The 71,873-nt window shown below is 42.1% G+C and overlaps 1 protein-coding gene and 1 gene segment (V, D, J or C); one reads left to right on the forward strand and one right to left on the reverse strand.

The window, feature by feature from the left end:
• The first annotated feature begins 2,252 nt into the window (after positions 1-2,252).
• Rpia (ribose 5-phosphate isomerase A) lies at positions 2,253-26,482 on the forward strand. Its single transcript, XM_021657528.2, has 9 exons — positions 2,253-2,559; positions 9,196-9,256; positions 11,642-11,697; positions 15,164-15,223; positions 16,796-16,860; positions 18,022-18,090; positions 18,696-18,837; positions 21,374-21,473; positions 25,559-26,482. The coding sequence occupies exons 1-9, from the start codon at positions 2,296-2,298 to the stop codon at positions 25,651-25,653; spliced, it is 912 nt and encodes a 303-aa protein (XP_021513203.1). The 5' UTR covers positions 2,253-2,295; the 3' UTR covers positions 25,654-26,482.
• A 34,497-nt stretch (positions 26,483-60,979) lies between these two features.
• Positions 60,980-65,360, reverse strand: LOC110541318 (Ig kappa chain C region, A allele-like). The segment is given in 3 exon segments: positions 60,980-61,509; positions 64,003-64,156; positions 65,304-65,360. Coding segments are annotated over 3 exon segments (534 nt in total).
• Positions 65,361-71,873: the final 6,513 nt, after the last annotated feature.

Consider the following 71,873-nt stretch of genomic DNA (forward strand, 5'->3'; position numbering starts at 1 on the left):
AAGGGACAGGTATTCTGAATGACTGAAGGCGGAGTGTAGATAGAGTTAAGGCATGGACTGGGTGCTGTTCTATCTTGCTTCAGATACCTGTTGAGGATCATTTGTGTGTTAGCAGCAGCCTGATAGCCTCTACAGACCATACAAGTAAAGAAATACATCATCAAGGAAAGTCCTTCTGAGCTGGGTGGTGTTATCCTAGTTACTGAGAACATAAGGCATGTGGGTTGAAAGTTCAAGGGATGTCTGGGCTATAGAATGAGATCAAGGTCCCACTGGTCAACTTAGTGAAACCTTGTTACCAATGGCAGTGCAGCATGTGCCAGAAACACAGCTCCACAGCAGTGACTGCAGCAGAATACTTTTCACCCAGTAATACACTGCTGAACTCAGAATTCAAATCATGGTTCAGTCTATTTTAAAGGGATTTAAAAAAATATCTAAACACCGGGTTAACATGGAGAGAGATACTATATGTATTGCATAGTTTTATGTCACCTTGACACATACTGGTCATCTGAGTGGAGGAAAACTCAGTTGAGAAAATGCCTCCATAAAATTGGCTTGTAGGCAAGCCTGTAGGACCTTTTCTTAATTAGGGATTGATTTGAGAGGGCCCAGCCCATTGTGGGTGGGGCCACATCTAGTTTGGTGGTTCTGGAAAGAAAGCAGGCTGAATAAGCCATGAAGAGAAAGCTAGGAAACTGATCACCTGCCTCCAGGTTCCTGCCATGGCGTCCCTCAATGGACTGTGACTTAGGACATGTAATTCAAATAAACCCTTTTCTCCCTAAGTTGCTTTTGGTTATGGTGTTTCATTACAGCAATAATAATTCTAACTAAGATACTACACAAGTGTGTATGTTGTTGGCTTCTCAAGAGAGGGTCTCATTTAAGTGTCTGAACAGTAGTTGTATACCTGATTTTGGTGGCTTCTGAAGTTACATTTGTACTGGTGGCTGATTAACTTTCCCCTCCTTTTTTTGGTAAAGGAGACTACCAAGTCTTTCCTGAGTGTCTTGGGCAGGACAGTCTGATAAAGATAAAATTCAGGTTATAAAAATTCCAAAAAGGCATTAAGACTTTTACTGTTCCTAGGAGTTCTAGGAAGAATCTGGTTCTTGTGGGTGTGGTGGCACACACCTTTAATCTCTGCAGCGGGAAAGTAAAGGCTAGCTGATCTCTGTGAGTTCAAGGCCAACCTGGTCTACAGAGTTCCAGGCCAGCCAAGGCTAGAGAGACCCTGGCTCAATACCCTCCCCCCAAAACAAAACAAAACAAAACAAAACAAAACAAAACAAAACAAAACAAAAGAAAGAACTTCCAGCCCTATTGGATGGCATACTCTTGTAATCCCAGCTCAGGAGGAATGCTTCACATTCCAGGCCAGCCTGGGCTGCAGAAAGAGATCAAGAACTTCCAAGACTTGGTCAGCATTCGTCTTCTGCTTGTAAAAGGTGGCGATAAGAATTCCTCAACCCTTACATAGCAGCAAACTAAAGGCAGAGAAGGAAGCTCAAAGGTTTTAGTTTCAAAGTTGTTTTTAGTCACCAAGAATTACAGGGTGTCTAGAGGCACGGCCCGTGCCCACACAACCAGGCTCCACGTAGACACCATGACATCCAAATACAAGGGTAGAACAATGTTCCAGGCAGGAGCTACTTTTTGAATTTGTGATCTTGTGTTTGTGAAGGTCTGGCACAGGCTTCAGAAGACCTGGGAGTCGTGTTTATGACCAAGGAGTGAATCTAGAACACTGTAAGAAGGCTGTAACATGAGATGTCTTAACCTGTGAAGTTCAATCCCCACTACTCAGGTGGTCAGATAACGGACTCCTGCAAGTTGTCCTCTGACCTACACAAGCGCGCTCATGCACATAATCACCACTCAAGGTTCTCATTTCCTGGGAAAACAAGTTCAGGTTTTAAGAGTCTCTCTCTTTCTCTTTTTGGAACTGTTTTTTAGAGTGCCGTGTACATCCAGAAAGTTTCTTGGGGTTCACCTAAAGATGTACACACTTGACCCCTTGGTAGGGAGTTGTCAGCTTCTTAGACAGCAGCTACCGCAATTTTCCGGACAGAAAGGCGGGAGTGAAGGCGGGCATTTAGCACACAGAGTCGAAGGCATTGTGGGACTTGTAGTTCAAATTGTGAAAAAGCTTGTGGCCACTGAGGCTATAGGACTACATTTCCCAGCAGCACGCACAAAGCAATACGCCCCGGCCAGGTTGCGCGAGCGAGCCGACTTCCGGAAGAGCTGGAGGTGGGGCGGCCGCAGAGGCTGGAGCGAGGCGGCGGGATGCAGCGCCCCGGGCCCTTCAGCACCCTCTACGGGCGGGTCCTGGCCCCACTGCCCGGGCGGGCCGGGGGCGCGGCCTCGGGCGGGGGCGGGAACAGCTGGGGCCTCTCTGGTTCCCACGTGCAGCTGCCGGGGCGTGCACAGTCGGAGACCCGCGGCGACAAGGGAGGCTTGAGCTCCGGCGGCCCGGCCCCCTCCAGGATGTCCAAGGCCGAGGAGGCTAAGAAGTTGGCGAGCCACACAGCGGTGGAGAACCACGTGAAGGTGGGCAGCTGGTGGTGGCGTGATGGCTTCGTGCTGCGCGCCCAGGGCACTGCCCGGGTGCGCCTGACTTCCGATAGGGCGAGGGCTGCGAGAGTGGGGAGAGGGTGAGCGTTGTAACCGAATTCACAACCCCAGAAAGGCCTTTTAGACGTCGAATCGGTGGGTGTCAACCCTCTCCCCAATAGATCCTTTTCCTCAAATATTTTCATTTTTGTCCAGCTAGATCTGGGTGTACAGTGGAGCCTGGCATTGCCCTGTTTGAAGTCTGTCAGGCTGTTAATGCGCGCCTTCCAGTCAGCCCATTGAAAATGGTGAGCCCTGAGGCGGCTGTTCCTTACTTCTCACTTACCGGGGAGCCAGTGGAGAGCTGTTTTGTAAAGTGTTTTGAAATTTTCTTCCAAGCAGGATTTTCAGCGTTTCCCGCTGGGGAACTTGATGCCTTGGTGTTGACCGGGCCGGGTAGACATCTGGAGGTGCTGCTCTTTAGGTGGGGTCCCGATATTTAGCAGTCACTCAGTAAGGTTGATCCTCCCCTGTTTGTTAAGTGGCAGGTGTGGTACTGCTGTCAGTGGTGGTTAGTGTAGGTGGGTTTGCTCTCCTGTAGCAGGTTAATTATCTTAATTGTATTACTTGTGTTGCCTTGTGGTGGAGTTTCCTGGTCTTGTTTTCTGCTAATTAGATAGTGTTATAGGAATCCATTTCTCCGTAAAAGGGAGTTCTTTTGTTAGTGCTGTGTTGCAGTTGCTTTACAAAGATGATGTCTTTAGAGCTTTTTCTGTCTTCCTGCCTATAGTGAGGGTGGCAGGAGTAGGTGGGACCTACTAGCTTGCCTGTTCTATAGAAGGAGTGGCCACACCACTCTTGTGTCAGGCAGGATTCCTATGCTCTCTGTTCTGCTATTTTTTCGTTCACCTAGTTAGCATAGGATTTTATACTCGAATTAAGAGGGTTGCAGGGAATGAGCACAAATGTAAAATGTGTAAATTGGCTCTTTTGAATTCAGTGCAACAGCTGTAAAACTGGGACAGTAAAGTGAAATTTCAAAATACCTTCATGAAATGACTTAATAGATTGATTTGAAATCTATACCTCAGGAAAGCCTGTTATCTAAGTTATTCTGTTAATGTTTAGTGGTACACATCTCCTTGACCTTTGTTTTATAGTTATGTATTTTATTAAATTCAAGTCTGCAAGCCTTTATCTTATGTTCTAGCCACAGTCAAAGAAATTACCAAGGAACCCTGGGGAGATCTCTGTTGGGTTATGGAGGATATCTGCTAAAATCATTGCCCTGTAGGGTTTGAGTTAAAGGACTTCACTACTTTCAGTGTTTCCTTGGCTTCATAAGGAGACCAGGAGAGGACAATTTCATCTTTCTATTTCAAGACTCAGGCTGTCTTTGAAATCCTTCCCTCCGAGGTCTTTCCATGCAGCTGGCCAGGAACTTGATCTGTGGACCATGCTGGCCTTGAAATCTGCCTGCCTCTGTCTCTTGAGCACTGGGTTTAAAGGTGTGCACCATAAGGCTTGATCCTCCCGATTCTGCCTCCCATTATAGGTATGGCACCATACTCAGCTTCCTGATTATGACTACCAGACACTTTATGTGACCTGTGTTCCAGTCTCTGTGGCTTTTCTTGCCTAACTCCTTATGAGCTCTGGGAGGAGAGTTAATGTTATCTATACATTCAGCATTGGGTACAGTGAGACCTGCTTAGGCAATGTTCAGGGAGTTGTGTAGGGTGTGATATGGAGGTTATGGGTATGGTGGTCCTTTACCTAGGCTCTCTGAGTTTGTGGTTTCCAGCCCCACCCCCTCCACTATTACTTCAGGGTAGATGGAGAACTCAGAATTCTCAGTTGAATCTTTGTCACTAGGTTCAGAGCTGCCTGATTCTAAAAGTGTAGTTACCTGGGATGGGTACAGTGCTTGTCTATGCTGTCCTAATAGTCTGTTGTTTCATCCTTTGTTCTCCATGGAGCCTGGGCTTTGTTTTGAGATTAGCTTGGCCTGAGGAAACTAGTGGGCAGACAGTAGTATTAATATTATTATTGTTATTATTATTATTAGTGATATTAGTATTTTTTTTGTTTTTTGAGACAAAGTCTCACTAGGTATTCCTGGCTGCCCTGGAGCTCACTATGTAGACTGGACTGGCTTCAAACTCACAGAGATCTGCCTGCCTCTCCCTCTCTAGTGATAGAAATTAAAGGCGTGTACCCCCACACAGTAATTTCTGAGTTTTTAATTATGTTAGAAGCTTGTTTTATGAACATACTATTCCAAACTCACCAAATACACCAAAGACAATCTCACAGATTTTTAAGATTACCCCATTGGAAATGATATGCTGTTTAGCATTGCCCAATTAAAAGGGCTATCAGCTGATGGGCCAGTTTGCAGGCAGCCTTTGGCCACTTCTAGTTGGCTTTGGCTAGGGCACTGACTCCTGGGTTTGTCATTTTATTTTAAGGTGGCAGGATCTGGCAGGCTCCTGCAGTTCATGGAGCCTGTCTGATGAACTAAGTTGTCTGTTTGTCACTTGAGTGCTGGGAGCGAGTGATATGAGCTAATGAGGAATCTAGCCATCAGATTCACAGCCTCAGGTTAAATGTGAAGGTCAGGTCAAGTTTACCTAGGCTTTAAAGAAATGGATATGTTTACCATTATTTGCATACTTTACATCTTGAGATATTTAGCCATTTTAAATGTTCTGTTAGGTTCCTTGTACTAGTCCCTTGAATTTTGTGTTTGTGAGGGCAGCTGATGACTTTATTAGGTACACTGCCGTCTTGAGGGCATCCTGGAAGGTGGAATCTTTAAGACTGGCTGTGGTGGGCTGAGCCTCTTGGTGTATTTGATAAGTTTAGAACAGTATGTCAACCTCAGCTTCTGTCCGATTAAAAACACAGAAATTGCTGGGTGTGACGGTATACACCTTTAATCTTAGCACTTGATAGCAGAGGCAGACAGATCCCTGAGTTTGAGGCCAGCCTGGTCTGCATAGTTCCAGGGCAGCCAGGGCTACCTAATGGGATTCTGTCTCAAAAAACAAGCAAACAAACAACGCACAGAAATTAAGTCTCCCCCTCAATTCCTAGTGCTCACTCCCCTCCTTCTCCTGCTCCTGTTCCAGTCTCTGTGGCTTTTCTTGCCTAACTCCTTATGAGCTCTGGGAGGAGAGTTAATGTTATCTACCTTTCACAGGCTGTTTCTACTCAGGAAAGGAATCCTGCTGTGTGTCCTGTATCCAGAACCCCATCTTCTACCCCTTTGTGGGTGCAAGTAAGGGTGATGGCCCGCTTCCTGTCAGCATTGAGGATTTTCTCTCTTCAGGAATTGAACAGGGAGCTTCAGGAACACCCTTACTCTGCTTTCCCAGAGGTTGCTGATGGTCATTATAAAATAGTGAAGGCAGGCAAGAAATCTGCCTACAGTGCCGCTGTAAGGCATCTAGCGTTTGAGGACAACTTAGCTACAGGGGGAGCAGGTAGGAACACAGGCCCATTCCTGACAGACTGGGTTCACCAAGGATGACTGCCTCAAGCTCCTGGGTTTGAGTGCCTGGGACTTTCTAAAGCTTAAGTGAGGATTTCCTTGCATAGTAGATAGAATTTCTGTCTGTCCCCGTGTTTAGAAACCCCACAGTTTTACAGTGTTAACATTTGAGGTGCTTTTAACTTTGACTTGTGAACTTCCTTATGCAATAATCTAAAGAGAGCCGCTTGCCTCCCCAAAGAAGCCCTCAGAAAAAAATGGATAAAGTCTAATGTAGTAGGAGAGATCCAACTAGAAACATTTTGAGTGTGTTACTTAAGTGTGTGATTGCCATAGGATTTGATTTGTTTTTCTAAATTCTTTGTACTTGTTGGTCACTCTTTCTGTCTTTTACGTTTAGATGTAGTCTAATTTTGAGAAGGACCATGGAGCCCTAGAGCTGTGGGCCTACACCAGAACATTACTGTGGCTTTTGTGCTGTGTGCATGCTGCGTTTCCTCCTAAGAGGAAGTTTCACAATGGCCTTTCTTTTGCCAAATGAATTGCTAATAGTTGTCCCACTCCAAGAAATTTGATATACAGTGAATGCTCTTTCAGCAATCCAACTGAATTTTTTTAAAAATTTATTTTTATTTTATTGCATTGGTGTTTTGCCTGCATGTCTGTCTGTCTTATCTGTGTGAGGGTGTCAGATCTTGAAGTTACAGATGGTTGTGAGCTGCCATGTAGGTGCTGAAATTGAACCCAGTTCCTCTGGAAGAGCAGTCAGTGCTCTTAACCACTGAGCCATCTCTCCAGCCCCCTTCTTGAATTCCTTACAGTGAAGTTTTGTGTGTGGCTGATAGGGTTAAAAGATGATTTTTCTTTGTAAGGTAATGTGATAAGGACATTAACTGTTCTTATGTCAATATTTTATTCAACTCATTAAATTGATGGGACATGAATGAAATGAAATGAATTTTTAAAGACCAGAATTTATTGTATAATACATGTAGGATAATAAGCAGTTGCATCTTATGGAGCACGGTGAATTGGATTTTATGGATAGGATTTGCTAACAGATTTCTGCAGGTTGAAGTCAGCCTATACAGAACTATCAAATTGTACACACTCTTGTAGGCCCGAATAATACAGGCAGCACTAGAATTCTATTGAAGGAATCAATTAATCTTTGGCTTATTTCAAAGTGTTTAAGTTTTTTTTCTTGGAGTGTTGCATGAGTCTGTCAAGTGGGCTGGTAGGCCTCTAGGTCAGAGGGTTGCTTGTGAAATTTGGCTTTATATATGCAGGTCTTCTTGGTGTCACTCCTTGGTGGAAAGCAAGTGTAGGTATTCTCAGCAGTGGTCTTCAACCTTCCTATTGTGGTGACTCTTTAATACAGTTCCTCATGTTGTGGGGACCCCATCCATAAAATTATTTTTATTGCTATTTTATAACTAACTCTGCTACTGTTATGAATTGTAATGTAAATATCTTATATGCAGGCTGTCTGATATATGACCCTTGCGAAAGGGGACCCCAAGGGGTCCAGACCCACAGGTCTGTTCAGTGTTGGCAGTGGCTCTGGTGTTGGTGGTTTTGTCATAGCCTGAAGGAGGGTGTTCCCAGGAAATTGCTTGGAAACCAAGCTCTGCATTGGTTTTGATAGTTAGTGTTCCAATTTTTTTTTTCTTCTTTGTGGTCTTCATAGGTATCTTCTCTATTTTTTTTAGAATGTCAGGCTTAGTGTTGTGACACGTTTCCTGTCCTTTGTGTTTGGGGAGGCAGAGCAGATACTTAAGAGACTACTTGCTAAGGGCCCACAAGGTGACTAGAGGCAGGATAAAAGCCTGGCATCTTCTGTTTCCATCTGAATCTGTATGCTTTGCTTTGAGTTAAATACTTGCTTAATTCTGTACACTGGCATGTTAATCATTTAAGGAGTGTTGGTCTAAAAACCAGTGCTGTCTGTCTCATCCTGCTTCAAGGTTGGAGGTAATAGAGCAACTTCCTGTCATCAGCTCTTCCAATGTGCTATTCCAGACCCTCAAAGGCTCCAGTCATTTTGTAAGCCTATTTCAGGACTGATGGAAGCTAGGGACATAATGCTGTGTGAAGTCACCCAAGTAGGAGCAGTCATTTCATGGTTGTGTCCTCCAGCAATAAGATGGTTTTGAAGCAACTCGTAGCATCTTAACTGTGACAGTGATCAGACAACAGTTTGACCAGCATTGCTTAGTCATGTCTCTCTCTTACCCCCTCCCTCCTCTAGTTAAAGTCAAAGCTCACATCAGTGCCCTGAAGGTGGCTGAAATGCTTGCTTTGTGTCTTCTCAGTGTAGCTATGTTGAATAAACGCTTTCTTGCCTTTTCACCATGAAGTGTGCATTCCTTGGGGCAAGGCTGGACCTAACATGCTAGTCCTCACAGTGTCAGACCTCCAGGCCCGATTCTGGCTGTAGAAATGCTCTGCATGTGAAGACTTCCTAAGCTTTCATTCTCTTCCCATGCATGCAAAGTAGGGCCCCTTGTTGTTAGCTGGATTGAAGATTTACTCACTTTTACCCCTCCCCCCCCCTTTGCTGATATGGCCGAGTTATGGATGGAAACCATGGTGTATGCCCCTGAATTTTCTTGAGTTTCCGATGTGAAGATGGTAGTCCCCTGCCTTCTAGGAGTTGAGCTGTGTGAAAAGGTAGCCAGAAAGCCCAGTTTTCTACCCTTACCCAGGTTCTTTTCCCCCTACCCACCCCACTTCTTTTTTTCTTCCTTTCTTTCTCATTTCCTCCCCTAGATTGACCAGAAATTGTTCACTGTTATTTGCAGGCCATTGTGAGGCTGGCTTTATTTAATGAGGAGTTGCTGTACGGTGTAAATACTTGAGCCAGTTATTCATATGGGGTGTGTGTAGGGAGGAATGGTGAAATGGGCATGGTGTTAGTGTTGGAAATGAAAGAGGAGGGCTGTTTTCTGGATAACAGGATAAAGTATAGCTTTGAGGGTCAGTGATTACATGTCTGTAAAGTAGGCATAAGTACCTGTTTTGCACATGTGCTAATGAACTGCTCTTCATAATTATTTCAGTGCTGTAGAAGTCTAGACCCAGGGAGTAAAACTCCTGTAGTAATGACTTTTGTTTTCCATCCCTGTTTTTGGCAGAATAACCAAGTGCTGGGAATTGGAAGTGGTTCTACAATTGTCCATGCTGTGCAGCGAATAGGTATGTTCTCCGATTGTGTACTGGATGTTTCTTGTGTGTTCATGGGAGTAGGAGGTGGAGGGAGGAGAGGGAATGAGCACAGGTTAGGTGTTTGTCTTAGTTCCCACTCAGCCTTGCAGAGCTGGAAAGAGAAGACTCTTCATCTGAGGTTTAGTAGAGTGTTTCTGTTTTTCTTAGGAAAGAGGAATTCTCTGTGCTTTTATCTGTGGTTAAGGAGCCCATGCCTTTGTTTACTGTGCGTAGCTAAAGGAGAGGAACTGATTAGGTGAGGCTTCAGCAGAATTGGATGATGCACACCCATCAGGTTTTCTGTGTGTGGTCTAGGGTTTCCTCTGAAGCCTGTGTGTTTCTCAGACAAACAAATTGAGGTTACAGTGTCCTGTCTATGAACCTGGCAAGGATGAGGCTCCTGCAATCCCTGGCTGGTTTTGTAGGTACTGAGTTCACTGTCTGTGCTTAGGAAAGGCTCAGGCATTATCAGCTCCCCCGGCTGCTCAACAGGTTCTACTGCCCTGCTCTTTGTTGGTAAAAACAAAGCCTGGGAAAGGCTTGCCCAAATGTCTATCTTTGGCAGGTGCCAAGGGTCAGGGCCCAGGAGGCAAAACCCAGGTTCCTGTTGTGATCAGGAAGTAGCTGTATTACAGGGGTGATGGCTGATGGGAGTGTCAAGTACATATCTACCTTAACCCTGTGCATGGAGAATTTTAGGGTACAGGAATTACTGTGGATTCACAGGAGTGGGACATTTAAACCTTCCAAGAGACTAACTTAAAAAGACTTGATATTTTAAGAATACAGCCCTTTTCCCCACTCCCCAACGTTTCTCTGTAGAACTGTCCTGGCTGTGTTGGACTCACTTTGTAGACCAGGCTGGCCTCAAACTCACAGTGCTCTGCCTACCTCTGCCTCCTTGAGTTCTGGGACCAAAGATGTATGCCCCATGCTCGGCTGACAGTTTAAGACTCATTAAGAGTTCCTAAAAGTTTAAAATGAATAAACAAATTTAAAATTAACAGGTATCTCTCTCAATCTTTAGCCATCCTCTGGAGCCTATAGATCCTTTTATTTCTTATCAAATGCAAAGTGAAGTTCTGATGTTTTCCTGAAAAGGCAATGTAGGAATGTAGCTGAGACTAAAAGTATGTGCCAGGCTGGGTGAGGTAGCACACATCTGTAATCCCAGCACTTGGGGAGGCAGAGGCAGGCAGAGCTCTGTGAGTTTGAGGCCAGCCTGGTCTACAAAGCGAGTCTGGGACAGTCAAGCCTGCAACAGAGAAACCCTGTCTTGAAAAACAAAAATAAAAACAAAATAAAAAAAAGAAAGTAGGCTGCCAGAGGGGCAGTGGTGGTCCACACCTTTAATTCCAGCACTGGGGAAGTGGAGGCTAGCAGAGGCAGGTGGATCTCTTGAGTTCAAAGCCAGCCTGGTCTAAGTTCCAAGACAGTGACACAGACAAACCTTGTCTTGAGCCTCCAGCCCATTGTTCTCTCCCTCCATACCCCCACAATAGGAAAGGGAAGAGAGACCATCAAAAACCAAATTCTAGCCACTGTTAGCTGTGTGACTACCAAGGTAATTTACTTCTCAGTGACCCAGTTTCCTCTTGTAAAGAAGGTGTGATAGTCATTGTTACACCAGTTCAAGAGCCCCCAAAAGATCTACAGGAATTGACTCCGTTGCAAAACACCTGAGGGTCTTTTTATTGTAAATTACAAGCTGCAGCTTGGGGCTACAATACCCACCGTGGAAGCCGTGGGAGCTGAGCGTGCTTCGCCCAGGTTAGTTGGGTGATAAATAGATTCTGGTTCCTCCCAGCATGCCCAAGGCAGGGGCAATTCCTGTCTGGCAAGCATCTATTGGACAAAATGCTACATTTTGAATTGATTGGCTATAGGAAGGTCCCCAGACCATAATGACCTGGTGTCCCTCCCTAGGGGGATGGGCCAGTTTCCTAGCAACTGTTATCTCTAGTGGGTGGGAAAAGAATGCAGTAAGGCAGTCCTTTCCCTCAGGTCATTACTGCACTTCTCCACCCACCTAATTCAGGCCTTAATAATAGCTGCTAATTTTCAATCTTTTTGGTCTCTCAGTCATAACTTATCTCTTGAGCTGTCAGGGTTAAAAAGGCTCATGTATACACAGCAAATTGCAGACGCGCAGCAGCAGTACCACTGAAATGACTTTTTTCATAGTCACTACTTGCTTCCCAGGCCCTCTAGTGTTCCTGCCTTCTGAGGTGTGAAGTGAGGTCACTGGCTTTTTCACCAAAGATGGGAACGCAGAGGCAGCTGTCAGTGGGAGATTGGCCTTTCCCCTTGGGTGGGATTTGAGAAGAATCAAGTGTGGGGAATGCAGCACTACCAGTGTGACTCTTGTCTCCACAGCGGAAAGAGTGAAGCAAGAGAACCTGGACCTCATCTGCATCCCCACATCCTTCCAGGTAGGTCCTTGTCCTGTGTCCCCTTCTGTGTCTTAGCTGCTGCTGCTGGCTCTTCTGGGTTCCTGCGAATGTTGTCACCAGGATTGCTTTCCCTGAGGAGCCAGGCGCAGGAAGAAGCTGACCACACATTGCTCATTGGTAGTGTAATTTTTTTGAGACAGGATCTCACTGTGTAGCTGATCTGGAACTTGTTACATAGAACAGTTTAGCTGTGAACTCAGAGACCTTGCCTCTGCTTCCTGAGTGCTGAGATTAAAAGCATGCCCAGCTTGCAGTGTAATTTTGTGTCCATTTACTTCAGTGATAGTTGTTCATGAGTTAGGCACTGTGGTGTATGCAGCGACGACTGTGGTCTTCAGCCTCGAGGACTGTTACCTTGTCATCCATTCATAACTGTGTTATTGCCTCTCTTAAGGGTGATCCAGTCCATCCCCAGTCTCTTACTCTATACCTAAAACTCTGGCTGTATATATTATAATCTGCTTAACAAAGACTTAACAACTAACATCCACATATAAGTGAATACAAACCACATTTGTCTTTTTGGGTCTGAGTTTCCCTTATTCAGGATGATTTTTTTCCTGATGTTTTTAAGGTAGGTCACAAGAGGGGAAGAACATGGAAGGACTGGGACGGGATCATGATTGGGGTACATGATGTGAAAATCAAAGAATCAGTAAAAATGTTATATGGGGGGAAAATCAAGAATAAAATACATTATTCTAGAAACTATATTAACAGGATGGATCTTTTTTCTAGCTTTATTCATTTACCTGTGAATTTCATTTTTTAGCAGCTGAGTAATATTCCTTTGTACCACATTTTCTTTATCCCTTCATCTGTTGGTCCCTTCATCTACTTTCAGGCTATTATGAATAGAACAGTAATGAACATGGTTGAACAAGTGTTTTGTGGTAGGATGAAGCATCCTTTGGGTGTTTGCCCATGAGTGCTATAGCCAGATGTTGAGGCAGATGAATGAAGCATCCTTTGGGTGTTTGCCCATGAGTGCTATAGCCAGATGTTGAGGCAGATGAATGAAGCATCCTTTGGGTGTTTGCCCATGAGTGCTATAGCCAGATGTTGAGGCAGATCAATTCCCATCTTTCTGAGGAACCCCACACTGATTTCCATAGTGGCTGTCAGGTTTGCATCCCTACCAGGAAAGAGTGTTCTCCTTGTTCCACATCCTTGCTGGCAGGAGCTTTCACTTGTGTTATTGACTATAGCCAATTTGATAGTTGTAAGATGGAATCTCACAGTTGTTTGATTTGCATTTCCCTGATGACTTAGGATGTTGAATGTTCATTCTTTAAGTGTTTTTTAGCCATTTGTGTTTCCTCTTTTGAGAATATTCTATTTAGATATCTACCCCATTTTAACATTGTTGAATTTGTTCTCTTGATGTCCATTTTTTTGAGTTTTTTAAAAATATGTTTTAGATATTAGTCCTCTATTGGATATATAGTTGCTAAAAATCTTATCCCTTTCTGTAGGTTGCTGCTTTGTTTGGATGGTGTCCTTTGTCATACAGAAGTTTTCAGTGTCATGAGTCCATCTTATTGTTGATTTTAGTGCCTGAACTGTTGGTGTTTTGTTCAGAAAGTTGTCTCCTTTACCGATGCCATTCAAGGCTATTCCCCATGTTCTCCTATAAGAACATGGCCTTATATTGAGGTCTTTGACCCATTTGGAGTTGAGTTTTGAACAGGGTGTTAAGTATGGATCTATTTGCAGTCATCTAGTTTGACCAGCACCCTTTGTTGAAGATGCTGTCTTTTTTCCAGTGTGTATTTCTGGCTTCATAAAAAATCAGGTCTCCATAGGTATGTGGACTTATGTCTGGGCATTCAGTCAAATTCCACTGATGCACATGTTTGTCTGTTTTTATACCCAAACCATACTGTTTTTATTGCTACAGCTCTGTGGTGATACCATCTCTGATATCTCTTCATATTTATTCAACATAGTACTTGAAGTCTTAGAGTAATAGGACAAACCGAAGGTGATTCAAAAGAATACAAATTGGAAAAGAAGTCGAAGTATCTTTATTTGCAGAGGATGATAGTAAAACATAAATGACCTGAAAATTCTGATAAACACTTTCAGAAAAGTAGCAGAATAAAAAATCAATATACATAAATCAATAGCCTTATATACAAATCAGTATCTTATATACAAATGACAGACTGAGAAAGAAATCAGGGAAGCAACACCTTTCACAGTGGTCTCAAATAATATAAAATCTTGTAACTTTAACCAACCAAGTGAAAGACTTCTGTGATAAAAACTTCAAGCCACAGAGTAAAGAAATTGAAGACAACCTTGTCTTGTTTAGTAGAATTGTTTTGAGTTTCTATCCATTTGAGTTGATGCTGGTGTGGGTTTTATAATTGCCTTTGTTATGTTGAGGTATGTTCTTGTATCCCTAGTCTCTACAAGACTTATCATGAAGGGGTGTTGGAGTTTTTCAAAGGCTTTTTGTGTATCTAATAAGAGGACCATGTTGTTTTTTTTTCTTTGATGGGTTGCAGGTACTGTTTTGTGTATATTGGGCCATCCCTGCATCTCAAGCCTAGTTGATCAAGGTGGATGATACATATGCAATGTTTTTGGATTTGGTTTGCAAGTATTTCATTGACAATTTTTATACCTATGATCATATGGGGAACTGATCTGAATTATCTTTGGATCTTTACGTGGTTTGGACATCAGGATGGCCTTGTAGAATGAACTGGGCAATTTTCCCTCTTGTTTCTTATTTTGTGGAATGATTTGTGGAGTATTGATGTTAATTGTCCTTTGAAAGACTTATAGAATTTTGCTCTAAAATAATCTGGTGCTGTTTTTCTTTCCCTCCCTTGGTAGACTTTTTAAAAATTATTATTCTTTTAACTTGTAATTGATTCTTTCTGAGTTTCAGAAGGAAATTGTAGGACAGGATCTGCTTAGTTCCCTGGAGTCTACTTTTCCAATCTTGAAGGTCCTGCCTCAGTCTCTCGGATCTTGTATTTTGTGGATTTGGGTCTTATTTTAGCTCTCCTGCCCCTGCCCATGCTGGGTATCTAACCAGCGGCTTTTGGCATGCTAGGAAAATGCTGTACCACTGAGCTCATTCCCAGTCCTTGGTCTTTGAGACAGAGCATCACCAGTACAGCTCAGGCTAACTTGAATTGGCTGTGCGTCTCGCCCTGGCATTGCTTCCCAGTCAGGGAAGGGCAGCTCTTAGCTGAGCTTGGGAACTGCCTCCCCTATGTGTTAGGTACATGCTTCCAGCTCCTAGAAAGAAGTGGCAGTCAGCGTTGCTCTTCATGGGGCTAGATCTCCCACCTGTTGGTAGGTGAGTTTTTTTTTTTATATGAGAGAGAACCTAGGTCAGTCTTTAGGGTTTGACACATCAAAAGAATTTTCCCTTGCCACATTTTCAGAATAAATGATTATGGATTCTTTTTCCTGCCTTTCCCAGGCCAGGCAGCTTATCTTGCAGTATGGCTTAACCCTCAGTGACCTGGATCAACACCCAGAGGTAAGAGAGAGACAGAGACTAATTGACTATGTCGTTCTCCTTTTTTTTTTTTTTTGTGGTTCCTAGTTGTTCATAGGCTCTAGCTTCCTCGGCAAGTCAGGAAACATTAGTCAATTATATTCACGTTTGTTCTGGGACTTTGAGCATTAATTTTGACCAAATGCTTAAGCGCTAGGTGGTTAATTACAGTATAGTCAGTACATGTTAGCTTCCCTGAGATTTAACTTCCAGGGAGCAGTACCGGCTTAGTAAAGGGGATGTGGACAACCGAGGGCTGGTCCACGATTTCCTGAAGTTCCCTTCTCCTGCCAGCCCGTGGAGGCTGGCTCACACTTCAGTGGAGGAAAAAGTTATATCTGAGGGAGCTGTGGCCACCTGAAAACTAAAGTTAATATTTTGCAAAGGCTGTTAAAATTAAGGACAGTCATCCAGAAGAGACTGAAGCTGTGCAATGAGCAGCATCACTTGTTACCCCAGGCGCCTGAGCCGTCATTAGGCGCAGGCTAAATTTAATCTTGACAGTAGGTATTGTAACTGTCCCAGTGGGTAGATGTGGAAAGGGCACGTTGTTTGCTTAAGTGGCAGAAGCAGAACTGTAACGTGCACTTAAGGTTCTAGAGCAGTGTAACAGTCAGAGGCCAAGTTTGTGCTTAGCTGCCCAAGCTCCATGGTAGGCTCAAGAGAGGATTTTTGGAGGGGAGGTAGTAGCTATGTATGTGTGGACATATGTGACTGGTGCACAGACTTTCTGGAGTGATTTGGGCATAGGAGAATGGGCATGGCATGAGGGTTGATGGGATCTAGCAGTTCATGCCTTGGAGTACCTGGTGAAACCTTGGGAAGGACCTTCTGGGGGATTTCTGTGGGCCGAAATAGTTTCCAATTCAAGACTGTACTGAAAGCTATCTTTTTGTTTATTTTTGAGACAGGGTTTCTTTGTGTAGCCTTGGCTTTCCTGGACTTTGTAGACCAGGCTGCCTTTAAAACTCACAGAGATCCTCCTGCCTTTGCCTTCCTGAGTGCTGGGATTACAGGTGTGTGCCACCATGCTTTGTGGCACAATGTTTGTCATCTTTAGAGATGTCATCATTTAATCTTCTTGTTAATTTGAAATAGATTGTATCTGTCCATGTTAGTTCCACTTTGAAATCAGTTTTACTCTGCCTTTTTATTGATCTTTTCTCTTCCCTTGGAATTTAATGCTCCGGTGCTGTTGTATGACTGCTTATGGTCTTTTGGAGTGCTCCAGGCTGCAATCTCTTAAATGTTTCCCCTTTAGCTGCTACCCCAGAGCCAGCATTGTAACTTCTTTGGAACTATAGTGCCTATCTTGGGAATGCATGATAACAGTTCCATGTTGTTTGTGGAGAGTAAAGGAAGCAAATGTCCTGGTTTAGAGCAGGGCAGCGTATATGTCTCAGGCCCTCAGCTTCCTTCTCTTGTAACCAGTAAAGTACGTTACTCTTTTAGCCTTTTGAGTGGTTGAGTGGAAGTATTAGGCCTAGTTAATTGAGCAGCTGAGAACTTGATCAGTTGTGGCACAGCTCATGAGGCTTTTTGTTTCCTCCACAGATTGACCTTGCCATTGATGGTGCTGATGAAGTGGATGCTGAGCTCAATCTCATCAAGGGTGGAGGGTAAGTGTTGTAGGTCTTTGTTGTCAGCTAACCCTTAGCAAAGCAAAATGGAGTACAGGGTAAACAACGGATCCTGATTTGCAAGCGTTTGTCTTCTTAACTTGTGTATCAGCACACTGATAGCATATGACTTTGAGCCAACCTGGCATTTCTTTTTTTTTTTTAATTAATTAATTTATTTCTTAATTACAGTTTATTTACTTTGTATCCCAGATGTAGTCCCCTCCCTCCCTCATCTCCTCCCATGCCCTTCTCCCAGTCCACTGATAGGGGAGTCCCTCCTCCCCTTCCGTCTGACTCTAGCCTATCAGGTCTCCTCAGGACTGGCTGCATTGTCTTCAGCTGTGGCCTGGTAACAGCCTGGCATTTCTGATCAGGCAGCCTGGGCCTGTTCAGTGAGATGGCTTATCTCCATGTGCACACACAGCCAATTCCTGGGTTAGACTGTTAGGTCTGTGGCATTTGTGTTAAAGCTGTGAACTTTGTAATCCCTTGGGGGTGCTCTTCCTTTATTTGGGAACATTTATTAGAGTAACATGGTGTTCATCATGATTTTTCTTTTTAATGTGTTATGTAATCCTCGTTGCAGGTGAGAAGTAATTTAGCTAGGGAGTAGTAGTAATAGGACAGATGATTCAATATTCTGGGCTGTGATGTCACATAGTCCACAGGGCAGGTGTTCCAAACTGGTCATCTTTCCAGGACATGTCCAGAGATGTCTGCCTAACACTGCCCTTAGATGGCCCTTGGAGGGAATGTGCTTGGCCTGAGTAGAACCGTTGTCTATTTTCTAGGTTTCCACAGACACAGACTAATGTTTCTAGAAAGTAGCATGGTAGGATTGAGGATGGCTCTTTAGAAATGGAGGCCAAATTTCTTTTTTCTTTTCTTTCTCTCTCTTTCTTCCTTCCTTTTTTTTTTTTTTTTTTTTTTTTTTGAGAAAGGGTTTCTCTGTGTTGCCTTGGCTGTCCTAGACTCACTTTGTAGACCAGGCTGGCCTCTGCCTCCCGTGCTGGGATTACAGGCATGTGTCTCCACATCTGCCTCAAATTTCCCTTTCTATGTATCAGGATTGAACACATTTGGGACTCCCATGTCTGATGCTGGTCCCCAAATTAAGATTATTTTACTCTAAAGGTGACTTCTTTCATTTTTCCGCAGAGGCTGCCTGACCCAGGAAAAGATTGTAGCGGGTTATGCAAATCGCTTCATTGTGATTGCTGATTTCAGGTATTGTTCCAGGAGCCTGCGCTTCAGTTGAGAAGGTATATGGGTTCCCAAGTCTTGTTCCCGGGTCAGAGGAGGAAGCCTGTGGAGGAATACAGGAAGGACTGACTGCCTGCTCTCTGGGATTCCAGGCAGTGACTCCTGCATGGAGCTGGGACTTCATGTTTGGGGATGGGGAGGAAACAGTGTCACCTGTTGGCAGTGATCATCTGCAGGTATTATTCATTAGGTTTTCACAGGGAACCTCAGGGAGCAGGGCAAGCCCTGGCCAAGGCCGTGACTCAGCATGTTTTGCTTCCTCTGGGGTCAGGCTTTGCCACACGTGACTGTGTCTTTGACCAGGGCTGATTTTCTTTCAAGTAGCCTGAGAGAGGAGGCACTTATGCTGAGATTCTTAGAAGAGATACTTGTATTTGTATTTACTCAGGAAATACTCTAGCTGCAAGGACCACCTAGGTTAGTCCGCACATAGGAACAGGTTTTAACATTTTGGTCACTTAAGTTTCTTTTCAGCAGCCCATGTTTCCCCTCCAGCTGTCTACTTAGCCTCTAGCTTGAATTTGGTTTTGTATATTGAACTTATTTAATTTGATTGACATTCTTTTCAGGAAAGATTCAAAGAACCTTGGGGATCGGTGGCACAAGGGGATTCCTATTGAGGTCATCCCAATGGCATATGTCCCAGTGAGCCGAGCTGTGACCCAAAAGTTTGGGGGTGAGGTGGAACTTCGAATGGCTGTCAATAAAGCAGTAAGTGGCTAGGGAGGTTTCTGAGCACCCTGGCTCCGTGTGCTGCCCTTGTCCTTTGGTGTGTGTGTGTGTGTGTGTCTGTCTGTCTGTCTGTGTGTCTGTCTGTGTGTGTCTGTGTGTCTCTGTGTGTCTTGTGCCGTTTCCAGAGCCCCATAGAAGGGTGTGGCTCTCCACTGACATTTCTAGTGATACTTGGAAGTCTGGACTGCCCAGTGAGCATTCTCTAAACACTGTCTTTTGGGAATCTCTTGGGGCAGAAGGTTTCTCAGGTTCTGTAATATAATATTTTCCTCCCATCAGTCTAAGAGTACAACTCTCAGTCTCAAAGAGGGTAAGAGATAATTTACTTTAGAGCCAAGTAGGAATAACTATGGCCTGGGAACACAGATTTAGGTTATTCCAAATTCTGCATTCCAGTTAGGTAGCAATTTTAATTTGTACAGAGACAAAACAAAGGTCACAAATGACACTTTTTAAATATATTGGAAACACCGGGTAGGCAGGTCATAGAGCTCTAGGCCTCAGTGCTATCTGGTAGCATGTTCCCCTACCCTCTCCCCCCAAGACAGGGTTTCTCTGTGTAGCTGTGGCTGTCCTGGAACTAGCTCTGTAGACTAGGCTGGCCTGGAACAGACATCCTGCTGCCTCGTCCTCCCGTGGGATTAGGGGCATGTGCCACACCACTGTCCAGCCCTGGAATAATTGGAATAATCTTTCTTTCTTTCTTTCTTTTTCTTTCTTTCTTTCTTTCTTTCTTTCTTTCTTTCTTTCTTTCTTTCTTTCTTTCTTTCTCTTTCTTTCTTTCTTTCTTTCTTTTTTTCTCTCTCTCTCTCTCTTTCTCTCTCTCTCTCTCTCTCTTTCACTTTCTCACTTTTTGTTATGACAAATATTCCCGATCTCTTCTGATCAAAAGTTCTTTGAGACAATTCCATCAGCTTTAGCGGAATGGAATGGAGAATAGAATCATCTGACTCACTATCCTGGGAATGGTCCTGTAGATTTTAAATGGTCCTGTAGGTTTTAAACTGTGACCCTGTCAGCCTTGGCCACATTCACCTGGAGTGGTACTTGGCACCAGTGATGCAGAGCATTTCTGGGGCACACACCGGGCCACAAACTGCCCCCCACCCCCCATCACTGGTAGCATTCTTAGTTTAGTCTTTTGGTTGGTGAGTTACATTTTGTCTGGAAATCAGAGTGTTTTACCTTTCAAAAGGTGTAGATGGCCCAAGGTAATCTGCCTTTGAGATTAGATTAGGTTAGTTTTTGAAATTCCAGTTTGTTAATCTTCCTGTAGAAGGCTGAAGGAAGATGCTGCTCTTTCCAGGAGTTTTCCACATCCGCCCTGTTCCCTCTGTTCCCCCATCCCCCATTGTGTCTGGGTTTCTTTTTTTTTTTTTTTTCTTCCTCCAGTGTTAGAAATTGGGCTCAAGGCTCTGGAGATGCTAGGAAAGCACACTACCACTGAACTCCATCCCTGCATTCTCCTTCTATCTAAAGTTATCAGCAAGTAGAGTTTCTTGTGGGAGCTGAAACTTGATACTTCAGTGGAGCTGTTTCTCTTCAGCTTCTAATTGTGGTTGCAGAGAACTTTTGCATTTAGATAAACAACGAAAAGTAGTGATCCCAAACTGGTCTATGTAGCAATGAGAAAAAATTGGGAGATAGAGAAAATAAATGACCAGTAAAAGTACTGTGACACACTTTCTTAAAAAAAAAAAAAAGGCTGTGTTAACTGTGGTTATACAGTGCCTTCGCAGAGGCCTTAGCCCCTTCCTCTTGAATTTTTGTTTTTTGAAGAGAGGGTTTTATGTAGACCATGCTGCCTTGAACTTGCTATGTAGTTGAGGTTGACCTTGAACTTCTGATTCTCCCGTCTCCCTACCAAGTGCTGGGATTATAAGCCATCACACCTGGTTTACCTTTGCACTGCACTCCAGGCTGCAGAGGAGTCCTCCTGTGTACTTACTTGCCTGTGTCCTGGCAACATTTATGTTCCTAAACAATCTGATTTTCTATGTCCAGTTGTGTTGAGGAATACTGGATTCATAGCTAACTTGTCTTCCTTTGACCTTATTTGGCCTCTCACCTATTTGACATCTGATTGTCCTCCTCGTTCTTTTAATGAGACTTGCTGATGGGGAAGGTATGATGCGGGAAGTTATTCTCCTGGTGGTGCTTACGCTAAGCCTTGAGATGTAGCGATGTTGGCAGTCAGTTCTGTTGGGAGGTTTTCGCTCTGCAAAATTGAAAATTTAACTACATTGAGCCTTTTCTGTTTGCATCTCTGTCCCCCTTTTGCCACCTGAGAAACCATGAATTTCAGAGACATCAGTGGCTCTTTTTAATTCTATACCTGTATGGCATTAAGACTCAATCCAAGTCTCCAGTACTCCAAAGTGCCTGCTCACTCACTTCCAGAAGGGCACCACCTTCTGGAAGAACAGAGCGGGGAAACCTGTCTGGTTGTCATTTTTACTTTCCTTTTGCCTACCTGTGTTTTCATCCTTGTTCACTGTGGAAAATTTTCTTCTAGGGGCCTGTGGTGACAGATAATGGGAACTTTATCCTGGACTGGAAGTTTGACCGGGTTCACAAGTGGAGTGAGGTGAACACAGCTATCAAAATGACTCCAGGTAACCTGAGTGGTATTCACTGAACATGGTCACCATTCCTTCATAACTACTCCTCAGAAGGCAGGGTGGACATGTGCTTTGTAGGACGTGCTTGGGGAGAGCTCACTTATGCCATGTGTGAGGTTTTTAATTTGAGTGACCTCCTTCCCCTTGGCTTATGTAACAGTGCTGATGTGTATGTATTTTATAGTCTGTTTGAATTGGAGTGGCCTCAGAGCTGATGGAGAATCAGAGGGTGCTTGCTTTGGAATAAGGTCACCATCCCTGGGAGAGACCAATCTTCCCCTTTTCTAAGAGCTTGACTGCAGTGTCTTTGACTTTATGTAGGGGAAAGTGACTCAGTTTACCCATATTCATTGGTTACATATCATAGGCAAGATGCTGTGCCTGTATAATTCATGGAGTTGGTCCTATGTGCTGATGTAAACCTGGGGTGAACCCATGGTATGTGGACCCATGCTTACAAATACTGAAAGTGCTGATTCTGCTGGAAAAATAGCAAAAGTCTAGTTCACAGAGATTGCTTTCTTTGTAAGGTGTGGGGCAGTTTCATAGAAATGGCATTGATCTGTGTGTTACCATTGCATCTTCTAGACACTTAGCATTCTTAAAAGTTTCATTGGATTCCCACTTGGATTAGGTAGTTACTTAGAACAGCTCAGGTCTAGAGCTAAGCTAAGTGGTTTGTCTAACAACTACAGCATGAAGGTTTGAGCCTGTTGACCTTGAACTTTAAGATTTGTGTTATTTTTAATTATGTGTCTGTGTGTGAGTATGTGCTTTTAAGTGCAGGTGCCCATAGAGCCCAGAAGAGGGCATCTGATCCCCTGAGCTGTATTTACAGCTGGTTGTGAGCCTTCTGACATGGGTGCTCAGATCTGAACTCGAGTCTCTACAAGGGCAGTATGCTCTCTTAAGCACTGAACCATCACTCCAGCCCCTTGACCCTGAACTTGAATGCTCACTTGCTCAAGTGCCATGCTGAAGTGAGGCTGTATGATGTAAGCATAAACTTTATGCTGAGGGATAATCAGGTAAGGAACTACCCGGGTGAAGGTTGGGAGATGAATTGGTGTTCAGGCTTAAGTCTGGCAGGTCATAGCTTGTAGGAGGAGATTTACAGGAGGAGGTGATTTGAAAGGCATCATTCTTGCAATTCTGAGAATAATCTAAATCATATCTGGATAGTGAGGTAGGTAAAATTGGTTTATCAGAGTGTAGTGGCTGAGTAGATGCAATATGAATTTGGAGCCCCTAGCTAACAGCTGTGTGTCTGTTTCTCCTCTGTAAAAAAGGCCAATGTTAGCATCTACTTCAATCTATAGGGTCATTGTGAATATTAATAAGATTCTTTCCTAAAACAATATTGAATGAATAAAGTCCCCAGGAGAAAGGATACGGTATTGTCACCATTAATTAACTATTAGATTGTTCCTATAGGGTCTCAGGGCTGTAATCCTCAAACTTGGGAGGTAGAGGCAGGATGATCAGAGGTCAAGGACTTCCCTGGCAACATAATGAATCTGAGGCTAGCTTGGGCTACATGAGATCTTGTCTCAGTGCCAACTTGACCCTCTATCCCCTTCTATTTTTTCCTTTTGGTTTTTTGAGACTAGGTTTCTCCCTGTATTCCTGGCTGTCTAGGAATGCACTCTGTCGATTAGGCTGGCCTTGGTCACAGTTGCCTGCCTCTGCTAGGATTAAAGTCGTGCACCACCACTGCTTGGCTTTTTTGTTGTTATTGTTGGTAGGTTCTAAATTATTTGTGCTAGCCGGGAGTGAAACCAGTGTGAATATATGCTGTATAATAAGGCAGCTAATTCTTCCAAGTCCAGTCTCAGACAGTCTTCAGTCTTCTGACACTCTTCTTCATTCACTAAGTGAAAGAGATGAATTACTCTGTTGCTTAGTGTTACCTCTGTAACTAAAAGGCCAAGAAGGCAGGACGGCAGAGCACACCACTTGTTCAGACTGACTAGGGTGGAATGGGAAGGCAGTTCCTTCTGTGCCCACTGGGGGCCTCTCTTGCTCTTCCTGAGGCCTTTCTTGGCCTCTGTGACTTTGACATGTATGCGAAGAATGTAAGTTTTGTCCATCTTGCTTTTTGTTAAGAATGAAGAATCTACATCCTGGAGAGTTGAGTTACAATTTAGAATGAGGAAAGTGGAATGTTGCCACCCATCCATGCTGTGTCATGGGCTCTCCTTTTGTGTATTAGATTAGACAAATGTCCAGGGAACAGGAACAGGCAGGCTTTCCTGGTTTTGTTCCCTGGTTCATTTGCAAGAGTGAGACACTCAGCAAACAGTCCCTGTGTGTGTTTCACTGGGTCTGTTCTCAGCCCACATTCAGCATGCGCTGTCTTTTCCTGTGGGTTTTATTTGGGGTGAGGGGATCAGTCACCCCTAGCACTTTATTGACTTGAGGCTCCAGAATCATGCCTTAGACTGCTGCATTGCCATTTCTTTATAGCTTTTGAAGGAGGTTTGATTTTGGGGTCAGATTAAAGCTTCTTGGTTGTGCTGCAAAGTTCTAACCAGAGTGAATGTTGAGCTTTGTTTATCACCAGGAAGCTCTGGTTGCGTAGGCGGTTTGTGCTGGGACCTTCATATGTCAGTGACACAACTCCATTTTCTTGTGTATTGAAGGCTGTCCAGAGATGATTTAATTTTACTTGTCTTTTGGAAATTAACTTGTTCAGAATTATGAGTAAACAGTGGCTGTTTTATTTTTTACAATTTATTCACTTTATATCCCGATTGTAGCCTCCCCCTCCTCTCCTCTCAGTCCTACCCTCCCCCCTTTTTCACCCATATCCTTCTCCTCTAGTTCACTGAAAGGGGGAACCCTCCTTCCCTGCCATCTGACCCTAGCTTATCAAGTCTCATCAGGACTGCCTGCATCCTCTTCCTCTGTGGGCTGGCAAAGCCACCCCACCAGGGGGAAGTGAGCAAAGAGCAGGCAACCGAGTTCATCTGACCTTACTTTTTAAAAAAGTTAATGGGGTTATTCCAATTTTGTAACATAATTTGCTTAACCAGATCCTTGCTAGCGATCATTCGATCAAAAGATTAGCCTCATTTTACAAGATGACATTAAATTGCTCCCCATATAAGAGTACCAGTTTACCAGTGCAGGTCCCTGTCTCCCTACACATTAGGTTCACTCCCCTTTTCTTTGATAGTTGGCCGGTGTTATCTCACTGATATGTCTGCATATAAACATTTTTGCTAAAGGCAAAAATGTGTAGTTAGTTAATTCTAATTGCTGAGTAGTACTTCACTTTCATTATGTGTGCACAGATAAGCATGCTGATATAGTCCTGCTACTGTATGCGTGTGTTGAGTTTGTGTGTGAGTGCATGAAGCACATGTCTGTACACCCATGTATATATGTAGAAGCGAGAGGGGTATATTGTATGTCCTGTCTCCCTTTGAGTCAGGGTCTCTTATTGAACCAGGAGCTGAATGGTGACCAGCAAGCCCCCATCATGCTCCTTTCTGTGCCTTTGCATTCTGATCAACTGCTGTTGCTCATCCTGGTGACGGAGTAGCTCATGCCCTGTCACTGGTGAGCTTGAATGCCTTTTTAAAACACTGGCTTTGTGAAGTGCTTGTTTGGTCTTCTACTCATTTTTCTGTTGGATTATCTCTTACTTAGTGGCTTGAGGAATTGTATTCTGATGTGACTTGTCAGGTGTATGCTCTGTGAATGTCTCTTACTCTGAGGAATACTCTTAAGGCTGGTAGTATGACTGAGAGTACCCTGGAGGAGAGGGAGCCACCTAACATAGCCTTGGTGTGTATCTGTAGAAGGTGCATGGGAGGATGAAGAGGAACAGCCAACTGTGACGCTGGTAAGCATGACCAGTCAGGCAAGGGGAACAGTGTGAGGCTCCGAAGTCGGATGAGCTGACACGTTTGGGTACACAGCGCAAGCTGTGATGTAGTGGAAGGAAGAGGTTCCAGGAGGGAACAAAGATAACCAAGTTTCTTTCTGTATGAGAGAGCAAGGCTTTAGGTTTGTGTTTTGTTTGGTGCTGTTTGTTCCCAGGGACCCTAATGCTCCTATTCTTCGTTCTGCAGGTGTGGTGGACACAGGCCTCTTCATCAATATGGCAGAGAGAGTCTACTTCGGGATGCAAGATGGCTCAGTGAATGTGAGGGAGAAACCCTTCTGATCCTGTGAGGAGCCAATTGCTCACCTTGAGTCTCCAGCCCAGGCACAGTGGACATGCCTCTTGGGAGCCTTTGCCTTAATGTACCTTCATGTAGTTGTCCACAGTGCCAGAGTGGACAGCTGGCCATGGGTGGGTGGGTAGCAGTCAAATCCAGTCTTATGAAGTATTGCTGTGTGTCTTTTTAAAAAGAAATTTAAATATATATTTTTACTATTAACTATTCAGTTTTTTTATAAAATAGAACTTGATTTTATGTTTTATATGAAACATTTACCAAAAACAAAAAAAAAATGTATAAATAAAAACAGGAGATGAGGACTGTCTCTGAAAGCTTTGACTTGACCTGTTGGATAATCTTCTGAAGTTTTGGATTTGCTGAGAAATGATGATGTGACATTTCCCTAAGCTGGTGCAGTGAGGGGCCAACCAGCAGGTCTCCTGATGCCTTATGGGGAACCTTGTTTACTGTTTATTTTCTTGCCACACTCTGTTCTGTTTTGAGGTTGTTTTCATTGTTACCACTCCCAAATTCTACATTTTAAGATGAGGTTTACAGAGGTCTGGGGGGAGCAGTGGGGTCTGTAGTGACTTGGGTCAAAACTCCCAGGTGAGAATGCACCCTCGCTAGGACCCTGTCTTTGCTCGGGTCCTGCTGTTGGAAGCACCTGGGGGAAAGCGCCCGTGAGATGTGAAGCACTTGTTATTTGAGCGATTTTTCTCTGTTATCATTGTTTTGTTTCTCTAATAACACTTGTATGATTTGGCATCAGAAGCTGTCACTTCTTTGTGCTGTTTGAAGGCTGAAATAAACATTGTCGTGCCATTTCGATCCTTTGTCTTCACTACAGAAGCAAGTTTTTTTCTTTTTGAGGGGGGTGTTTTGAGACAGGGTTTCTTTGTGTAGCACTTTCCTGTTCTCACTTTGTAGACCAGGCTGGCCTTGAACTCACAGAGATCCACCTGCCTCTGCCTCTCTGAGTGCTGGGATTAAAGACATATGCCACCATGACTGGGAATCAATTTTGTTTGTCTAGTTCTATCAGATAAGAGTGTTTCTGACAGATTATCATCTCCTTTATTAAGGATCTGTGTGTTCCAGAGACCTTTGCTGCACAGTGTTGGTTTTCTGTCAGAGGGCAGCATAGCTGAGCACGTGTTTGCTTACTCCCAGCTGCTGTCATGGATAAGCAGTAAAAGAGACTGGAAGTTTCCCTTAGTCTAGTGTTTAGAAAAAAAACTGCCTTGTAAGCAGCAGACTGCCTAGAAAAAGCTTCATAGAGAAAGGTGGGTCTTGACCAGCTCAGTGATCGCCGTAGAAGGGCCTCACAGGTCCATTCTGTTGGACAGCCCTGTGCAGTGAGCCCTGGTTCCCCTCATGCTGTCTTGGCATACTTAGCAGGCATCTCTTACCCTCTGCTCTGAAGTTTCAACGCTGTGTTGGTGTTAGTGTCCAAATTCTTGCTGAATCAAGTCTCAGAATAAAAGTTAACCAGGACTGAGCCTTAACTGGACATTTCCAGCCCAGAGAGGTGCTGCATGCCTATAATCACGGCAGAGGCAGAGGCAGAGGCATGTGGGTCCTTAGTTCTGGGTTAGCCTGGTCTTCAGAGTGAGTTTCAGAATAGCCAGGACTACACAGGGGAACTCTGTCTCAACAAACAAGCAAAACCAAAAAAGGGCATTTTCTCTACTTGCTTAATTTTATTTTTCATTCTGAATGTGCTCTCTAGAAATAGTTGCCTCAGCTGCTGTTAGGCTGTTGGTATTAGGAATGCACTTATTTTAACTGGTTTGTTGATAACCTTTGTGCAGAATGAGCCAAGAAATTTTATAGAGTAAATTTTCAAAACAACCCAGGCTGTTTGGTGTGGACTTTAGCTAAAGATAAACAAGATTAGTTGGGTTCCAGAAACACCTGTTTGCTCCACGTCACATGTAAATTTCCTTTTGGTTTCACAGGCTTTGGCACTTGAGACAAAACTAGAGTTTTTTGTTTTGTTTTTTGAATGTTAATGTGAGGTTTTTCTTCTGTTAGAGAAAATCAAAACACCTGGTAGGCACCATAGGACACCTAGAGATAAATTTTGATGAAAAATTCAATTTTAATTGAAAGATCTTCCCCTAAATTAATTAACTATGATCTTATAAGTGATTAATGAGCTGAGCCACTTTCTGTTAGTATCTTGTGCTCTACCTTGAGTATCTAGGACAAGTTGGAGTTTGGCTTAGAAATATTTTTAATATATATTTAAGCTATATTTCTGTTGCTAGGCATGGTGGCACACACCTTTAATCCCAGCACTTGGGAGGCGGAAGCAGGCAGATCTCTGAGTTTGAGCCCAGCCTGGTCTGTATAGTGAGTTTCAGGACAACCAGAGCTTCATAGTAAGACCTTGTCATAAAAGAACAAAACAAAACAAAAATTTGTGTTTTTGTGTGTGTTTCTGTGTATGCGTATATGCACACACATGTAGGTGCCCACTGAGGTAAGAAGAGGGTGTTGGAAACTGTGCCCTGGAGTTTCAGGTAGTTGTGAGCTGCCTGATATAGGTGTTGGGAACCGAACTTGGGTCCTCTGCAAGAACAGCGCATACTGTTTAAACCCTGAGTCATCTTCAGGCTTTTCAGGCTTTAAGTCTGGCATTTTGGAAAGGTTTGTAGTCAAGGCAGGCTGCTACTTTTCTGGGAGGCATGGAAGGAAAATCATGGGGACTTGGGTAGAACTGGCTCAGTTTTGGCTTCAGCTAGAGCTCAGCAAGGAAGGAAAGCAGGGTGTTGTGTTTGAACATGTCCTGTTGTCAGGCAGGTTCTGGGACTTTTCCATCATCCACAGCTCTGTTTGGAGTACCTTAATTTTCAGAGTGAGAAAGTGAGGCTCAGTTTATGTACCTTGTTCAGGTTACGCTATGGGAAGCAGAGCAGACTTCTCCGGTACCTGGCCTTGCTTTTACTTCTGGGTTTTGCCGAACATGTCCCTTGATTGTATCTATTACAGTGCATTACTAGTAATTTGTTAAACGCCTGAAGTTAGTGATTGGTTACTTGCATGTGCGCCTGTGTGCTCATGGCTAATTCTGTTTGTTTCTGTGTTGTTGAGGTTTCTTTGGAAGAAAGAATAGAACATTGCATGTAATCTAGTGGAAGTGTCCCTTGTCTAGCCTGTCACAGAAGTGACCCTTAACAGCTACTGTTTCTCTGCTTTTCTGTGTGCCTATCCTCTGAATTCTTTATATGCACAATGGCCACCGCAGGCACAACTCAGGAAAGGGTTTTGAGTTCTCCCACTGCATGAAGGGTAGCTTGCTGTGGGTAGCTTTTGGGCTGTCTTGGTGTGAAGTTGTCAGAGGATATGTGCTTGTGCTTGGTCACAGTAAATCTGGAGGCTTTGCCCGGAACCAAGTGCTGAGAGGAAGCAGGGATGAATCTTTGGGCAGGCATCTTAACATTCTTACCTATGTGGGAGGAAGAGTGGAGGGAGGCTAAAGCTGTGGCATTGTAGAGAAGCAGCTACGATTAGCAAGGATCAGGGGCTGTCGTGTCTTTTTTATGACGTGGGCGGTATTCCTGTTTCACCTGTGTTCAGATGTGATCGTGAAAAGTCAGTCTTGCTTGTCTTGTCACGATCAAAGGATCAAAGAGTGGCCTTGCCTAGTGGCCACTGGAATTGTTTGTGTTCACCAAAAGGGCCAGGGCTTCCCCAAGGCCTGACAGCCAGGCCAGTTGTGCTAGCTGAGACAGCATTCCTCTTTCCTGAGATCCAGAGGGCCTGAGCCTTGGATTAGCAATTCTTCATACTTGTGATTAGCTGCTGTGAACTGGGACACTGGTGTGGATGACTTGGGGTCTGAGAGGCCCGATGTTATGGCTTCAGTCTCCAGACTTCATTGGGGCCACAACAATTTCTTGTGCCCGCATGCCTGACTGCTTACTTCCTGTTACACCTAGCAGCTGATGCAGCCAGATTTAGCATTGCATCAGCCTGCATGCCACTAACCCAGTAATCAGATGTTTTGACAGGTTCAATGTTACTGTGTTATTCAGCTGGGTTGAATCACAGGATTTCAAAACACTCCAGTATAGCTTTGCAGTGGACTGGACACAAGTGGGTCTCAGCAGGAAAACATGCAGCCATGCTTTGAGAGACCAGGGAGGGAAGGAGAGGTGTTCCTGGTAAAGGTGACTCCATTGTTTCCTGGACAGTGTGGTGCAAGTTGATGAGTATAATACATTCAGGTTGCAGCCCTCTTCTGTTGGGCCACTGAAAATTTTGGCTTAGCAGCAAGGAGGGAAAAGAAGTGACTGCCTCAGAGAATTGAATTCCTGGCTGGTGGCATCTCTTGTCAGGCCCAGCCCAGTGTCAGTCAGAGTGTGCCCTGATGACAGGACTGCACTCTGAGGGGATGGTTTGGCATGTCAACTTGAGTTTCGGAGAGGCGAGTGTGTAAATCTTCATTTTATTTCAGAAGTTGGTCTTCCTGGAGGTTGAGGCCTGTCTGCTGTCACTGCTGAGCCCTGATGTTCCCAAGACCTGATCCCTGCATTTGGTTGTACTTGGGCCTTCTTCCTACGTACTGAGGACGCTTTCTCCCTCCTGTCTTTGCACACCTGGAAGGGTCATTCACAGAGCAAGCTTGCACAGGGAGCCGGGCTGCCAGAGCTGGGCCAAGTCAACAACAGCATTACCCAGTAGAAATGTCAGTCAAGGTTTAAAATGTTCTAATCACCACACTAAAAAGAGGTGAAAGCAATTTCAAAATAGTCAATTCTAAATGTCCAAGATTCTGCTTTAACAAAACAGTATTTTACTTTTTTAAAAATTGTATCTTCAAAATATGTCTATTTCACTCTGGGTTTTACCCTGGGCTGGCCACATCCAGAGGACTCATTAGTCACATTGTGACTGGTTGTAGTATGGAGAGTAGAGAAACAGAATGGCACAAAGAACTCTGAACGAGTGTGTGGACGTGGCTTCTCTGGTGGCTTACATAGTGCTTCTGATGTCTTGGACCAAGCTTAGTGTTTCCCTGTGGTCTTACTGTGTTTCTGACAGCCAGAGGAGAGTTGAGTCAGAGAGCTGGCAAAGAGTTGACATACACCTTCATTCTGGGGAAGGCTTCTAAGTCAAGTGGCCATTCTAGTTGGAAGCTCTGTTTTTCCCTCTCAGAGATGTGGTGTGTATGATGAAGATATCTGCCTAAGTCTGAGACCCATTCCTTTCTTCCCTAGATTCTGGGTCTGTTATTTTTACCTGAAAATCCTTCTAGGGTTGTTGGAGGGTTCACTGAACTACAGGGAGAGCTTGGAACAGTTAGTGCCGCAGAGCTCTTAGTGAGTGTCTGACTATTAAACCGTTTAGTCCTGAATGCCTGGGACAGGATTAAGAGCGTGGCAGCCTTCAAGGCTGGACAGTGGAAGAGCAAACTTTGGAGAAGCCAAGCAAAGCCTCTTAGAGTTGGATTGCACCCAGGGACTTGTGCATACCAGATAAGCATTCTATCACTGAGCCCCAAATCTCTGTTTTTGAAAAAAAAAAAAAAAAAAAAAAAAGACTTCATAGCTTTGGTGAGATAAATCATATACTATGTAATTTACCTATTTAAATTATATAATTCAATAAGTTTTAAAAATTATTCAGAGTTTGTCAACCATCACCATAGAGTGTAACAGTGTTTTCATTACTCTAAGGGGACCCTGAGCCTATTAGCGGTTTCTTTCTCAGTTCCTTGCCCATCACCTAAGCTTTAGGCTACTTGAATACACCTGTCTACAGACTTGACTTCTTCGGACATTTCATGGAAATGGTATAATACAGTAAATATACTCTTGTATATTGCTGTTTTTGTTTTTGTACTCCTTTTAGATTTGATTCAAATTACAGCTGTCAAAGCAATACAATACAAAAGGGAAATCTGCAACAGCATATATAAAAAGGGTGCCTGAAAAGGGTCAAAGGGTTATGGGGACTAATCACTTGTGATATATAGAACCAAAATACATCATAAAATGCCATTGACATTGTTCAGGAGAGATAGCCATCTATTATACTTCCTTAAGCAGTTGTCATGAAACCTGAACAATCAAGTTCTTTAACATATACAGAAAACCGTCACGGCCTGGTTTATACTTTTACAAGAGCTTTAAAGTTTATTGGGGAACTAAAGGAAAACCTGTAGATGTCATCACCCAGGGTTAAAGTATGCTCACAGAATTAGACCCAAAGGATCCACTAGACCCAAATGAAATCATTATATGTAGTTACAGTGTCAAAGTCAGGAGAGAAAACCATTTCTGTAAGGATGCCAAAGATACACAATGAAGTCTGCCTGTTTGTAATGAGATGGAAAAGCGCACAAGATTAGAAACAGCATGCAGAACATTTCCTTGAACATCAGTAATTCCAGAGAAAACATAAAATAGCTTCTAGGAAAAACTGTGTCTAGTTATTTACCATCTTCAATACTGTAATGGGAGGGCTGAGGTCAGAATGCTAGGGACATCTTGGGACATCTATAAAAAAACATGGGATTCCAAGCGAGTGGGTTAAAAACATGAACACTCTTTTTCTCTAGAATCATGTACTAAAAAAACTAATACTAAGTGTGATATTTAGATATTACCAGAGATATTTCAAAGAAGAGGTGCGTGTGTGTGTGTGTGTGTGTGTGTGTGTGTGTGTGTGTGTGAAACTGAACAAGAAACCATCACTAGGGTCTTTAACTGGCTGCTAGCCCGCAAATACTGGCTTTTGCAGGCCTACCATGATGTTGGTCCAAGGAGATAAGATTTCTGCAACTCTGCAAGTACCACCCACTCTTTGCTCTGTGTGAGATGCTTACAAAAATTGTCTTAACAAGAGCAAGACAGCTCTGTCTGAGATGGTTTTCTTTTCTTTCATTTTTTTTACATTAATTACATTTCATTCGCTTTGCATCCCAGCTGTAGCCCCCTCCCTCATTCCCTTCCAATCCCACCCTCCCTCCCTTATTTCCTCCCATCCCCCTCTCCAAGTCCGCCAAGGAGGACCTCCCCTTCCATCTGACCCTAGCTTATCAAGTCTCATCAGGACTGGCTGCATTGTCCTCCTCTTTGGCCTGAAAAGGCTGCTTCTCCCTCAGGGGGAGGTGATCAAAGAGCCAGCCACTGAGTTCATGTCAGAGACAGTCTCTCTTCCCCTTACTAGGAAGAACCTACTTGGATACTGAGCTGCCATGGGCTACATCTGAGCAGGGGTTCTAGGTTATATCTATGAATGTACCTTGGTTGGAGTATCAGTCTCAAAAATACCCCTGAGCCCAGATATTTTGGTTCTGTTGCTCTCCTTGTGGAGCTCCTGTACTCTCCAGGTCTTACTAACTACCGCTTCTTTCATAAGATTCCCTGCACTCTGCCCATGCCCGAAATTGGTTATGAGTCTCAGCATCTGCTTTGATACACTGCTGGGTAGAGTCTTTCAGAGGACCTCTGTGGTAGGCTCCTGTCCTGTTTCTTGTTTTCTCCTTCTTCCAATGTCCTTCCCTTTTGTCTTTCTAAGTGAGGATTGATCCTCTTACCCCAGGACCTCCCTCTTGCTTAGCTTCTTTAGGTGTACAGATTTTAGTATGTTTATTCTGTCTTATAGGTCTAGTATCCACTTATAAGTGAGTATATACCATGTGTGTCTTTCTGCTTCTGGGATACCTTATTCAGGATGATCTTTTCTAGTTCCCACCATTTGCTTGCACTGAGATGGTTTTCATATGTCTAGTAAAACTTGTCATGTCTGCTTCCAGAAGCCTTGTCATCTGTGAATTTTTTAAATAGCAAAGTGCCCAGTCCTCTGGGGGGACCTCTATAGCAGTCTTTAAAAGTTACCTATAGTTTTGGCATATATCATGAGCACTTCATTTGTAATCGTTGAATAATATTCTCTAGTATGTATATAAGAGAATAGCATTCTCCTATGTCTATAAGAGAATACTGCTAGTTGTTGAACCCTCAGTTTATTTCTACTTTTGCAAACACAGAAGCACTAGGGACTTGCACATACAGGTTTTCAGTGGTCATATTTTTGCTGTCTTTGGTATATTTTGTGTATATGAACACATGTAATATATATATAATAGACACATTCATACCATTGAAATTCTCCTTCCTAAAAGTTTTTTTTTTTTTTTTTTTTTTTTAAACCTATGCTTGCCCAGGGCAAGAAGGCAAGCAGTGGTTCAGGAGGCTGTCTTAGCTTTTTGTAATTTTCTACTTTCAAGACACAAAATGCTGGGTCGTTAGAGATGGCCTCCTGCTAGGGACTCTTCCTTTGTGTGGCTCTTCTCACACTGTGTGTGTGGAGACATCACTAGATACCTTGAGGACAGGAGCTTTGGACTGTTTTGTTGTTTTAGTGTTGAAACTCCAGTTTCCTTTAGAGATTTCCTTGCTGTGGAAACTCCCTCTAGGAAGAAGAAGATCTCTTTCCATGGAAGCTGAAATATGCACTCTTCCTGCTGCTCCTGTCCAGGGCTTGAATCCTAAGGGAGTATCTCAGCTCCACCCTGATGCTGAAGAGCATCCCAGACCTAGTGGCTTCGAACGCTTGCATTTGCTCACACTCCTACAAATGATTCCAGGCCTGCTGCAAGTGGTTTCAAGTATGGAGCAGCTTGAAGGAATATGGGACTGTGAGGGTTGCCTGAGCCTCCTGCTCTCCATGGGCAATCTTGGGCTTCCTCACAGCACAGAGCTTATGGACTATGGAGTCATGTTAGCTTTCTGTCACTGTGACAAATTACCAGAGGTATACAACAAAGAAGAAAAGGTTTGTTTTAGGTTTGTTCTTGGTCATTTGTCCCTGGTTGTTTTGGAGCCTTGGCAAAATGGTACATCCTGGCAGGAACATAAAACCAAGGTAGCTGTTCACTTACTTCATGGAGGCCAGGAAGTGGAGAGGGAGAGGGTTGGGGTCCCAATATTCCTTTAAGAGTATGCCCCACTAGGCCTCACTTCCCACAGGTTCTTCCACTTTACAACAGTCTAGTGTCAAATCTTTAACACATTGGCCTTTGGGGGACGCTCATCATATCTACAGCTGGAAAGTTCTTGTGGAAGCCACAGGCCTTTTCCAGAAAGTCTGCAGCATCACACCAGCTTACTGCATTCCTCAGAGTAAAGAAGCTGGAGAAATGGACTCTACTTGCTCACGAGAGAAGGCATTAATGCAGTCCCATGTTCTTACAGACAACGGTAAAGGTGTAAGGGTGGTTTACTGTTCATTTGCTGGTGGAAGGGGCAGGGATGCTAATTACCCCATCCAGGGCAGCACAATTAGCAGTGCCATCTTTTACAGGCATTTTAGGGTGGGAACCTGGCTGCTTGTCATTTTTCCAGGCTCTATTGATTGTGTCTAATTTTTGAACTGAATTTTCTGTCACTTAGAATCCCGTGCTATACTTTTTAATAATTCCCTTCTACTCAATGCCATCACAGTCAGTGTCTATATACCTAAGAATTTGATACTTGAATCTATAAGAGAGCTAGTGAGAACTGTAGAGTAAGAGACAGGATAGTTTACCAAAGAGGAAACACCTGAAAAATGTTCTGCCTCACTAACAACATAGACAAAACACCTAAATTAAACAGCCACAGCCGCAGCAGCAGGCCGGTGCCCTTCTACTATCTCAACATCAACAATCTGAGCTGTGGAGGGGTGGGCGAGACAAGCTTTCCCAGCTACTGGTGTGCTTGGAAACTTCTGACCTTTCTTACTGGAGATTTTTTGGCAATATGTACCAAGGAACATAAAATGTCCCATTCATTTTTAGTTACTTGTAGGAAAGAGCCTGTGCAAGTACATTGAAGGGTGGATGCAAATTTAGGTATGAAGATGTTCTTACCAGTGTTTTATTTTAGCAGCTATGGAAACCTAAATGATATGGATTAAGACGTGATGCTATATTACCCACTCTTTAAGATGGAATTTGTTCGCTGGGGGTATAGCCCACTTGGTTGAATGCCTGATTAAAATAGCCCTAGGCTTGATCTCCAGCACCACATAAAACCCGGTGTGGTGATACATGCCTGCAATACCAGTACTCAGGAGGTAGAGGCAGGAGTTTAAGGTCACCCTTGGCCAACGTGGGCTACATAAGTTGTGTCAAACAAAACAAAACAACAACAACAACAACAAAGGAATCTATAAATAACTGTATTTGACAACCCATATAGGATAATTTTGAGTGAATATACAGGTTGTTCTTGATGTGTTTAGGAAAATAAACCACTCTGGGCATTTCAAACAGTGTCATTGTGGGATGTACTTACTAGGATGTGACAAAGAGCAGCGACCCATCCTTAAGCTGAAGGGACCCAGAGCTGAGCAACCTCAGAGCTGTAAGAGGTGGTCTCGGCTTAGAAGTCGTACCCTTGGTGGGAGAGCGTCATGCTGCTGGAAGATTCCTCCCCCAGTCAGAGGGCATAAGTAAATGTTCTGGCTGACCCTTCTACTCTTTAAATTTGCTAGTGCCTCTCATGGCCCAATCTAGTGGGATAGTGGGAAGGCAGTTTGGTGTGGACCAGGGCCAGAGAATGACACCAGAAGTAGATGGAACGTTACTGCGTGACATGACTCAACTGTGTGAAAACAATGCCTATCAAATGGTGTCTTTGCTGATGGGCTGATAGCTACTTCTTGTTTTCTTTAAACAACCTAAACAAAATTAAAAATAGGAGAGAGGGAGAGACAGAGAGAGAGAGAGATAGTGAGAGAGAGAGAGAGAGGACATTTTAAAGAGGTTAAGGTCAACGTAATGGTGGCTGTGACAGAGTTAAATGGTGACATTTTAGATAGTCTCTTGAGAGACTCGGTGGCCTCAGAACTTGGTGTTCCCCGAGGCAGTGGCCAGAAGAGGGCGCTCCAGACCAACACATCAAGGCCTGGTTAGGCTGCAGCTGGGATTTCTGTGGCCGCAGCAGAGTGGGATCTTGGAGTGAAGTGGCCTGTCAGCCACTGTCCCTAAAAGCTTATTGTAGCCACCTTCATTTCAGAGCAGTCCTTTCTTTTTGGGGAAGTTATTTCCATGGTTCCTCAGAAAGCTAAACCGAACACGGCGGGAACTCATGGGTTCTTGCTGGTACCTTTGGGGTGTTTGGCACATGCTCATTAATGTGCCCGTTGACCAGTGAGCCTCACTGGACTGGTTATGTGTGGCGTAAAGAGACATGTACGGAGGCGTTTAAGACTTCTAATACTGGATAATGTATGCCCCATAAAGCCCGTGTGGCCTTCCCCCAACCAATCCCGTAGGTCTCTCAGTATGCTTGCGTCTGTAGTGTTTCTCCACCATCTGTCCCTGGGACGACAGCCCGGGCCAGGAAACCAGCAAAGCTGCACGTCTATTTAGAATTATGTTGTGAAGTGGTTAGAGGACACTTTCTCGCAGGAGTATGTGTTATTCTGAGGGTTTGCTTCCTCAGCGCACGGCCAAACCCTTAGCTTTCTTCTTAGTGCACTCAGCCACCCATAGCTGACCATGCTGGCTGTCGATGGACAATCCTGCCTGCCTGAAGCACCCTCATCCCTAACCCACACATGAGTTTTTCCATGGACATCTACTGACAGGTCATCAGGAGTCAGAGGAGGTTGTTTTAGGGAACGTGAAGGTTTTCCTGGGAGACAATGGGCCAAACTCAAATGCTGGACATTGTAAAGCTGCACCAAGGCTCAGACCTTGGTGTAGGCAAGGCACAGCTGCAGTCGTAGGGAGAGCCACCCTGGCTGCCACTAGGGTCCTCACAGTGCTTGCTGCCAACCTGCTGCCCGAGCAGAAACTCGTAAAGAGCTGCGTCCTGGAGTCCCACCCAGGCTGCGAACCTTGCACAGGTTTCTCTCTTGGTGTGTGGGGTTGGGGCGGGAGAAATTGTTGGAAAATTCAAGGGAGGTTAAGGAGACTGAAGAATAATCTCATGCAACTCTTCATCGCTCGGCTTTTCCAAGCTCATGTTTCCAGACAGAGTCTGCCTTGATTCCTGCAGCTTTCCCTACCAGTTTTATTCCTGTAGTATGTGGTAGTGTTAAGTTTCTGTTTTGGAATATGAATTAAAACCACGTACAGGAAAAGACTTTTGCTGAAAGACAACAAGTTCTTGTAAGCAAAATAGACTTTTAATAACATTCAGTTGGTACCATGGAAAATGTTTCTTCAGGATACGGAGGGGCTGACGGTACAGCTGAGTGGTAGTCTGTCTTCCTTTCATGCCCAAGGTCCTGAGTTTGATCTATAGCAAAAACAAACAAACAACCTCAATAAAAACAAAACAAAATACCCCAAACAAAACCAAACCCAAACAAAATAACGGTCTATCTGTAATTCAAATTGTTAAAAACAAGTCTAGGTTCATTACGTGTGAAGGTCTCTGAACAAGTGTTACCCCTGGCTGTGCTGTTGGCAGAGGCTGCCCCTGGGAAGTGTTGGGACTTTGCATTCTCTGTGCTAGTGCCCAAAGAAACGTCAGTGCCTAAGAGCACATTCCTGCTTTATTTTAAGATGATTCTCATTGAGATACAGTTTACATGCAATAAAACCTACAGGATGCATGCTTATTCTTTTTTTTTTTTTGCATGCTTATTTTTAAAACATGTTGCTGTATAATGTGTGTGCATGTAAATCTCTACATTTATGTTTAAAAGTTTCACAAAAGGAATCTTTTTTTTGGGAAATCTTGGTTGTGTTTCTGATTGGATGTATGCAACATTCAATGATTGTAAATTCTAATCATGGGCACCCTTTTAGAGGTACCCCACAATATCACTTCTAGTCCCCAATTTGTATCTAAGTATATAAATAATGGCAATGGAGAAATGATCCAAAATAGTTACTTAAATACAGTGTTGTTTTCTAGACCACATTATTTTCTGAATAATTTTCTCTGTACTTAAAATAATTATCTATTTTATAGTTATAATTTTATAATTAAGGATAATTCTAAATGAATTCCAAAAGCTTTTTTTTTTTTTGTTGCTATGTTTTTGAGACAGGATATTGTTCTGTAGACCAGACACCTGGTTCCACAGCTCTGGTGTTGATAATTTTATGAGAGACTTTTTGCTGTTGAGGACAGCACGCTCAGCTCCTTTTGTAAAAACCGGGGTCCTTCTGTCACACACTGGCTTTTGGTCTTGATGGTCTTGATTTGGCTTTAAGAAGTTCTCTGTTAGAGCTAAGATGCTTCATTAAAAGTGTCTTAGCCTAGAGGATGGGGTAGCAGAGAGGATTATATTCCCTGGCTACTCATTTGTACTGCTGGAATATTTTGGCAATGCAGGTATTCTCCAAAACTTAAATGAAGAAATTCCCAGCAGGCAAATCAGTAAGAACACGTATTCCTCTTTAGTTTTGTTTCTTTAACATATTCTGGAAATGCTCAAGGATTCAAGGGTTAGAGAGAAGTGGCTTAATCAAAACATGCACCAATCTTAGACATAGCCTCGCTAATTTATTCTAGACAGTTGTGTAAGCATAGCATATTTTCACAATCGCTGAACCTGCTTTTGTAGCTTACACATTGCTTGACAACAAAGAGTAGCTGGTGATTCTGTTTGCTGACAGCATAGAGATTTTACTTTTCAGGTGACTGAATTCCAGCTTTTAGCCTGTGTGTTTGTTAAGTAGCTGCTTTGTACTTGAGGGTTTGGCCCAGGCTCTGCATGCTGTGAGACCCACATAGGGCCTGGCACGGGAAGCGTCGGTTCTATCTCTGAAAACGACAGAGCTTGATGTTGTTCATCCACTGAGAACAGTGACAAGTTGTTCTGCTTCTTCTCGTCATTGGACACTCCTTATTATAAAACAGTTTTCAACACCAAGAAGTTATCAGTGGTCTGGGCAGCGGTGGCATATGCATTTAATCCCAGCACCTGAAAGATGGAAGCAGGCAGATTTCTATGAGTTCAAGGCCATGGTGAGTTCTAGGACAGCCATGGCTACGCAGAGAAACTCTGTCTTGCACCCCCCAAAGAAGTTATTAGTATATATTAATTGTACAAAATACCAACTTTCATTATAATTTATATATATATGTGACATGCTTGGATCATAGTCACTCATTTCTTGCTCTTATCTCCTTCTTTACCTTCCCTCTGTCCCCTCTCTCTTCCCAAATGGTTCTTTTTCTACATTAATTCCTTCCAAAACAAAACAAAACAAAACAAAAAAAACTAGATTCCACAAATGAGAGAAAAATGTGATATTTGTCAAAATATGGCTTATTTTGCTTAGCATAATGATTTCCAGATATACCCATTTTCCTCCTAATAACATAATGTATCTCTTTATGGCTGAGTAAAATTTCATTGGAGGGATGATGAGGTGCTCACTGGGTTGAGGTGCTTGTCCCCAAGCCTGATGACCTGCATTCGATCCTGGGATCTACAGAGTACAAGGAGAGAATCAATTTATGCAAGTTGTGCTCTGACCTTCACAATGATCACACACACACACACACACACACTGTAATGAAAAAAATCTTATGGGTATACATGCCATTTATTCTTTTTATTTCCATTCATTTTTTTGTTGGGCATCTGAACTAATCCATAGCTTGGACACTGAACATTGATGCAATAACAAATATTTTGAAGGAAGACACTTATCTCTTACTTTTTTTTTTTTTTTTTTTCATTTTTTCAGGACAGAGGTTCTCCAGGCTGTCCTGGAATTTACTCTGTAGGCGAGTCTGGCCTTGCACTCAGAGATCCACTTGCCTCTGTCTCCCAAGCACTGGGATTAAAGGCATGTGCCACCACTGCCAGGCTTACCACTTGTTTTTAATGCAACATGTGCTCAAAATTTTGTCTGAGTTCTGTTTAGAATCCTTATTTCTAAACACATGTGTTTTTATACAGGACTGATTGTAACGGAAGTCAACACTACCAGGATCTCATTAGTATGTAGCTGCCCATGTTGTTACACAGGCTTCCTTTCATAAGACAGCAAATTAGTTCATTGGGATAGTTGTCCATATTTCCTTGGCCATTTCTCCTCTTGATAGTCACTTAGCATTCGACTGCTGTTGCTATTTTATTTTATCATTATCACTTTTGTGAGGTTAGGGATTGGACCTGGGGTCTGGAGCATGCCAGACAGGAGCTCAACAATGAAGCCACGTCCCCTGGTTTTTATTGTTCAATGCTTAGGTTTCTTGAACTTACTGAGTTAAAGGGGATGGAATTTTAGTAGCTTTTGGTATGTGTTATCTAAATTCCTTTTCAAAACATTATGCTGATTTATAGTACCAATTAAATGTTTCATAAGTGTTAATTTCCAACCATGTGAAGATTATTTTGTGTTTTATTTTTACACATCTGTTTTTCTTCAAGAAAAGAAAGAAAAGAGCATGGGGGTGAAGCAGGCCACAGATGAATTTGCATGTGTGTTGATGTTTACTGTGAATTCTGAGTTCCAGGTACTGAATGTACAGGTGTTCTTTTACTGAGAATTGCAAAAATGACCAATTTAGTGCCAGGCCTCACGAATAGACTCAGATCCTACCTGAAAGCATGATTCTGTAAGGCTTTCTTTTCCTATTTGTGAACTAGGAACGTTGACTTTCTGTTTCTGTGATTGCAGGTGTCTGTACAGAAAGAGGGAGCGAGGGAAGCCATACCTGATGTTCTAATTACACAAGGCCAAGTAATACAGACGCAACATGGAGTCTGTAAGGAGGTCAGACTGCGGCCCATCGCACAACATGGCGGAAAGGTCCACCTGGTTGCCTGTCATGAAATGAATCCTGTGAACCTTTTTCAGAAACTTATACGCATTTGTAATAGATTTCAAAGAGCTGGATTTTCAAAGAACTGTTTCTTCTTTTCTTTTCTTTTTTTTTTTTTTTTTTTGGGACCATTACTCAATGTGAAAAATGTAGGCAGGTTTATAGATGAAGAACATGACCCATTGTCACACTGGGGAGAAACCAGAACCAGGTACAAGTGTTTTATATCTACCACTGGAATATTTTAAAACATCTAAGTGTCCATACCAGCATTCACAGCACAGAAAAATACACCAATTGCTTTGGCAATTCTGTCTAATTGTTGGCACTCAAACCAGAATATTCAGGCATTTCTAGATTTAGCATGTGTTTCCTAACAACTGCTCTATTTAAATCATCAGGACCGTTGTCCATTCTTGTTCTAAAGATGTCTGGGAATCCAGGTGTGATTTGGTTCAGATGTTCCTCACCATCTGTGAGGCCAGGGGCACCGAGGGGTCATGGGCCAACAGCATCATAGACCCTGACCATTTGCCATTTAGTTCCTCTTTGTCAGTTCTCTTTCTAAGAGATTCTCTAAGTGATTTATCATTTGGTAAAACTTAAAAACTCAGCTCCATAGGAATACTCCATGACCCCCTTTTCATGTTAAGTTCTTTGTTCCCAAATTATCATGCTGAAAGAACCATGGAAATTCTTCACATTGCCATGCAGAGACCACATCTTGTTAGGCAGTAGAGATCTTCACAGTCAGCCCATCCAATCAGTCCCCTCATGCTACAGACAGGGAAACTGGGGCCCAGTGATTGCCCAAGACTGTGTACACAGTAGCACAGTCCACTCCCTATGACTGCTCTGTGGCCATTTGATGCTTGTTACGATGCTTCGTCTATGAGTGAAAACACACCCAGCAACTGTCAATCACGCCTGGGAGCACCTTACAATCACGGAGCCCTTTGTAGTTAACAAGCCCTTAAACACACAGAGGCATGGATATGGAGAAGAAGGCCTAGTTAACAGTTTATGAAATAGTCTTAATTCACTAGCTTTTAAAAAACAGTACTTTGTTGTGATTTATAAATTATGAAAGGAAAAAGTCATTAATGAAAGGAAATGATATATACTGCTTTTATTTTACTGTAGTCAAGATCCTTAAAGTTATTAATTTTGCCTCAAGTAAGGCAACGGATGTGGAATTCTCTGAGGTCACTCAGAGAACTCTGGACATTCTTATGCCTGCACTGAGCTTTTTGTGATATGTGTGTACGTGTGTGTGGATGCCAGAGGACAAGCTCAGGCGCTGTTCCTCAAGGGCTGTTCACCTTTATGCCTTTGAGGTAAGTCCTTCATGGACTCGGACCTCACTCAGAAGGCTAGCCAGTGAGTCCCAGGAAGCCACCTTTCCAGTCCTGGAATTATAAGCATGTGACATTGTTCCTGGCGATTTTGACATGGGATCTGGGGATCGACTTCTATGGGAAGCACTGTTCTTACTGCACTAGATTCCAGGCTCTGACTGAGATAAAAACATTTATGTGTATATGTGTGTCTGTGTACATAGTTATACCACATATGGATTCCTATTGAGGCCCCGAGACGGTGTCAGATCCTGTAGAGTTACAGGTGATTGTGTGCTGGGATCTTAACCTGGGTCCTCTGCAAGAGCAGCGAGTGCTTTCAAGCACTGAGCCACCATTCCAGCCCCTGAACTGAGATTTTTTTATTTTTATGTGAGTCCTGAGGATTTGAACTCAAGTCCTCATGCTTGCCCAGCAAGTACTCTTACCCACTGAGCCATCTCCCCAGCCACTTGATTTTTTTTTTTTTTCAAAAGAAATTGAGTTTCAGAGCTGGAGAGTTGGTTCAGTCGTTAAGAGCACGTTGTTGGCTCCTAGGCATATACCCGAAAGAGGCTCAAGTACACAATAAGGACATTTGCTCAACCATGTTTATAGCAGCCTTATTTGTAATAGCCAGGAGCTAGAAACAGCCCAGATGCCCTTCAGTGGAGGATGGATACAGAAATTGTGGTACATCTACACAATGGAATGCTACTCAGCAATAAAAAACAAGGATATCATGACATTTGCAGGTAGATGGTAGGATCTGGGAAAGATCATCCTGAGTGAGCTTTCCCAGAAGAAGAAAGACTCACATGGTATATACTCACGCATATAGACGTATAATACAGGGTAAACCTACTAAAATCTGTACACCTAAAGAAACTAATCAAGTGGAGGACTCTTGCTAAAATGCTCAATTCCTATCCAGAAAGGCAAAGAGGCTGGACATCAGAAGAAGGAGAAAAGAGGGAACAAGTCAGGAACCTGCCACAGAGGACCTCTGAAAGGTTCTGCCCTGCAGACTATCAATGCAGATGCTGAGACTTATGGGCAAACTTTGGGCAGAGTGCATGGAATCTTATGAAAGAAGTGGGAAACAGTAAGATCCAGAGAGGACAGGAACTCCACAAGGAGAGCAACAGAACCAAAAAATCTGAGCACAGGGGTCTTTCCTGAGACTAATACTCCAACCAAGGACCATGCATGGAGATAACCTAAGACTCCTGCACAGATGTAGCCCATGGCAGTATCCAAGTTGGTTCTATTGTAATAGGAACAGGGACTGTCTCTGACATGAACTGATTGGCCTGTTCTTTAATTACCTCCCCCTGAGGGGGAAGCAGCATTACCAGGCCAAAGAAGAAGACAATGCAGCCACTCTGGATGAGACCTAATTGACTAGGATCAGAAGGAAGGAAAAGAAGACCTCCCTTATCAGTGGAGTTGGGGAGGGGCATGCATGCAGAGGGTGGAGGAAGGGAGGAATTGGGACGGGAGGAGGGAGGGAGGAACTACAAGGGGGATACAAAGTGAATAAAGTGTAATTAATAAAGAATTAAAAAAAGAAATATGTTTGATTAAAAAAAAAGAGAGCACGTGTTGGAACCAAAAAATTTGAACACAGGGGTCTTTCCAGAGACGCATACTCCAACCAAGTACCATGCATGAAGATAACCTAAAACCCCTGCACAGATGTAGCCCATGGCAGTTCATTGTCCAAGTGGGTTCCATAATAATGGGAACAGGGACTGCCTCTGACATAAACTGATTGGCCTGCTCTTTGATCACCTCCTCCTGAGGGGGGAGCAGCCTTACCAGGCCACAGAAGATGACTGCAGCCACTTCTGATGAGATCTGATAGACTAGGATCAGAAGGAAGGAGAGGAAGACCTCCCATATCAGTGGACTTGGGGAACGGCCTTCGTGAAGAAGGGGGGAGGGAAGGTGAGATTAGGAGGGGAGGAAGGAGGGGTTTATGTGGGGATACAAAGTGAATAAAGTGTAATCAATAAAAGTTAAAATAAAAAAAATAAAAAAAAGAGCACGTGTTGTTGCAAAAGACCACGGTTTGATTCCTAGCACCCACGTGGAGGTGAGCACAGAGGCTCACCACCTCCTCAAGCAGCAGCACGTGTGGAGCACAGACACACATGAAGGCAAAACTCCCATACACATGAAGCAAAACATGCATACACATAGTAATCCCAGTACTGGGGAAGGCAGAGGCAGGAAGATCTCACTGAGTTAGAGACCGGCCTAGTCTACAAAGTGAGTCCAGGACAGCCACGACTACACAGAGAGAAAAAAAAAAAAGAGGGCAGATTTATAAAAACTATATGCAGTGAGTCTTAAATAATCAGGTTTTGATAGAAAAAGATAGTCTGCTGACATGATTTAAGCTAAACTTTGAACTCTTTCAGTGTGAAGGTAGATTCTATGAAGGAGGAAGCTAGTACAACCTGGCCTTTGTGTCACAGCGGAGATGTTACAGATGGGATTATTGTTTATCTTCTGGTGTGAATACAAAGAAGAGTGGAGCCTCTCATGGAATATGCAGCAGTGTTCACATGCATTGATAACAGTAAGAACAGAGACCTACAAAATGGCTTAGTTGGTGAAGGCACTTACCACTAAGCCTGAGGACCTGGGTTCAAGCCACAGAGCTCATACGGTGGAAGGAGAGAGATGACTTCTCCCAAGTTGTCCTTTTATGTTCACATGTGTGCCGTGGCACACTAGTGGATGAGTGTGTGTATGTATGTTTGTGTGCAAGCGCATGAACATGAACAAATACATAATATAAAAACAAAGAAAACGCCTTCTTTCCACTTGATTCCTTCCCTAGGCACTGTTCTATTGTCACTGTAGTTATAATCACATTCAGGGGTGTACTGTGTTATAGCTTAAAAAATTACAAGTGGAGAAACCGAGCCGTAGGTACTGTTAGCAATTTGATGAAGACCAGTCAGCCAGGTTGAGGGAGCTCTAGGGTCTTAATCAGGTTTGCTGGCTTTGCACTTTGCCAGTTTTCCAGTGTAGTTTTGTTAGTTCACTGAGGACAGTACGTTTAGGATGTTTTCCTGCCTTTATTGACAAATCATTGTAAGACCTAACTGTTTCCTTTCCCTTGGCTGCTGAGCGGGAGCACAGAGGCCCAGGCTCTTGGCTTCTGGGCAATGGCAATGCTGTACGTCTTTAATTTAATTTCCCATTCTTTTTGTGCAGTCAGCAAACAGTGGGACTATACAAGAGCCAGGATATTAAGAGTTCTTTCCTCTGACTTTGCCTTGTTTTTTCCCTTTGGTGTTTGGGCTCAAGCTAGGGGAGAGAAAAACTGGGAATCTATGGCAAAAGACCCCTCCCCCCATATGGCCTGTATGCCAGCAACACTTGGCTCCTTCACCGTTGCTCATCTAGCCCATGTCCTGCACCTTCATGCAAGTGTGGCAGTGAGAAAACCCTGTTTTCATTTCTTCTTTTGCGAAGTCCATCTGCTCTGCACAGGTGCAGGGCTGGGCTCTTAAAATAGAAGCTTTCTGCTGTGTGATGTGGTATGGTGGAAATCCCCTGGCTTCATTATCTCATATTCAGATTAATGAAATGGTGATCTCTCCTTTCCGTGGGGCATTTTCCTGTGACATCTTTCATTTCTCAGTTGGCTTCTCTAGTTTTTCTGTTTGTAGAACAGGAATTGTTCTTGATGGTGTTAAGATACTTCCTACCTTTGATTTCCCATGCTTGTGTTTCTGATCAGGACTCTGACTTTGGAATGCTCTTTGTCTTGTTTGGCTCTCCCAGCCATGCTATTCTGGCATGGATAGCTGGGGCTAACAATGGGTTTTGATAGTTTAAAATCCTTGTCTCACCATTTTGAGATGGCTGTTTACCCTGTTGGAGTCACCCTAAAATGGTTAGGTTCACTCAAAAGCTTGATTAAGTGCTCATTTGTATGTTTAGAATCACAGAAAATGAGAGATGATTCAGTTTAAAATTTGGCACGTGCCTTTCCATGACAACTGTTCTTACTTTTTGGCTTAAACACCAACGATTCTTCTCAGAAGCTCAACATCTTAAGAGTTTGTACACTGGAATTTATTAACATTGACATTTATTAAATTTTACTTTTCTACAACAGTTCCAAGAAAAGGGTATTATTGCTAATTTACAAAGAAGATAGTGAGGGTCATAATCTACTAACAATACTGTACGGGAATTAAATGAAAAGAAGTCACAGTACTATTCAGCAAGAGTCTGGCTAAGCATAAAGAAAATGGTCACCCTGGGTCATACAGTTGGCTCCATTTCCTCTGCTATGAACACTCTGTTGTGATTAACTATGAGGCTAGAACACGTTTAAAATGAGCCCTCTGATCTCAACTAAGCTGGCAATTTTATTTATTTGTTTGTTTATTGTTGTGGTGGTGGTGAAGTTTAGGGCCTTGGGCATGCCAGCAAGCTTTCTATTACACTTCCAACCCATTATCAAACAACTAGCAATGTTTTCATGAGACCAAATGAATGCAGATGAAACAATTTCAACCTAGATTGTTAGGAAATAGACTATTGATCACTTGCATAAAACATTCTCCAGGCAGATGAGGTAAACAGTGATGGAGACCGTGGAGAGCCAGCACAGTCACTGTAGCTGTAACAATAGGAAAAGGCCAAGTCAACTATGGACTGTTAGAATGAGAATAATATGCAACATTCAACGTGATCAATGCATTACCTAGGTAGAAACAAGTTGAACATGAAATTGTAATTTTGTGGCTGATCCAGGGGTTATGCATTGAATATGCAGATAAATATCAGAAAAGAACAGAATGTGAGAACTGAAAGTAATAGATACTAGGGTTAGAGATTTATAGGTGGATTTAAAAGGCTTTCTCTTTAATAATTGACCTAAGATATCCTTTTAAAAACTGTTGAATAGTGACTGGGTTGAATAATCAAGCAGTCCCTGTCTGAGGGACATCCATTACTAGGGCAGAATTTCCTCTTCCATGTGTCTTTAGCATTGGAGGATGGTTTTCTTAAAGAGCTCAGGGTGCACCACATACAATGGGTGATGTTACTCTCTCCTGTTGGCTTGCTGTGGATTTGCCTTTATACATTCTTGTATAACCCAATATTCAGTCCAAAGGAAGGGGAGGCTCTGGCAGCGCTGATGTTAGGCTTCAGGGTTCTGTCCTATTGTCCCTTTGGAGAAGTGCCCAGTTCTTCTAAGAACCAGTCAATTCCAACAGAAGTACAAATCCTTTAAGAGAAAGAAAGAAAAAAGAAAAAGCAGCATGGTAACTATCAACTTACCAAGTAGACAATAGGGGAGAGGGTATACATCTTCTTTTTGAAGTGTGTGTGTGTGTATATGTGTGTGTATGTATGTGTGTGTGTATGTGTGTGTGTGTTCTATGTGTAATTTCTGTATTTGCATGTGAGTTCAGACACATGCTGCTTTGTGTGGAAGTCAGAGGACTTGGGCTCTGGTCCTCACCTTCACTTTGTTTGAGAGAGGGTCTCTTGTTTGCCATTACATATTCCAGGCTGGCTGGTGCACGTGCTTCCAGGGGTTCTTTTGTTCCCGCATGTAGGAGTACTGAAATTACAAATGTGTGCTACTGTGTCTGGCTCTATGTGAGTTCTGGGGATCTGAACCCAGGCACCCAGGCTTGCATGTGTGGCAAGTGCTTTAACCGCTGCGGCACCTCCGCATCTGTATAGTTTTCTTTCTGGCTGATGGAGGCTTTTTTCTCAACTCCTTACAAGTAAAAAGCTTAGCTCGCCAGCACTGTGCTGATTTCATGCAGCACCCTGTGATGTAGCTAACAGGACATTCTTAGGGCTTCCCCTTTTGGGAATGGAACAGCTGGGCTCTTGCTCAGGAAAGGAACTCCAGACCACACAACACAATTGTGACAGCCTTCCATCTATTAGTGTAATTCAAGTCACATCAGCTTAATCCAAGCCAGTCCAGGGAAACTTGTCCAATGCAACCATCACCTAAATCCGTGAGTGTTTGTGCCAATGAAAGTAGTGATCAGATTCCTGCCTGAATTAGAAGTTAGGCAGGATGGCTGACATGCTCTGGCCTTTCTGTCACTGAGGGGACACTCATGGACATTTCTCATGCCACTTGACAGCTTCTCTGGGCCTCCTGGACTCAGTAAGAGTATAGAGAAAGAACTGGATGGAAAGTCTGGAGTCCTGGTTTACAATCTTGTTTTAGCATTAGCTACCAACAAGGTTGAGTAAGTCAGGTCACTGCTGTAGGGCATGAACCACCCCTATCCTTTGTCCTTTAGACTCTTTCTCCTGTCTGTAAAGCAGTTGTAACTTATTTGAAAAGTGGTCAAAATTTTTAGTAAACCTGGAATGTTTACGGATCACAGTTATATATGTATATATTGCAGTACATGTTGAAAAGTTTTTAAAAAGATTTATTCTTATAATTAAATGAGGTCATTTAAAATTTTTGTCTAGACACACATACACATACACACACACACACACACACCTGTTTCATGCTAGGCAGTGGTGGCACATGCCTTTAAACTCAGCACTCGGGATGCAGAGGCAGGTGGGTCTCTGACTTTGAAGCCAGACTAGTCTACAGAATGAGTTCTAGGACAGCCAAGGTTACACAGAGAAAGCCTGTCCTGGGGTAAAAAAAAACCATTCCATTTATGAAACACCAGTAATTCAAAAGTGTTCAGAGTGATTAAGCCATTTTTTTCCTGCCAAATTAATGAATTCTTACATGGGACCAAATCACCTGACCCCAGCATAGATGTGCCTACTTGACTCTAACAGCAAATGCCCATGTATACTCAGAGGTGGTGCGTATGGCCATGGGGCTGGGTGGAGGGTGGTACTTGTGGAATATGACTGGATTATCCAGAGTCAAGAGAAGTGAGAAATGATTTCTAGCTGTTTGGATCCAGAAGGTAGAGTCGGCTGTCCTTACAAGAAGTATCTCTAGAGCTTCAGACAACAGTGCACAGATGTGACACAAGGATGATAGAAAAATAAACAGAGTGGATTGTCTTTGCAGCAGGACTCTTCGGAGGCCAGTGGCATTGATCCCGGCAACTGCTTGTGTGCACAGGGCAGGTGTGAGAGGTGCCTTCCACTTGAGCAAGGCTCCAGATGGTTCCGCTTCTTCACCTGTAAACAGAGGGTAATAATAATGCCACACTCTGTCAGTCAGTGTATCCAGAAAACAAACACACACCCCCAGGCTTACAGAAAAACAACCCCACACCCTGACAAGCAGTTCGCTTGCTCATCTATTCATTCATTCAACAGATGCTTGTCTGGCCAAGGCACTATGCTTTGTACAAAGCTCTGTAACAACTATAACATTAATAGGGTTCAAGGTTTGAAAAATCGTAGTTCAGGTTTCCAATGAGTGGTAGATAAATTATAAGCTGAAGCATGGAAATTGAGAGTGACTTTCTCTAAGTCCTCTGATTACAATCATCAAATGCTTTGGTGTACAGTTTTCAAGGGAACAGTGTCAGTTTCTGCTTAACAGACAATAGATTATGTACCTTAGGAGTATATGAAATATATTTATAAATGTTTACTATGTAAGATTTATTATAGTTTTGTAACAATTGTTGTACTGGGGATTAACTCTAGGACCTTATACATGTTAGGCAAGTGCTCTGCCATGGAGCCACATCCCCAGACTTTAAAGTTTTTATTTATTTATTTTTCTTTTGAGACAGGGTTTCACTAGCTTGAGTAAGCTAGCCTCAAACTTGCACTGTAGCCTTGGCATGTCTTGGCAAATGTGAGATCCTTCTGCCTCAGTTTCCCAAGTAGCTGGGATTTCAAGTTTGTGCTACCAGACCCAGTAGGTTTGCATTTTAATGCTGGCAAGGCTGCTCCCCATCAGGGGGAGGTGATCAAAGAGCCAGCCACTGAGCTCATGTCAGAGACAGTCCCTCTTCCCCTTATTAGGGAACCCACTTGGATACTGAGCTGCCATGGACTACATCAGAGCTAAAACAAATAAATTAGAAACAAAACAATTCGAAGAATCAATGAAACCAAGAACTGGTTCTTTCAGAAAATCAACAAGATAGACAAACCCTAACTAAAAGGCAGAAAGAAACTATCCAAATCAGCAAAATCAGAAATGAAAAGGGGGACATAATGACAGACATTGAGGAAATTCAAAGAATCATTAGGTCGTTCTTCAAATGCCTATATGCCAAAATCTAAAAAATGGACAATTTTTTAAAAATGGACATTTTGAAAATCTAAATGAAATGGACAATTTTCTTGATAGATTCCATTTATGAAAGGTAAACCAAGATCAGGTAAACAGTTTAAACAGTCCTATATCCCCCAAAGAAATAGAAGCAGTCATCAAAAGTCTCCCTTCAAAAAAAGCCCAGGGCTTGATGGTTTCAGCAGAGAATGCTACCAGATCTTCAAAGAAGGGCTAACTCCAATTCTCTTCAAACTATTCCACAGAATAGAAACAGAAGGAACCTTACCAAACTCATTCTATGAAGCCACAGTCACCTTGATACCTAAACCACACAAAGGAGAATTTCAGACCTATCTATCTTATATACCATGTGTGTCTTTCTGCTTCTGGGATACCTCACTCCGGATGATCTTTTCTAGATTATCCTTAGGAGATCCTGTCTTTATCTTCAACATCTATAATCCTGAAAGGGTTCCTCGAATGGGGGGCAGATGTAAGTCAAAGACAGGGCTGTGAAGCATGAGATTTCCTAGCCTCTAGGCATAGTGTGTCTTATCTTTATTGCAATAATCCAGGGGAATCTTTCCATATTGGCGTGAGCTGCTTGGGTTAACATCACCATTAGAGTCTCCAAAAGCATGTCATTTAACAATGGAGCCTGGTAAATGGTGCGATAGACAAGTGATAAGCATTGTAACCTACAGCCCCATTCCTAGATGCACATAGTCAAGATTTTCAGGTGTTGTAACCCCCACTGTTTTCCTTTTCTCCCCATTATTTCCTTCTCTATTTTTCCTCCTGTTCTTTTAAATATTTTCCATATAGTCATTTAAAAAATTGGATTTAGCATATTGTGGAACTAAAGCACAAACATTAATTTGTTAAATGAAATACTTCATAAATACTCTTACCCACATCATGGAGTGTTCTCACCTGCTTCATAAAGGAAAACAGAAAGATTAGAGATGGCAGCACATACACTTGTAATTCTAGCACTCAGGAGGTTGAGGCAGGAGGATGGTGTAATTGAGGCCAATTTGGGTAGATTGTGAAATCCTTTCTCAATAAATCCAAATAAGCAAACACTAAACCAGAATGAACACACACATGAACACACAGACATACACACTCACACACGGGTACACACATGCTCACACATACTCAGGGGTGGGGGAGGGCGAGAGAAAGAGGGAGAGAAAGAGAGATCGAGGGTGTCAGATTTAGTGTTTGGATGGTGAATCTCAGTCCAGAATGTCCTCATCTCTAGATTATTGTTTTTGGTGGATGACAAAAGAAATTATGCACTAGAACCCAAATTAAGGTGGATCTGTGTGAGAACATCGTAGGAGCAGACCAGAAGCCCTTCTCCTCCTCTTCCCCCTTTGCTCCTTCCCAGGCAACACAATTCAGTTTGGAGCCTGAGGTTCTGAGTGGAAGGAAGGTGAGTCCTGAGTGTGGGTCATGCTCCCACACCAGAAGGGCTTGCCAGCCCTCCTTGTCCTTGAGTATCTTTCTCATCTTCCTCTGATTCTGTTGTGCAAATCACATACATAGGACAAAACAATCCAGGATACCCACGGGGGTAAAATGTTACAATCCCTTATAACTTCTTTGTCAAATATGTCAGAATTCCCCAAGGTGTTTTGTTTTCTTTTTTGGTTGTTGTTTTGTTTTTTGTTTGTTTGTTTTGTGCTCCTCTATCTACAATGTTAGTTTGTTGTTCCCTTAAAAAATCTCTTCATAATGAAAGGCCAAAAATATAAAATTCACCATCATTCCCTGACTGTGAACTGAGTGGGTAGGAAGGCAGGTCTAAATTGATTTGTAGGCCAAAGAGTGTTTGTGATATTTCAGTGGCCAGGGTCTCTTTTCCCACAGTGGTAAATAACATACCCTCAATTCAGTGTCCTGCCGGGGAAGACAGCCGGATGGTTGGATCTCTTGAAACTCTAGGCTCATGATTAGAAAGCACATTTATTTTTTTCTTAATATAAAATTGAGAAATGCATGTTGTACATGCAACATGTCCTAAGTCCCTTTATGGTACTGCACAGTGTGTATGGAGGAAAATATGTGGGGCTGACCTAGCTCCCTAGGCCTGGGGGTGAGACACAAGATTGGCAAACAAAGTCTCTACCTTGTACCTTATTTTCTCTATCTTCCCAATTGTGAGATTTTTAGCACTTTTTTTTTGTTAAATTGGTGTGTTTTTGCATATTGGAAGAAACAAATATTTCAGTCTAAATTAGAGAATTCCTTGTGGGATTACTGCAGGAAAAATATCTACTGAGCCCATCTATAGAATCCAAGAACTAATATGAACCAGGCATGGTGGCACATGCCTCTAATGTAAGCACTTGGGAAGTGGAGGCAAGAGGATCATTGCAAACTTGAGACATCTTGCTCTGTACAGTGAGTTCCAGGTTAGCCAGGGCTCTACAGAAAAAAGCTTTGTCTCAAAAGCCAAATATGCACAGAAAAAGCCACAAAATCATATCATCAAATGAACAGATGAATAAAAAAGACACTATATAAGGTTTGAACAATATGCTACACCATGCTCTATACTAAGTAGATCATATATGGTACTTAATTCATTGCTTACAGTGACCCTGAGGTAGAGATTTGATAAGTATTGCTTTAATGTAGACAGAGAATTAAAGACAAAGGAAGAGCAAACAAGTTTGTAATTGATGGCCTCTCACAGAATCCATTCCCAGCCCCAGAGGGCTGAAGCGTCGGAATGATTTGTGAGGATGCCCTCGGTGCAGGTGGTTCCAAACTTGGCTAGCATTTGGCAGGTGGATGAGGGTATCTTCACTGACCTTCAATAAGTGCTGGATGCCCTTTTGGTAGCTTGCATCTGCAGAGCTGTCTAGATGATTGGCACACAGCCACCTACTCCATGTTGCAAATTCTGGTTGATTGTGTCCACCCTAGGTTGGGAGTTCCTTCACCCTGGAACTTTGGCAGGTCCATGGAGACACATGATTGTAATGACATCCAGCATGGTTGTATATATCCGTAACCATTTTAGGCGGGAGGATTATGGGTTTGAGGATTATGGCTTCATAGTGAGACTCTGCCTCAAAAACCACCCACAAAATGAATAAAAGTGAGTACTCACATATCCAAACACACAGTTTTCTCTCTTTGATGCTAGGCTTTCTTGTTGAAGGGCAGATGATTTATCTTGACTTGGGTAGGAGCCAACATCTAGGTGAATGGATAGGAGGATGGTCATATCAATGGATGGAAAAGGGATCTAGCAAGAATAGAACACTTCTGTTGTGGGCTGTGGGGCATTTAATGACATTTATTCTGAAATTCTGATGTGGTCCGTCTCTATCCTTCTTAATCTCTCAGCCTCAAGATGACCAAACTATTTAGAACAACTATTTCTTGCTGCTCTCAGGTACTCCCAGAACCCGTCTGGGCCTCATGAAACACCTTTTTCACATGTCTTACATTGTACATGGGCCCATATCAGAACTCTTCAAGGACACTGACTATTCCAAGCAGAGCTTTGACAGTGGAAAAGCATTAGAACTGGGGCCTAGGCTGGAGCTTGAGATAAAGTGATATTAAACAAGATGAAGGTTGGTACCATTTTCATTCCAGTGCTGGATACAGTCTTGGCCAGATGCTGGGCTGGGGGTGCTGGTGTGTGAGGCTTTGGAAACTTGAAAGGGTGTGGAGTGTACCACCCAGTCTGTTGGAGGAGGATGGGAGCGAAAGCAACAGATGTGCCAAAGGTTCTGTTTTCAGTTCCTCAAAAGGTCTTCTTGATCAAAGCAGTGTGACGATTGCTATGACAGTTGCTATCTTGGTCCATGGGACACTCCCTCCTAAGGTAGCATTACTTTTTTAAATCTTCTCAGGCCAGTCACCATGAAACTCAATAACCAGTCTTGGGTGGGGGATGGGTGGAGAGATACATGTGGGTTCCTTAGTACTGTACTGAAATGGTGGAAGATGTTGGCTGATAATATTTTTCCATATGAATCTAACACTGTTGTTGTAGAGGTTAATAGAATCTTCTCATTATGTATCTACAACTAGATCCTTATTGCAATTTAGAAGTATAGCATGTAGAAAATACTGATTCTGAATCTCAATTCTGCCTCTTAGTGACCAGATCTTACCATTCAATCTCCTATTAATTAAACAGTTAGTAATTACTTTTGAGACAGTTTGTCTGTGTAGCTTAAGCTGGTTTGAGCTCAAGGACTTACTGCCTCAATCTTCCTAGTGTTGGGAGTACAGAAGTGTACAACTACCTTGAGTCTATTATTCCATCTCTATCTTTTTATTTCCTTATCTTTTTTTTTAAATTTATGTTTTTACAATTTGTTCATTATATATCACAATTGAAGCCCCCTCCCTCAACTCCTCCCAGTATTTCCTCATCTGTTGTATGAGCCATTTGATTTCTAATCCCCCCCCACTGGGATATTCACTGATTTTTTTTTTCCTTCTGGAATCAGCAACTGTACAAAAGAGTTAGTGAAGGAGCAGTATTGTTTTTGACTTGGGCCTCTTGATCAGGCCGACTTGGACTTAACTGGTTGTATGATCTTAGGCATGACATTTATTCCCTCTAAATCTTAGCTTCCTTATCTTTAAGAAATGGGGTACAAGACACCTAAGGAGCTTCCTAAAGATTCAGTGACATGAGTTGAGACACTGTTAGCAGAACTGTTACGGTTAGCAGAATAAAAGTCTGTTGGCACCTATGGAGCCACCACAGGTTAAAAGGCCTCTGATTTCCTATTTGGTCATTAATATTTTACTGCTTTGTCTTAGGTTGAGGGATGTTTGTCATTTGCACTTGAACCTATGGTGGAGTCAAAGCTTATGTGTTTATATAGATGGCTGATAGAGAGTGAAGACCCTTATCCTTTCGAACTTATAAATCAGTGTTCTTAAATAAGGCTGCATAGAGCTTACCATATGGAAAACATTGGAAAAGGCATGGGCCATTGGCCCTGCCTTAAGCCTCATTCTCTGTTACAGTAGGTCTCAACCTTCCTGATGTTATGACTCTTTAATACAGTTCCTTATGTTTTGGTGACCTCCAACCATAAAATTATTTTCATTGTTACTTCATAACTATAATTTTGCTACTGTTATGAATCATAATATAAGATGTGTAAGCTATCTGATATGCAACCCATGTGAAAGGGTTGTTTGACCCCCAAAGGGATCAGGAATTAAAGTTGAAAACTACTGCTCTATTAGTTCTGTAATGCTCAGATATGAAAACCTTAGCTCTGGCTTCACTTATGAGTCACAGCTAATAACACCTTAGTGGAGGGTCTAAGAAGTTTAAGGTACCATACAGGGGACAATGGTAGTGTCAGCTTTTCCCACTCCATTATTCCCTCCTCCCTGTCATTTCCTTTTTGAGTCTATGCAGAGTCTCATAGCTTCAGGAATACTAAAAGGCCCATCCAGATTTGGGAGACGGAGCCTTTCATGAGATACCCAGTCACACAGCAGAGATGATAAGGACTACTCAGTCTTGAGTTAGGACTGCAGGTGGATGAAAGAACAGAAAAGATAAGAGCAAAGAGAGAAGCGGCAGAAGCTGGGGAGGAAAAAGTGAGCCATAGAAATGGGAAAGGAATAGGAAAGTGTTAGGTGTGGGGAGAAATAGGAGAAGGTGTCAGAAATAGGAGAAGAATGTTGGAGTGTCTGTAAGGAATCTTACAGGGAAGAAGACATCAAGAGGAGCCAAGAGAAGGTGTGTGGCAGGTGGCAAAGACATTCTCTAGCGATATTTCTGCCCTTTCCCATACTCCGTTAGCTTTGTCCTGCCTACAACCTGAGTGGCTTACACCAGTTTACAGGGTCTTCTCAACTGTCTGAAGCTACAACATCTAAGCAATAGAGCTTTACTGATGTCATGAGTGATTTCCACCACACCTGTGGACCTCTCTGCAGCTTTCTTGTTTTCCTTTGTGGTGACACTTCCACCTGTGTTTACTGATGGTCTCACCTATCCAGGGACAATGCTCTAGAAGTTTCTCCTTTTGCATTGTGCTACATTTTTTTTTAACATCTCTACTGGATCCTTCTCATCAGCATTGGCAATACTGCCATTTTCCAGAATTTCATGTATGTCCTGTGTAGGTAACTTTTCTCTTTCTATTCTTTCTTTAGTTTCTGATTCATTACTCTCCCTCCATTTTCTACTTCTTTTCTAGAAATAGTTTCTTATGCATTATGTATCCAACTTTTCCCTCTTACTTTCTCTTGAATCCTTTCTGATCAGAATTTTGCCTTGCTTTTTATAAAACTTTCTTCTCTCCTTTGATTCAGCAATGATCCTCACACTGCTAAGTCTTTCAGCCCATTTCTACTCCTGTCTTCACCCACCAACACAGTTGAAATGTTTGTCCTCTGAAATAATTCATCTGGATTATATTGGATCCCAGTATATTGTCATTCTTCTAGTGTTCCTTTATGATCTGGCAATTCCTCTTTGTCTTCTTTTCTGCTTCCTCTTTATTTTGCCAGCTAGCCTTGCTCTCTAGATGGTCATGATGGCATCTCTGCTTCCAGCATTTGCCTCTTTGTCCTAATTGTGGATGCAGTATCCTACTGTCCAAGTGATGTCTCTGCTTGGTTATCTAACACTTATGTTAGAATCAACATATTTGAGAAAGATCTAGGGCCTCCGCCATCAAGACAGTGTCTCCTGCCATAAGTCAATGAGATCAATGGAACGAAGTAGGAAACTTAGATATAGACTCGACTTACATGACAAGTAGATTTTCACAAAAATATTCTAAACCAGTCCAGTGAAGGAGTGAAATCTTTTTAAGCAAAATGTAATGGAGTATGTGCATATCCATATGGAAAAGAAGGAACCTTGATCCTTACTTCACAGTATGTGCAAAGCTAATTCCAGCAAGTGCTGATCTTTTTTCCCAGACCTCTGCCTTCTATTGCCATTGTATTTCTAGTTAACACAACTGGGTTCTTCTAATTACAAGTTGAAGACTCAGGACTAGTGGGAGGAGGGGAAAAACAACCCACTGACAAAAGCTTTGATCCAAAAATTACCCTTTCTACAAAGGATAGAGAGGCCCCGATTCAGGAGTACAGCAGAGCCATCCTAGAGACCATTCCCAAAGTTCCAGTTTTTGTATATTTTATTGGGCAGTAGTTTTGCACTAGTAGGGCTCACAGCTTGAAGCTGCTTCACTAGCACATAAATACCACTTGTTTCATTAGCATATCAAGGGCTTAGCTCCTGTCTGAGCTGCCTGGTGGACTGACAGGGGCTTGCTTCCTAGGCTTAGGTATTATGAAACCAGGCATCAAATTATTTCAAGTTAGTTACACAAAAATGGTTTTTAAGTTATGTTCTTAACAAGTATGGTCTCATGTTTGATGTAAACTTCACCCATTTTGTCCAAATAGTTACTTATTGCATAATTATAGTGTAATGCCCAAACTAAGCATTTGACATTGGTGCAATGTGTGTATATAGTCTTATGCTTTTTAATAACATATATAGATATATGTAGCCACCACTGCAATGAAGATAGTGATTACATGGCCATAAAGATTCTTCTTGTCACATCCCCTTGATAGTCACATCTTTTTTCTTGTCCCGACCATCTGTAGATCCTAGGATCAATGCTCTGTCCTCCTTCTCTCTAATGGTGTAATTTCAACAATGTTAAAAAAAATATGGCATGTAACATTAGATTAGATTTTTTTTCACTAAGCACAAGGCTGTTCAGAATTGCCCAAGAGCTTATATGTATTCTTCCTTTTCATTGTGGGTACTGTTTTAGTTAAGAACTTAAAAGTTAAGCTTTTAGCTCAAGCTCTGGCTTTGGCTTAGGCTTCAGTTCCTCAGCTCCCTGGCTTTGGGCTTTGAACTAGCAAGCCTTCTGCCTTGGGTTTTTGGCCTTTTCCTCCTGGGCTGTCGCTGAGCTAGTGAGCCTTTTGTTTTTTTTTTTCCATCTGGACCTGAGCTGAGTAGGAAGGTTAGTTGGTTACTTTCTCTGTCTCTCTGAGCTAGCAGGTTTTCACTCCAGCATCTGGCTCTTGAGTCTTTATTGGTAAAATAGAATGGTTGGAATTTCATCATTGTTTACAACAGCATTTGAACATATATATTTTTGAGGAACACGATTCAACATTTATTTTCTCTATTTTGGGTCCTGATGAGACTGGTTTCAGATTCTTGCCTCTCAGAAGAGGTTTGCTTTCCATTCATAGCCAGATTAGAGATGCTGTTGATTGCTAAATTTGATTACTAGAAATAGATAAGAAGTTCAAGTTCATTAACATTGTTGAAATTACACCATTTGAAAAGATGTAAATGAAAAAACTCTAAAGTTTCAAAAAGTGGATAATAGTGAATATTATCAGTTGCTCTGTTCTATTTGGTGACTGTCTTTTCCCACTATCCTAGAGCTGACTGAGAAAGGGAAACTGGGCTGTCTATAAACCGAGGGAAGGGACAGCAACTTATTATTTCTATGCTTCTTACAGGCTGAGAAGATGCTTAGTAAATGTGTGATGAGCGTATGAGCCCACGGGGGACTAAACCCAGAGGCATCCAGGAAGAGGGGAGGGTGAAAGTCAGTGTTATGTATCCTCTTCCTTCCCAAACCTAACTTTTGGTACATGGGCCCTTCATACCTGGACAAAGTTACTTATATTCTTTGACCCATTGATTAAGGTCTTTTCTATCTCATTTTTATACATGGATGTTCCTAGTTAGATGGAAGGGAGAGGAGAGCCCAGAGAGGTATCATGTATTTGACTCATATTTTGTACTTTGAGCTCTGGAAGGCAGAATAATAGAGGGCTCAGGGGTGCAGAGTTAGGAATGTGGAGATTTGATCCTGTATACCCCATTTACTGTCTTTCTGGCCTTGATCTATGATCTATTCCTTTTACTCTCTCTTATGTATGCACTGGTTATTAAATATTTTCTTAGGTGAAGTTATTATGAAGTATAAAACATATACAGAAAGAACATAAATCCCAATACTACAATATTAATTTTCAAAAAATTACACATCCTACATTGAGAAAGAATACATTCTCCAGACTCCAGAGTTCCTTTCTTGCTACCTCACAACTTATCCCACCTTCAGCAATGTCTTTCTTAATTTTAAATTTTATTTTTTACCTAGTTTTAAACTTAAATGGATGGAAAATATCATCTCTTCTGTGTTTTTTTCTTAATGTCATGTTAATATGATTATACTATGCTATCGTATAGTTGTACTTTATTAATTCTCTTTGTTGAGTTCAATTGTGAACATGCCAAAATTTAACTGTTGGTGGACATTTTGGTTGTATCCAGTTTGAAGCTTTCCTAAATGCATCTCTGATCATTGGTTGCTTCTTAAGTTTTCTGATGTACAGAGACAAGCGCCTAAGAGTGTAATGGCAAAAAAATAGATGATAATCATCTCAGTTTAATATAATCTTTCTAAGATTTTGGTGAATTTGTTTAACTCAGTATAGCAAGTCTTGAAGTAGACTGTGGACAGTGCCCAGCATTGCCAATGGCTGATAGGAGTCAACCCATATTTAAAAACACAATGAAGGTATAAGAGCTCATGAAGCCCAGGTGCTATGATGGGCTTAAACCTTTCCCTATTGCTTGTTCTTTTAGGTTGTCTCCACCTCCTGTGATATGGAGTCTCCATTGCTTTGTCAAGTGTTCTGGGTAGGCTGAATCAGATCACAGAATATGTGCTTTTAAGAACTGTCCCCTTTTAGAACTGTGAGGACTTAGGAGAGAAACGTAGGAAGGTATGCTTTTTGCAACCCAACATGGCCCAGAGAAGTAATCTGTGACTAGTACTTGTGAACCTTAGGGAGGACTGCCATATTGTAGAAGCCAAGTAGGGCAAATGGTGGATTTATTTTTTTTTAAGTGTGGTGGATTTTAGGGCAATTAAACATATACCTTCTTTAGAAAAGAAACCAGGTAATTGGTTTCTGTTAATAACCTTTTAGTGAGAAAAGAGACAGAGACTCAAGTGCAAAGATTCACTTTATTCAGTATCTTCCCCAAACATCAGCATGATAAAAGCCGAGGAAAGGTGGGGGGGAGGACAAGGTGGGAAGGGGATTTGAAGGACTGCAACGGCGGTAGGTCACCTCTGCGGAAAGCCCCAAGACTTTAGGAGGGAAGATTGGAAGGGCCTGGGGAGCAGGTGGTGGTGCCCCAGGACCTTTGGCTCTAACACTCATTCCTGTTGAAGCTCTTGACGATGGGTGAGGCTGATGTCTTATGAGCAGCCTCACAGGTATAGAGGCTATGCCTTTCATATTCGTCTTTGGTCAATGAGAGGGTGCTGCTCATGCTGTAGGTGCTGTCCTTGCTGTCCTGATCTGTCACACTGTTCAGGATGTTATCTGTTTTTTCATTGCCGTCTACCTTCCACTTGACATTGATGTCTCTGGGATAGAACTGGTTTATGAAGCACACGATTGAGGCACCTCCAGTCTCTAACTGATCCTTGGATGGTGGGAAGATGGAGACAGTTGGCTTAGCATCAGCCCCTGAGGAAGGAAGCACAGATGACGGTATGAAGTAAGAAGGAAGTTCTCCTTTGGGTGTACTATGTGTGAACAGTGACAGACAGTTACAGATAGATGCACAGAAAAGCACACATCCTTCAGATAGGAGCAATGAGGCCAGGAAGTACACATACAGTCTTGCTGGATTTGTGTTCTTCCCTACTTTCTGGCTACTTTGGAAAGTAAGTTATGTCTGACCCTTTGAAGCTATTCTTCTTTCTATGCCTTTCTTCCCTGGAGCTGCCTTCTCCATCAGCTGCAGTGGCTCTATGCTTCAGATTGATAGAACAGATTAGTTTATCTGACATCCCTGATGTTTGAAAGCGAGAACACACAAACACGTAAGGTAGGAGTAGAAGGGTGGCATTCATTTTCTCCTGCCTTTTTCAAGAATACTCTGATATCAGCCTCTCTATGGCTTCTTTTGGTGTGGCCAAGCTAAACCCATACTAGTGCTGGGGCCTTGAGCCAGGGTGTATGCTGGGTGTCCAGCAACTCTCTCAGCCTTCACCAAGGCCTGCAGGTGAATACCCTGGTCAGATGGTCTGTAACCACATGGGGTAATTTTTAGCCACACCAAAAGAGGTCAACTGTGGTCTTGGCCACCTGCCTGGGAGGAACGGGTTAGCTTCACTTCTGACCTCCAGCAGCTGCCAGATGACTTTTGGAAACCCCCTCTGTGGGGATGTCAACTCTTGGGTGACAGAATGATAGTAAAAATGAAAACCTTTGCCAAGAAAAACAACAAAATTTTGAGCAGTTTTTCTTCCCTTTTAAATAAATTAAGAGTTTTAAAAGGAGTTGACATTGTTTTAAGGTAATTAAAAGTGGCTAAATCACTTAAATGACTCTAAAATAATTTCAAGAGTTTTAAAATAGTTTCAAGAGTCCTTAAATAGTTGCAGTTGGCTGGACAATCACAAAAACAAATTATTAAACAATTCTAGAGAATATGGGATTAAAGTAGCTAAACACTTTTCTATCATAGAATTAAAGTACTAGAAAATATGCTTATGTTAAATTTTATGTCATATTTTGTACAAAGAAAAATATAGCCAGTTAAAAACTATGTTACAAATTTATCTTATTTTAACCAGTAAATTCCATATAATTTAATAGAATTTGATGAGAGCTCAGTCAAAGCAGATTTACCATGACTTTTGCTGGTTATAGATTTTATTTCTAAAGAAATATATTCATTAAGCTTTTAGTATAATACTAAATGAAACAATTTCTGTCTTTCATAATACCTTAATGGAAATTAAAATAGGAACATAATGACAAATGCATTTTATTTCCTAAATCTAACAAGTTGCCTTTTCCCAGCGTTAGTGTTCTGTCTGTCACATCTCTATTGTCTGTTAGTGGCATTGTTCTATCACTGTGTCTCAGGAAAGCAGTCAGCACAGGGTGAAGGCGCTACCGTGGCGGCGTTCACTTAGCCCTCAGCGGCCTGGTGAACTGCTGCTCCAAATGCTTGTGATGGCTGCAAAGTCTTTCAATCAAAAACAAGAGGTTGCAGACCATTTTAGCCTCTTATTGGTGGCATAAAAATACGAGCAAGTAATAACTGGGAAAAACACAGGGCCTTTAAACACAGAATTCAAACCCAACTGTATTTCTTCTTTTATAATAAAAGAGAGCATTTCAAATTTATATTCATGTAGAAATGAGACAAAAATGAGCTGTCAAAAACTTGTTTCTGTAGAGTATCTCATTTTGACATTTTGTGACTCTAAAAAATTTAGACACATTTTTGACTCTAAGAATCACACCTCTTCTGATTATTCAGAAGCCACCTATTCTACATGGCAAACAGTCAAACATTTTACTGATTCTTGTTTCAGGGCATGATACTGATCTTTGTAGTTATAAAAAATTTGTGGAGCAAAAGACAGAAAGCAGCCTAAGGCTCACCTCACTCAACTCTGCTATACCACATTTAATAAAAAACTCAACACAGTGTTTGCGGGAACTCAATACAAATGAACTTACTTTCATTCTGAGAGCTCCAAGACCCTCTTTTCATCTGCACGGTTTTCATCTTTTGAATCATTCAGCTTATCTTAAAAGCTTTGCTTCTACATTCATTTTTGGAGCCAAACTTGGACTTTAGCTCTTGTCTATGCTGAAGTGCCCATATTCCTCATCTCAAACCTCCCACTTAAACTTCAAGAAGCCAACACTCCCTGCAGTTAGACCCAGATTCTCAGAAGGCAACAGACAACAATGACTTACGTTGAATCTCCAGTCCAGTCACTTGGATGGCAACCACACTATTAACTGCTTTATCCTAAGCCAAAGCCTCTTTTTGCCCCTAGTTTCAGTAGGTTCTGGCAATGTATGCCGATGAACCTTTCCACTTTCTCAAGATGAACAGATTTTCTGCACTCAATGAATTTTCGGAACTGACTTTAAATCCTGACATGAAAACCTGTGTCTTTCATGTGCAAAGATGAGGAAAAATGTACTTACGTTTCAATTCCACCTTGGTCCCACTGCCGAACGTGAGCCACAGTGAGGGACTCTGACATGTCCCCTTTACAAAAACCTGCCTGAAGCCAATCCAGCTAGATTGGCCAAATTCAGAGGAAAAGCCCAGGTCGTTCTTCTCCGTTCCCCTACCAACCTGTTCTCACAAGTCTAACAAGTTTTTTTTTTCCCCCTCAGCTTTTACCCTGATTGCTTTCTGCAGTTCTTCTATTGATGTATGGGTCACCAGGAATGACCCACTTAGCCAAAATATCAAAAATTCATATAAATGATAGAACAGAACCAAGTTGTCACAAATAATTGAGCAAAAAACTACTTACGTTTTAATTCCAACTTGGTCCCTTGGCCGAACGTGAATCACAGTGATTCATGACAATGCCCCCCCCCTACAAAAACCTGCCTGAAGCTGATCCAATAGATATGCCAAATTCAGAGAGGAACTGTTTTTCATTTCTCCCACAAATCCTACTGTTTCTCACACATCTGATGTGAGGTTTGTTAAGCATCTACACTGCCTGTTTCCTGGTGATTTTCTATTTAAGTTTTGGGTCACCAGGAACAATTAGTTCATTTAACCAGATATATCACAAACTCACACAAAAGACAAAATGGGGCCAACACTTTACAAACAATTGAGCAAAACTGTACTTACGTTTCAACTCCAGTTTGGTCCCGCCACCAAACGTGATTCACAGTGATTTACTTTAACTTCTCCCTATACAAAAACCTCCCTTGATAGACAATTATCCCTCTTCCCTGCATTTAGTTACTTTGGTTTAGAGAGTTTAAACATTAACCCTTCTCAACACCTAATCTGAGAATGGAGTTTGTTACATTCCTGAAATCCCATTAATGAAGACACATAACGAAGAACAAAGTAACATGATTAGCTACATTGAGGAATCAGTTGAGAAGAATACTTACGTTTCAATTCCAGCTTGGTCCCTGGTCCAAACGTGTACACACATTGAGTTCTCTTCACTTCCCCCCCATACAAAAACTGAGTATCGCCTTCTGACCTCTGAGCAAGGCGTTGTCTAGAGCAAGTTACTCTGTTCCCCTGAGCATTTCTGAAGCTATCAGTTGTCTTAATTACTACACTGACATTTGCTCTTCAGAGAACATGTACAATCTATTCCTAGCTTTGCTTACAGAGTTATTATTTATCTTTGCCCTGGAGAATGCCAGAACCTGGTTTCCAAGTCAGATTTTAAACATTACTTTTAGACACAGAAGCCACAAGACATAGACAACAGAGAAAAGGGAGGTAGGATTCTACTTACGTCTGAGTTCCAGCTTGGTGCCTCCACCGAACGTCCAACACAGTGGTAGTACTCCATTGTCTGGCCGTACAAAAACCCTCCTCACTGAAGAGGAACAGAGCAATGGTCAGCTGCTGAAGCTTAACCCCTTCTCCAGGCAAGCGTGAAAGCTCTTGGGCTTCTCTGACATAAAAACGCTTATTTTCATAGGCTCAACTTGAATTCTTAGAGGATATTGTATTTTTTATTATATATAATACTATATATGATATCTCTTTCTTTAGCATCTGATCACATAGGACTGCTTATTATTTGTTCATCTAAAAATGAAGAAAAACAGGGACTAGCGAGATGGTTAAGCAATTAACAGCTCTTGCTGCTCTTGCATAGGACCTGAGTTCCCGGCACCCTGTAAAGCAGCTCGTAACTGCCTGCAACTCCAGCTCCAAGGATCTTGATACTAGCTTCTGGACTCTGTATTCCCCCACCCCCAATGACATTCACTCATAATAAATAAAATAATTTAAAAAGAAAGACAAGCAAATTGAAAAACCGTTTCTTTATAACTTTTCCTGGGTCGAGGACTTCTGCAAATTATAAACTTTGATATTAATTTAGAACTCAGTAGCATCTCTTAGTTAACAGTAAAGTAAGCCTGTTTTTCTGCTTGAACTTCCTTGCTTTAACGCTGTTTCATGAAAGGTACATGAAATAGATATCAAATAAAGGCTCATATCTTGGAAATCCACTTTGGAATTGAGTTCTGAATGCATATTAGACAATAACAACCATTACTGAAGGATAAAAACAAGCTTTTCCTCATGGATTGGTCTGTTGTTACAGGACAGGTGAGGTCAGGTATCACTGAGATCAACCAAATTCATTCTACCTTTGAAGTTAGTGTCTCCATAGCAACCAATTAAAGACACTTTAATTGAATGTGCTTTGAGTTCCAGCTTCATTTACTTCATTCTTGTTTATCTTGTCACTATCCATTCCCATCCTCTTCCTACCACCCTAAACTCCTTACAGTCCTACCATGGACTCCAGCATTTGCAAAGCATTTTCTCTGCTTGAGAACACCCTGTCCTTTGCAGGATTGCTAAAAAATAGCCATCATTCAAGATTCAGCTCAAGAATTGTTTTCTACCCGTGAGTTGGCTTTACAGACTGGATGTTAGTCCCGGAACATCGTTTGCTCATAACAGCTGTTGGATGCTCTCTCCCTACTAGATAGTAAGAAGTTTGCTTTTCATTAGCCAGGTATATGAGAACTCTGGTCCATTATATTTAATTGACAACTACTTACCAGACATTTGAAGAATAAACAAAAAAACAATTGAAAAGTCAACAATATAGATCAGTGATAATCTACAATAGACAAAAGATTTGTCCTGAATAATCGTTTACAACAACTACAACAATCAACTTTCCTAGAGAAATTGCAACTCTAGCCAAGATCCTATTTGTTTGTGTTATTGGGAGTTTTGCTAATCTGGAATGACAGATTCTACAATGTGTTTCACCAGAAGGTGGAGAAAGAAAAGATTCGAGTTGGAAATAGAGAGAAAAGAGAAATTATCATTAGAAATTAAGTGTGCAAAGTAGCTAATGAACTCAACTAACATGGATCTTAAAGAGAGATTTACTTTGTAGTTATGGAAAGTATAACAACCGTAAAAGTCGACATTTGTCGAGAACTTATAAAATGCCAGACATCATATATGGCTCATTATAGTTAGCTACCCACAAGACTTTGTGAGCTAGAAGTTATAATCTTCTGTCTATGGCATTAAAGGGCAGATCTTGGACTTAAATAAATCTGCTGCTCATGTTCCTAAGTACATATGCAGGGTAGACACCTATCAGGAACAAGATCACCTGATGGAAGCATGTGAGTGAGAACAGTGGAGTAGGGGGAAGGAAAACTTCTTAGGCCATCCTGGCGTGGGAAATGAGTGGCTAAGTGGCCCTGATGTCTGTACTATTGTTTAAAGAGTGGGAAAAAAAAAGAAATACCAAATATTCATTTATTAGGGTTTGGGTAAACTAAGTTTTGTGGAACACAATGAACACAGATCAGTTGATGGAGGAAAAAAAGAGAAGAGGTTTCTGGATATTTTCATTAAAATGTGGGACACTGAATACTATGTATGATCGGATTGATAATGGACCCTGTAGTACAGGCTTCTTCTAGAAGGCTACACAAGCTGTGCTCAGTGGGTTCTCCTGGGACTACTCAGGAGAGCTAAGGACACATTCTATCCTCCTGCCTACTGTATGGCTTTACGTTGCATATTAGTTGATTGCTATGTTTGCTCATTTAATTCATTTTCTGCATTTATTTTATAGTTGTCAGAAACAATTAGACAACACCACCTAAAAGAGGGAAATTCTGAGATTGCTTTTTCCCCTCCGTTATTATTATTATTATTATTATTATTATTTTTTTGTATTTTTAAACAGAGTTCAAAAAATGTTAAGAGTAGGAGATAATTTTTTCCAAAGAGAGAATGGAGGAATGTAATATGGGAGTGGACTAGAGGAGCTGGCAGCACAAGAGACATTTCTGAGGAAAAAAGATTTCGTTTGAACAGTGCATAACTATAGCAAGAGATGATTTTTATGAAGCTGTGTTTTGCCATACAGATGGCTATGGAGCTGGGATCTTTAGTCTAGTAAAAATGGAACATTGAGAAGTCTTTGATATGGATTCATTATTTGCAGGCAAACTATGTCTCAGGAGCATTTATGAGGTTCTGCCTGGACCTATGATTCTACAGAGTATCCATGTTGGGTTTTGACTGATCTATTGAGTATCAATAAGACAACTAGCGTGGCTCCTGCACTTAATGCATGAGAGTGATGGAAATAGAATTCTAGGTGAAGCATTTCAATAAACTCAATGTTACTTCTCATTTCACCCTCAGCAAAACCACATAAATTCTCGAAATAATTTTCACCCTGTTTGTGGAGAGAAAGGGAGTTGGAGAGAGCGAGGGAGAGGGGAAGGAAGCCAGTAAGCATAAAACACATCTGTAAGTTATTGTGAACACAATTTACAAGTTATATTCCTTAAATATAACAATTTCAGAAGCATGTTTTTTGCCATCATTACGTAATTTTGCCATCATTAAATAGCCTTTTAAGGGAGGTTCTTTTGATATTAGTAACACAGAAGATCACCCATATGTCAGAAACAGTTTTGTTCTCTGCAAGGTTTGAGGGGTGTTGGTTTCCCTACCTGGCACCGGAACATCCTTGTCTCAGATATGCCTTGAAGTTTCTGGTTCAATATTTTTCTTTCCAGTTTATCAGTCATGATAGAGTCCTAGATCGTCAATTCTTGCTTCAGCGAGACTTGTCTTTAGATAGTAAAATCGCAAGAGGTATGGCAAGGAAGGACCGAGACAAAGAAAGTCTCTTGAGAATGAGGTTCTTCATTATGCCTGTTTCTGCTTGTCCCTGAAGAAAGGCATGTGGACACAAGTCAAGTCCTTTCCTGCATTTGCATGTGTGCATGACATCAACCTGACCCAAACAAAACTCTGGTCCCAGTCTGGAAAATGCAGATATGTTTCTTGTTTTCAGAAGGACATGAGGCTATAGTTATTTTACTATGTATGAAAGAGAAAACAGTAACTGGTCAGGGTTTACTAACCTCAGAGGGGCTAAGACCCTAAAATTTGCATATTGGCTTCTGTGGGTTCCAGCTTATTTTATACAAGTGATGAGCTGAACTCTGAGCTCTCTACCTTCCTTCCTGTGTCTGCCTCTGACATATTGTGTTTGATTGTTTTGTCATTCTAATTTTGCTCCAAGGTGATGTGACTTAGCATATATGTGTTATATTTGAATGGTCTCCTTTGGATAGATCATCGAGGAGGAACGTGGTGAGCTAGTTGTTTTGGAGATGCTGTGTCTAGTCCATGGACTTGTTAGGTTATTTGTGCTAAAGCAGGGGAAGTTAAATATGAAAATCAATCTATAGGGAATTCTAGAATTAGTCATGGGATAGCTCAGGATGAAAATAGAACTGCATGCATTCTGAGTGTAAGAGACAAGATCTGTACATGACTAAGAATGGGAGACTAACTGTGTCAAGCTGCTTCAGTGAGGGCTGTGGAAACTGCCAGGGAAACACTTCTGTGCATACACACACTCTGTAGAAACAGCTGGACAGCCAAGGGTTGTCTGCATGATTATTGGCAGTGAAGCCTGGGAACTGAAGAAATTGAAGGAGAGTGTAGAGATTGGCTGAAGTCTATGGGAACCACCAGGCAACAACTAAAACCTCCCTTTCTAGCCACATCCATACATGCACATTTCCTAGAACTTCCAAGGCTGCTGCTGAAGCCAAAGGCTTCACCCACCCTTCTGCCCCACAGCATCAAACCAAGCTGGAGAGAGTCCCAAGGAGGAAAGGAGTATTACCTTACCCAGCTTGATGTTCTTGTGCCAGAAGCTCATTCCAGAAGGTAACTGGTATAGCTAAGCCCCTGTGGCAATACGCACCACAAATGGGTTCTACAGGTGTGACCTGGAGTTGCAAATTATATCTCTCTCATCAGTTTGCTATATAAAATATCACAAGGAAGAAAAGAATGCAAATCTCATAGAAGACATATAGACTGATGTGAAAAACTGAATGTAATTTTTATTATACAGTTAGCATTTTTGTTTGTTTTTGTTATTTGTTGTTTGTATTGTATTTTTGTCAGTTTTATTTTTCATTTTCTAGTCTTCACTTTTGCATTCATATCCTATAGTGGCCTAGCTTTATTTGGTTATGATTGTTCTCTATGCTTTGTCATTCAGTCTCTGATTGTCACTCTATTGATGACTCTTTCCCTGCATGACTCATATTCTTTTCTTCTCATTCTTACCTTTTCTCCCCTTCTATTTCCTTTTCCTTTTCTCTTATATATGCGTTAAACATAACCTTCCATAGCTTAACAACTTCCAAAAGCTGTGGACCCTAACAGTACTCCACCTTTCCCTCCCCAGCTTCTTTGTCCATCTTGAATTTTTCAAAATTTACCTAGTATTTATTCCGATCCCCATCCACCCACCCCCTTTCCACTCCTGCTTTCAGCAACTAAAATCCTCGTATGTACCATACTATTATTATTTTTTCATTCTGCAGTAGTTATTGAAGTCAAAGGGGCCACTGTTAAAGGGTTGGTGTGACATTTGCACACTGCTGGGCACCTCCAGAAGCCACGGTTGCTTCTGCACTTGCTGTCCTACTCTGGAAGCAGTACAGGTGTTACAGAAGACACCATAAACTCTTAGCTTGAACTATGCACCCAAATTCTGCCACAACACATCCCATTTAAAGTACTTTAGCAGAAAGAATATAGGTTAACATCAAAACTCAAGTAATGAAGTTATTTCCAATGTGTAAACATCAAAGCAGTAATAAAAAATCATGAAAAACCAAGCAACATAACTCCCTGAACTACTAATTTCACAATAGTGAGCTCTAATGAGAATGCAGCAGATATAACCCAGATAAGTAACTCAAAAGAATGATTATAAACATGATAAAAAAATCAAAGAGTAATGTAAATTCTCAAATAAATCATAAGGAAGACAGACAGCTGAATGAAATAAGAAAGTTGGTAAAGGTGTGTAAGAATAATTCAATAAAGAGAAATATCAAACAAACAAACAAAAAAACCAAACAAAACAGAGAGACTGGAATTACCAATCACAATAAGTCAAATAAAAAACTCCATGGAACGTATCTAGGAGAGAACAGAATCTGAACTTGAGAAGGAGGACTAGGAACATTCCAAGGATAAACGTAATTTATAAGGTGTCAGTGGGATATTTTTAAACACTCATACAGTATGAGAAGAGCAAAGCTAAAGCACCAAATGTACAGAATTAAAAAAAAAAGTGTACTGAACCAGGTTATGGCACATACTTTTAATCCCAGGATTTGGGAGGTAGAGGCAGGTGGATCTCTGTGAGCTCAAGGCCACCCTGGTTTACAGAGTGAGTTCTACGACAGCCAAGACTACACAGAAAAACCCTGTCTCAAAAAACCAAGGAAAGGATAAATAAAAAACTGTATTGAAAGCCACGCACAAAAGCAGCCCCATTCAAAAACAATAGATTTCTCAACCAAAACTGTAAAAGTTTGGGGGACATGTTATGATGATTTCAGGAAAGATCACAGTTGCCAGACCACTACACTGAGCAAAAACATTTGTTGCAATTGATAGAAAAAGAAAAAAAATCCCATGATACAATCAATCCTATGTAATTATGACTAGTAAGCCATGTCTACAGAAGATACGGGAACAAATTATTTAGAGTTAAAAGAATGATAAATACATCCAGAGGCTACAGAGAAACACAAGGGATGTAAGAACAACAGCTCAGTAAATGAGGATCAGGAAAACACTGTAAAACCAACAAGATGATAGAAATTAACATACATTTAAAATGATAATTATGAATACTAATGTCCCAACTTCCCAAACAAAAGATGTAGACTAGCAGGTTGATTTAAAAGCATGGGATTCAGCCACTTCATGCCTCAAAGAAACACATATCAGCAAAGCAAAGATGGACAGTGCC

This window comes from Meriones unguiculatus, chromosome 5 (genome assembly GCF_030254825.1).
Source record: "Meriones unguiculatus strain TT.TT164.6M chromosome 5, Bangor_MerUng_6.1, whole genome shotgun sequence".
In the NCBI taxonomy this organism is placed as follows: domain Eukaryota; kingdom Metazoa; phylum Chordata; class Mammalia; order Rodentia; family Muridae; genus Meriones; species Meriones unguiculatus.

What these genes read in the sequence shown, in the direction of transcription:
- Rpia (XM_021657528.2), top strand. Translation starts at nt 2,296, where the DNA reads ATGCAGCGCCCCGGGCCCTTCAGCACCCTCTACGGGCGGGTCCTGGCC. An exon ending in GCATCCCCACATCCTTCCAG is followed by an intron (nt 11,698 to 15,163) that starts GTAGGTCCTTGT and finishes TGCCTTTCCCAG; the next exon opens with GCCAGGCAGCTTATCTTGCA. An exon ending in ATTGTGATTGCTGATTTCAG is followed by an intron (nt 18,091 to 18,695) that starts GTATTGTTCCAG and finishes CATTCTTTTCAG; the next exon opens with GAAAGATTCAAAGAACCTTG.